We start from the raw sequence: 65,573 nt of genomic DNA on the forward strand, positions 1-65,573 counted from the left end.
CCTCTCTTTGGGTCAGTACTGTGGGGTTGTAGCCCAGGAATAGAGTGCACTTGCCCTTCACTTGCCCTTCTCCTGCTCTTGGTTGTTGTATGGGGTGCCATTAATGTTCACAGTGTTTGCAATAGCATCTAACTACATTTTGAGGGAGCTTCCCCACAGTACCCAGAGTTTCAAGATTTGGGCTGGAGCCCACCCTTGCCCCCTCCAGCTTTTTCTGTGCTTTTCCCCTACCTCCTGCATTGCTGCCACAAGCAGGGCTGTGTGAAGCTGGCAGAGCAGTAAGAGGAGGCTGCAGCAGACATTTGGGGCTTTTCAGTAACTGATAGAAGCCATGTAAAGTTGAACCTAAACAAATGGTAAGAATGAATGCAGGGTCTGTGTTGTACTGTAAGTACTCTTTGGTAGTCTTGAGCATGTGAAAAACTGTATTAGCTGATAAGGCACTTGAGCTGAAAGTCTCTGTTCACCTCAGTGAAACACTAGGATTTAAATGAGGGAGCACAGACGTTGAGGCAACCTCTGTTTCTTCACTGGTGAAGCAAAAGAGAGATACCATACCTCAGACTGGTGAGCAAGGTAAGAAACCGTATCTTTATTATCAGTGTGATTTAAAAACAAAATTAATGATACCTTTGTATGCACTGTGCCCAGAGCAAAAGAAATCCAAAACAACTGCTTTCTCCCTGTCAGGGACTACAGGTAAAGTTGCTTGGGGGAGAAGGAAGAGTTTGTTTTTTCTCCCCCACTGTGGGCAGTTATTTTCAGAACACATGACTGACGATTCAAAGAAAAATTTCCTTTATTTTTTGTAAACGTGGTCTTGATATTACATAATTCTGCTAGCAATTAAGTTTTTGAAAGTTAGAAAATAGATCTCAAAACTCCTAAAAGCCTGAGCTTAGAGCTTTTGTTCTATGATTTTCTGCTGGTTTTGACCTGAAGGTTGTCTTTTTAAAATGGGTTTCCTAGAAGGAAAGGAAAGGAAACTGGAAGGGATTAAAAATACAAATTTTCCTTGATAGCATTCACTTTTGCTAGTGAGGGTGATGATGCAGAGATCTGAAATGAAAGCAGAGAGGGCTGGTGACCAGGAACAGCTTAGGAATGTCTCTTGTCAGCCTCTGCCCAAGATATTTTCTAGTGTTTGGTGAGGGCTTCTTCGCTGTTACTGAGACAATGTGCTGGAAAGTCAGAATATGCAGATGGCTTAAATTCTGGTGAATTCTGGCTTAAGTGTCAGATGCTGGATGTCTGCTGTTGAAAATGTTGTTATAGAAGTAAGCAGATAAATCTATTTTAATTGTTTTCATTAAAAAAATGTTTAAAATCATAAATACTATAGGTTGCAAACAACATGAGACAAAGCAAATGGTACAGTAATAGATACACACCCACATCAATACTGTAAATCAAATATATGCTGTTATAGAGTAGAAGTCCATTATTTTTGGGAAAGTTAATAAATGTTTCCAAAGAGATGTTGCATTGTGAGGCTATTCTAGGCTAATAGGAAAATTATTTTAATTGTTCAGCAATACCATCTTCTGTACTTGTGTCATGACAGCAGATTTCTGAAATGTTACTGAACAAAAAACATCCTTAATTCCTGTGATGAGTGACACAGTGAGTGAGAGCAATTATCCCCAGATTTAGCTGCTCTTTTATTCTCAAACTGATGTATATTTCCGCAAAGCTTTGGCTAACTGGCTTCCAAACAACTAAAGTTCAGTCTTACAAAACTGCTTGCATGTTACTCTGTTCAGCTATGTGGCTCTGTATTTGTGGTGTGCTAGGAACTGCCTGAGCCTATTGTTTTTGTTCCCAGATTAAATCTCTGAAGGCTTTGGCAGTCTCTGTTGAAGTCATTGAGTCCTTGAAATGCTCACAGCTTTATTATGTTGATGTTAAAAGTGTTGGAATTTTCAAAGGCCTACCTACCAAATATTGCAAATAACAGTAGCTAAACCTTTTCATTTTATACAATCATTCATGTGACTTGGAGACCATTCCATCCTCCAAATGTACCTCTGTTGGAGCAAAGGTTTACCAGAAACAACTAACAGGGATATCAAGACCATTTCTCAATAACCACAGCCATTATTTTGCAATATTTATTGCGCTCTGCAGGAGTTTTCCTGGGATCAGAACTTGGCTGGTTTTAGTATTCTCAGTTGTGCCACATGGACTGTTTCATTAGAGCTGAATGCTGTAGCTTGCCATTCCAGAATTGCTTGTTATAGATTTTGCAGGGGTGCATTTGCATGCTGTAGCCTCTAACAAAATGCTATGTAATTTGAATACCACCTTTATCAATCATGAGTCCCTCTGGTATGTATCACTATGCAGGAAATATGTCTGGACACCTTTCCTATTTAACCTGGATGATTTTATATTACATAACCAGGTGCATTATTTTCAAAATATATTCTTGACTGTTTAGGTGGAAACTGACCCAGGAGAAGCATACAGTTAGTTGCCACTTAAACCAATTTTGTAGAAATTATATATTTCTATGATGGGGATTTTAAGACGACTTTCATGTGTTTTACCCAAACTCAGCCTACACAGAGACACAAGTACAATCAGATGTTTTTACTTGCATAGCTAAGATATACATTTTTTTTTAAAAATTGATTTGCATGTCTTTCTGGGAAGAACTATTCTTCTTAAGCAGCAGGTAAGGAAAAGAATATGGGTAAAATATTTGGGGAGGAATGTGAAAGGAAATTTAATATATTTAATCTTATTATACATTTTTCTACATTAAAGTCAACAGGCTGCAAATATATTTTGCTACAAAGCTTTGTGTAAGAAATATCTCTATAAGAAAATACATCTCATTAAACATTTCCTGTAAATAAATTATCCCAAATAACTGTGTTTTGCAAGAGCAAAATGGCGGGTAGGCCAATGATGAGCTAAAAACTGCTGAGACCCCATTTCTGCAACCCCCCTGCTCATACTGGGTATCATTTTCTTTTATATGTAGTGACAATGAGAGCACTTGAGTTCCTCTGCTGAGTACGTGCTGTGTCAGTGTAAATAAAACTTGCAAAACTGGTTCCTGGACTTTTTTAGTACCTTGAAATTTCTGAGCCTTATTTCTCTTCCAGTGACATTGGAAAATTCTGGAGTAAGCAGAGTTGTGACGATAGGACTCCAAGATAAAGCTCTGACTGAGACTATTATATAACAGAAGCCCTTGTCTCTGAGCAGTCCCTCTAGGTCAATAAAAACTAACTCCAGGAGGGAAAGAGGCGTGTGAAAGACTCTTCTTCTTTAGACTCTTACAAAAGGTAAGGGCAATGTAGCTGAGGTCTGTGTTCTAATTAGGAAGGCTGAGGCAAGTGGTGTAGCTAAGCTAAATCTTTAAAGCATCCCACTGATGGAGAACGGCATCAGGTAATGGTGATGTGGTCTTCAAAGTTAAAATAAATGCTGGTCTACCCATGTTGTTGAGAACTGAATGAACAGAAAAGTCCCTTGTAGTATAGATCATGAAAATGGGTAATTATAAATGGGTAATTACAACTTAGCAGTAGGTCAATTCTAGATTTAGACTTCTCTAAAGTAATATCAGTCTCTTTACCGAAGTTTACACAAAGGAATATTTGCAAATAAGTAACATTTTAAAAGTTTGAAAAGACCTGGGAGACAAGTCAAGGGACAGAGGCTGTCCTTTTTTTAACCAGCACACAAACAATGTAGGGTTGGCAGCTATTTCCACAGTCTGTGTATTTCCACCATTCCTGGCAGAACACTCCAGAGAGGACATCAGTTTCAGGCAGAATACGTGCTGGGTGCTGGTATGCTGCGACATCAGATGATGTTTAACAAGTCATTTGTAGTCATACCATCTTCTTACATCCTCTTCTGCAGGAAAGGAGGTGCTCACAAGACCCAACTCCTTTTCTTGGCTGTCTCACAAACCCATCATACTGCTGCGGAGTGCCATAAAACGTACAAATTTGAGTTTGTAGCAGTATGTTTGAAACACCTCAATAAATGTCTATGTCCTCTATTATAACAGCAACAGAGAAACATCTTCATATCTCTTCATGTTAAGCACTTCAACACTCTGCTATTTCTTTTGGAAATGTCTATAATGCAAGAATGCTTAGGCAAGGAAAGTATATTTAGGACTAATGAGGAACTGCCTGTATATAATTCAGGATTCAGCATGCACACATATTTGCTTCATCTGTTAAACCCAATGTGTATTAGCAGTAAATTGAGGCAAATACAAGTGATTAAGTGCTGTACTATGACATTGAATTACATAAAGCATTTCAATTTACCCATGTATAGGAAGCAAAACGCGGGTTAAATGCCTCCTTTTAGAGAAACTGCTGCTCTCTTGAAATTTTTAGATGGCCAGTTTTCACCTCCTTCTTCAGGGCCTGCAAAACTTAGCACTCTTGTCCTGCAGGAGTGCTTCCTTTGCTGAAGTGTCAGCCCTGAATAACAAGGGCATGTGAACATTCACAGTAACTTTATTCCCATTTCTTACACTTGCAAGGTGGCCAATAATGTGTTGACAGATGAGTCTTCCTGGCATGCTCTGCTTCGTATAGGAGTACAATGTATACAATTTCTGTAGAAAATCCTTACCACGCTGGAGACCCACTGTAGCCCTGACACTGAACCCCTGAAACATCATGGGACAATACAGCAAGGTAAGTGACATTCATTCCACTTGACTTGTTTGCATACCAGCATTTCCCACAGACTGCAGAATTATTTACAGGAGAACTGGGCAGCAGGTGAACTCCAGCTACACTTGTGTTTACCACCAGCTCAAAAAGAAATGCATTTGGTGTGACTTCTACTCCTACTCTAACAGTTACTTTAGCCATTCCACTTTCATTTGCAGTCCCCTTTTTCCACCATGCCATAATGCATTAAACACATAAAGCCACAGTCAGTTGATACCATCTTCCCAATCCTCATTCAGATTTTCTGGCACACATGAAGCCTTGATTTAGAAGAGGAGGTCGCATCTTTCCATACTTTACAAGACAAACCCTTGGCACAGTCACATCGTTGGAAAATCTCCAGTCCATGGGACCCTTTCTTGCGCTGTTTGGTGCACACCTCCCCCTGATGCAACACAGGCTTGCAAATTTTGGTCCAGAAATGGCGAGCACAGCAGTGTCCCTCAATACAGTCTGATGACCGTAGGCAGGGATCGCCTTCGTGTCCTAAAAAGAGCAACCAAACTATTTTATCTCATGGTAAAATGTAAAAGTACAGATTCAGTGCAGGCATATGCAAGTGAAACTTGGAAAAAGGAGAGGTCATATTTCCGCCTGTGGCTATTTGAAGGATGTAAACACAAGAGAAGATATTAATTAGGAAGTTTCAAGGGGATAATTCATGAGACCTACCATAAGGCTTAGTAAGGAGAAATTGAGCTACAGGATTGTAAGCAGAATTACATGTGCTCAATTACATGGCTGCTGCAAGAGGAGGATGTGTGCAGTCTTGCACAACTGATAAAGTGATTGTCAGTCCACATCTGATACAGACAAGAAAGCAGATGCTGTTTCGATCACAGGAACTGTCGGTTGACATTACATCACTTTCTGAGTCATGCTGCGAATTCTCACAACAGACATTCACTCCCTGTGAAATTACTGCCTATTTCTGGTTTGCACTGCTGTATCTTAACAGCAGTAACATGATTCATGACATGAAGGAACAGTGCAGTCCAGTGCAAATGTGATCTTACCTTTTATGTGTGACAGCTTGGATCGGGGCCTGCCTAGGTTGTGCCATCCCAAATCCTTGCTTGCATAATGACCATTCTTCTTGTTGCGTGGCCCTTCTAGAGCAGGGATGTGAGGAGTAAGGATGCTTTCAGTTACTGGTATGCAAATACCTGCAAGGAAAAGATAGTCACTCAAAGGTTTGAATATGAGGAAAAGCAGCTGAGAGACGTGCACTGACCAGGGTCAGGACCACGAAAGCGCTGGGGTTTGGCCTCAGTGACGCTTAGCTCTAATCACATGTTCATCTCTGGTTCCTGGCACTTCACCACAGCTCTGCTTCACTCACTGTCAGACACTCTTGCTGTCTGAGCCCCTGAAGACCACCTTACAGACATCTCTCTCCAGAGGAGAGTGTGGGAGTGAAAGCACTGTGGTTATAACCCTCCCCAGAGAGAGTAGATTCAGGATTCACTAAGTCTCCTTTGCTTCCTTAAAATATTACTTCTGCGGCATCTTCCAGTGAAACAACTGCATTGAATGTAGAGCTGTGATTTTAGGCAGAAGCAGCACCTTTTTTTGTTTCCCGCAACAAAATATAGAAAAAAGACCTGGTCATATCTGAGCCCTAAACACAGAAATACTATTAAAGAAAATTAGGTAGAGTGGAATAAAGTAGACAATTAAGTTTTCTTGGTTTAGAAAAAGAAGTGCCATCACCAGGAAAAAATCCTGTTTCTGGGAACACTCATAGAAACGGGTGATCTCCAAAGGCTGGTTTTCTGTAGGAAAAACCCCAGAGCCAGCAGCCATACCGTTGTTGCAGCGGTTCCCGGGGCAGCACATGCCGTCGCGGTGGCAGCGCTTCTTCTTTCTCCGGCACATCATGCATGCAGACGTGGCTTGATGAGGACTGTGGCAGTACCGCCCAACCTCGCATTCCTTATCGTTGGTACAGGGATAGGCCTGGTGGGGGAGAGAAGGGCTTACAGTCAGGCACTCCTTTGCACAAGGAATGGATCCAACCCATAAAACAAACAAACAAACAAAACAAGCAAACAAACAAAAAACCAAGAAAACAAACTACCACCAAAACCTCCAAAGAAACCATAGCTGAGGTAACAATTCACAGGGCTAGGAGATGCAGCTAGGGATGCTCCACTGCAGTCATACAGCAGCCTTGAAGCTCACACTTGCTTAAAGAATAAGAGAGAGGCAACCACATTGCTCATGGTTTCATCTTTCCTTACCTCAAACGTATGTGGGCACAAGAGATCTCATATTGTTGTGGATTTAGGGATCTGATTCATAAGGGAGCTTAAAATTACACAATGAAGAATCAACAGAGCCATGAAAGCCATTAAAAATACTGAAACACACCCTCCAATAGGTAACATTACATTTAAACCTCTGAGGAGGCATTTTTCTTTTGACAGTTGATAGTAAGCTCAGTGTTGTCACAGTGAGTATTTGCATTGCACTGCTGCAGATGCCCTGGCCCACACCAGTGGGACTCCTTGGAAGTGAACAAACATCAGTGGTCAGCATTTCACTTGGATAACCTTTAATTCATTTATGGTCTTAGAATGCTCCCTCAACTTGCCACCCGCCAGACACCACCCTATGACATGCAGCATTGAATATATAATTGAGCACAAAATATCTTGCACATATAATTCCTTGCAAGCAGATACATGGGTATAAAATTCTTCTAAATTCATCATAACCAGCATTAACTCAAAGGAAAATGGAATTTTTTAAGAAAGGGTGTGAAAGCATTGCATTCTCCCATAAAGTTTGTTCCTTCAAAGGTAAAAAACTTGATGCTTGAAGGAGACATAATAACACACACTGCCACATTCCAGGATGCTTTCTGCTGACTCCCACACAGTTAGAACTATGACATCTATCTGAATCTAATTTTACTGCCTATTAAATTAATTACAGATTTTTTTTTTTCAATTCCTCAAAGTTATACTTGAGGAATTTGTTTAGATAAAAAAGATGGTGTTAAATTTTGTGCACTTTCTGGAAAATGACGTTTACACTGCCTCAACAAATCTTCTGCAGTAATTGAAATAAATCACACTATTGCTTTTACTGTTTTCAAAATGATTTTGCAATTAATTGTTCACCCCAAACAAAAAGCTCAACTGACTAATTTTCAGTGTAAAATTATTACTTTTCTGTAATCATATTTTAAATCAAGATTTATATTGATCTCAGAAAAGAAAAACTTTGTGGTCTTTGAGATTTCACTTTGAAAATTCTTCCTTTCGATGGAGAAACCCTTGTTTCTCTATCTTCTTGCCATTCTGTTGAGAAACACGTAAGAAACAAGAGGTCTTATAAGAAAACTGAACAAGTTTCTCTAGTGTCAATAGTGGGAGGGGAAACAATGCCATTTCTCACGTGACTTCATGAGTTGTTTTGTTTGTCAAAATTTACTTTACAGCACCAAAAGCGCTGGCTGGATGTTTCCCAAGTGCTGTTGCCTCATTACTTCTGCCCTCTGAATATGTGCCTTTGAGAATTTTTCCAGGGTGCAGCTGCTTGGAGTAATTTGAAGTATATGAAAATCTTTTAGCCTTAAGAATGGACATTTCCTCAAGAAGATGAACATTCAAAGGCTAGATCTTGTAAGGTAGGAGTACCAGTAAGAGACAAATGCAAACACTTACCTTTTTGGTACTCTTAAGGCATAAGCAGATTCTACCCATTCCAGCAAAGCAAAGCTGAAGTGCTTTTCTCTCAATCTCATCACTCCATTCCCTCATTTTTCCAGAAATAAATACTTAAAATTTATTATGTAGTTATCATAAAAGTAAGACTTCCCTGATTTAAATGATACCTTACTAACCTAAGGATCTTACAATGCAAAAAAAGGTGATTTTATATAGACTTGAGCATCGTTATACTGAGTTTGGAAAATACTAACTCTGCTAGCTGGGGAAAATGCAAATTAAAAACAGATGGACTGGCTAAAACCTGGAGATGAAGGCATTTTAGACCCTTGTCTGTCATCAAGACCTTCATAACCATATCTTTTTTCCAATATGGGCATGTGGTATACACCTGCAACTTGTCAGCAAGAAGCCTACTTGCAGTTTTATTTTGGTTCCTCAAACAGTTTATACAAAAAAATAGTTCCCTGATCCTGAATGGTGCTAATAAATGCACTAATGAATGCTCTCATATACCATATCTAGTGATTGTTTTACGTTTGGCTCTTAAGCTGAGTGACATGGAAAAGATATTTTAAGATATGCATCTAACTGACAACACTAAGCTCTGTCTTTGAGAATGGTAAAAGTAAAAAAAGACAAATTCAACTTCAAAAATTGCTAAGGAAATAAACACAACACAATCTTTATTTCAAATCTAGAGCCCATTCCTAAATAAAAATGATACTTTTGAATTGCAATAAGCCAAAACTGACCAACCTGACTGCAGCATATCAAAAAACAATTCTGTTACATGTAGCTCAAAAAGCTAGCAGGTCCATTCAAAAGGTCAGGTACCAGCCAGCCATATGAAAAACCCTCTTGCAAATGCCTGGTGCCATCAACTGTTTTGATCTTCCAAAACCACCGTCTATTTATAGCCTGGCTATCAATCACAGGGACCTTGAAACAAAAATGCCTATACAGCCTCTGTTTCCTTGTCACTAGACATTCATTGGAATAATTCATACTCTCAGCAAAGTAATTTCAATTGCTGTGTAGCCTTCATTATTAAAATAGAAAAATAAAAATAAATAAGATATTGTGTACATAGCCTTGGCTAGCAAGAGGGAAATGCATCCATGATTATTCCTTTGTTGTCAGTTGACTCAATCTACGTAAATATTTTTTTTAAATACGGGGTAAAGAAAACATACTTGTAACAATGTGCATGTTAACTATTGTTTATGCATAAGTCAAGGTTTTCAAAATCTCCTACACCACAGTGCCTCAAACAGAGTCTTTACGTTCAGAGAATTGTAGAGAACATTTCCTATATACAACACAAAGACACAGATCAGTCCCAGATGGAGAGGGAAAAAGCAAGCTGTAAACCAGCTCTACTTCCCCAGCAATGATAACTAATTCTATAAGGCACATCATCCCCTCACATTCTTCAGCTCTACATATCATTTTCTGGTTGTAAATTTCCATCCACTAAACACAGCTTTGATATCATGGGAAACCAGATGAAACTGAGATAAAATACGTAGCACTCCCTGAAGCTGCCTTTAAACAATCTTATTTTCTTATCCCAGTTACAGACAATCAAGTCACCCATAGCATGACATAAACTAGGTTTGCCTGTGATAATGAGTCACATTTTCAGAATGTGTTGTCTGATTAAGAGCATTGTTTACTGACATGTTTTTTCCTCAGCCATTCCAATTACTCTTGTATCCTTGTATAAAAGATACTGTTGAGTACTTGTCCAAAAATGTACAGCAAAGGAATTTTTGCAATGTTGGAGGATCCAGGCTAGATATTGACATGAGTATTGCTTGTGCTATGCCAAAATGTTGTCCGAATCAGTCCACCAAGACTAACCTTCACCAGTCAGGAAACAGCAACACAGAAATGTTAGACTTCTCTCTTGAAGAGAGAGAATATGCCTTCCCTTCTGAATTTATATTCAAAATTCCATGAGTGCATGATAGAAATACGCAAGGAAAATTATGCAGATGATAGAGGAGAAAAGTTAGGGATTTTTAGAGCTGAAAAGACTTTCCAGGCTACTGAACATCCTCCGTTTTTATTACTTTTCACAGGAAGGCTGAGTAAGGAATTGACTTTTGTGATTAAGTGGGTAATGTCATTTCCATGATTTGAGAATCATGCAGCAGTGAGGTTTATGTCTACCTTTGTCTTCCCCTTTTGACAGAGGAGCTCTTAGCCCCTTTTCCCAGTGCAATGACATTTTCTTGATATTTTTGCTTTAGTCATTTGCTATCACATATATTTTATAGGAACCACAGAGTTTCACTGAAAGCTGTAGCCATACTAAGTGGTGAAACTGTTGTGCTAAGAAGTCAAACAGTTTGAGTCTCTCTGTCTGGCACTAAAAAATGTAATGGAGAAGCACTCCAGGGGGAGAGTATAACAGACACTCTAATGTGCTGAAGGGTGAGGAGACTGATGGCAAAAATACTTCATTGAGCTTTGGGAGATAAGGTCTTGAATTTCAGCATGGCCTCCAGCAAATATTTGAAGACAATACTCCCAGCCAGTGTCTCAGTCACCAGGCTCTCATTTGTTCATATTATGATGTCTCATTTGTTTTTATGCTGAAGTACTCCACACCATATTAGCTAATGATGTCAGTGAAAGGCAGGAACAGCCACTGGCATTTTTACCTAGGCTGTGTCATCACTTATCCGGCACAAGCAGCCCTGGACATTGCTGGCTTCAGACCCACCTTTGACTCTGAGAGAAGGTGTGCCCAAATAGGTGATTTGATGGAACAGATATCAGTACTGATTCACCTAGAAACAGCTAATATTCTTCTTAAACACATCATAAAGTCCAAGTGCAGAGTCAGTCCCAGCAGAAAATTGTGGCTACTACCACTCCCAGAAGAAGAAACAGCATGGAGGTTGTCCATTAGCCTTTCACTGAATGCCAAGCAGCACTCAGTAAGACAGATGAAGTCTCATGTACCACAAAAATGACAGTATCACTGTACTTACTGTACTGGACACTCTGCCAGATTTGGTCCATACAATCATCACCTGATGATAGTGGGGACTGAGCTGAAGGACAGGAGAAAAGCCACAACCAGTTGTACAGCCAGAAAGTGAGATTTCTTCAAAGCCACCAGGTCTGCCCTTCATCATCCTCTCTCACTGGCAAAGAGGCAGGAACTATGTTGCTAGGGTGAGACAAGGAACTCAAGGAAATGGACTCATACAATATCCCAGGAATGGCCTTGCTTCCTAGGTGCCTGTATGTTAGAAAACAAATTTAGGCTTTTATTCAGTCTTGTACATACTATCCCTATTTATTAATATCCTGTGCAAATAAATACCTGTGCCACTAGGCTATGCTACCACATACTACAGGCATGTCTTCTTCTGCTGTCAAAACATCTTCTGTGTCACATCTGTGCCATCTTTTCTATTCACACAATGCCTGTGAGACCACAGGCATACCACAAATGACTTGGTACTGAAATTTAGTCTATTACTTGTTACTTAAGGAAAAAAAGGTTATTTTCTCTATTTCAATTAATCATACCTCTGCAAATTTTGAAGTAATGACTGTGAAGGAGGTGGAAGCTGAACTCTCTACAGCCAATATGCTGACTAGATGATCAAAACTGCCTTGAACTACAGGCAAGAGGACAGAGTTTCCAACCTCCACTTGAGAGACGAACAATAGAGCTTGTTTGCCCTTTAGTCTTGGGCATATTGCTTAATATTCCAAAGCCATCAGGCACAATGAAGCAACCAACTGGCTCAATCATGGTGAGAATCTCTCCTTCCCATCCTGCTTTGGACAGGACAGAACTATCTTTGAGAGCAAGGACTTGATCCCCATAGAGCAAACATATGAAACAGCCACAGGGGTGCCATGTTTTTTTTCTTTTCTCTTTCTCTGAAGAATTAGTAATCCAAATTAAAAGCATGCCAATAAATTAGGAAATGCAAACATATGCTTTAACCAAATAGCCTGCTGTCAAGACTAACTACAAAGAATGCAAGTCATTGTTTGGCTCCCCAGTTGGGCCTGATTCTGAGTTGGGATCTCAAATTTGTTTTGGCTTTTAACAGATCAACATTGGTGGGACAGTTGTATGGAACATGTGGCCTATAGAGCTAAATGAATACATCACATGTGGGATTTGTCCCACTCGCCACTTTGGAGACAGAGTGAAGATCCTCTCTATGAAGTCAAAGAGAAATCCTAACATGATCTCACAGGATACAAACCTTAGTAACAATGGAAAGAAGAGTTCTTTATTCAGAACCACATGAATGCGATAAAGCAGAATGGAGGGGGGGTAAGAGAGGGATTCAAAGCTTTTTAATAACCAACAAACAAAGCAAACTCCCAGCTCTTTGTGGGTTCCTTTTTTTCCCTGCAAAGCAATTAAACTACTTACTGATGGCTTCTCAGGTGTATCCAGAAAAATTCACCTCTGAGAGACTTCAGTCTAACTTTCTCCTAACTACTAAGCAAACACGTAGGTTACGATGTGGATGAGAAATAAACATTATTTGCTATTTTATTATTAATCCCAAACAAGAAAAGCATTTATCAGCAGCCATCTGGAGCGATGTAGTTTTCCCACAGCACTGCTGATGTTGCTTTTTTCTATTCTTAGCTCAACATAGGCATAGATAATAGTGAGGGATCTCACTGTGTGCAAGCAGAAAGCCATGGTTAATTTATCCCACAGAGGAAATCATGCTGTGCTCTCAGACAGCTCCAGACATGGATCCTGTCTCAGACTGAGAAACCAGAAACTCTCAACTCTCAGTGACTGCTGTGGCACAGATCATGCCTGAAAGAAAAACTTACAGTAGTTTCAAGGAAACAGATTTACTTCTTTCAGTTGCCATAACAAGTTTAATGATTCAATTTTTCTCACCAAACCTCCTTCTTGTTAAAATAATAGATCTCTGATCCACTTCTCTGCCAGACCTAAGGAGAAAAGCACCATCTTCAGCCTCTAGATTAAGCACAGGCACTTTCTTTTAGAGATAATTTATTTTTAACTCTTCCATTTAACACATACTGCTCTTACATGAGGTCTGATTCACAGAGTGCTACATCATGGATACATACACTGCAGCTTCCAAACATCATTCCTTCAAACTGTGTGGATAATGGTCCCAGAAGCCTACATTATTAAACAATAAATATTCATGTTTCAAAGGAATTCTCAATCCACTGCTAGACCACCAGGGGAAGAACATTTCTACAACATGCAGTAGTCCAGTTCTCATGATTTGCTAGAGCCAAAGAAAACTCAGATCTTAACAACCAGAAAACAAACCTCACTGAGGTCCCTCTGAAGCAACAGGCAGGACTCACAGGGGTCCTCTCTTAAGTTTTCCTTGTCCAAACCATAATGCCATGGAAAACAACATGCTGTTCTGCAAGCAGGATGTGCAGGGAGCTGTGCTCAGGGGGAGCTGCATCTGGTGGAGAGAGTCAAACACCTCCAAATAAAGAGAGGAGCTGTGCTGCCTTATTTCACACAGCACTAGTCAGTGTGAGCAGTGACTCTCCCAGTGCAGACAGAAAAAAAACCTCCAAAGACTTTTCCTGAATGAGATCTCACTCACACTGTGACCCTATGGATCTCCCAGCCCACAGCATGGATTTCAACAAAAATTTTAGGTCTAGACTGTCTAGATAATTCCAAACTGTTACTTACAGCTCATAATTCTTCACCTTCTCTTACAGAGCTATCTACATTTTGTGTCCTACTAGGATAGTGTCTGTTAAGCCGGCCTTGGCTTCAGAGGGACACATGGAGGAAGGAAATCTGAAAGACTGCAAGTGGATCAACTAAATTTCTGGGTGATTACTATTATCTCAATTAAATTTGCCTAATTTAGTGCATTTTACATATGTCATGAAAGTATAAACTCAAAGGTTTAACACACTTAAAGTAATCCACCTTAAAATTTTATTCAATTTAATTCACCTTCAATTCCTCATCTATGTAAAACTAGAAATGAATTACATTTCCAAATAACTTGAAGACCAGCACAGTATTCCCAAAATATGCACAGATGTATGTTGTTTATCACAGAACAGCATCAAACTTGCTCCAGAATACAGCATCGTTGTCCCTGAGGCAGCACAGTTACAAGTCTTCCTTTTCTATCCCATCTTTAAAGCAAATTATCAACCTTAGATCCACGTTGGCATCACTGTGCTGAATCTGGTCATCTCAAAGGAAGCAAAATATGTTTCATGCCCCATGCACAGTGTACACACACAGGTGCTCAAGTTTTCCCTGTCTACCTTATATCGTGACCAGGATATTCCATAGCAGTGTTTCCTCCTCAGCATTTGGAGAGATCATGAGCCACCTACTCTGCTTGATTTTGAAGGTGGCTTCCTGCTCTGTAGAACTGGGACCTTACAGAAGACATGATTAAAGAAGGTACAAAAATTTGGGGAGCAGTCAGTTTGACCCCAAGTCTTACAGACTCTGTCTCAACACATACAATTAATATTGTCTGGTGAGCTACCAGCAGCAGCACCGCAACAGAGCATCAAAACATTGTTAGGTAATGTTTGAAGTCAACAGTGTAGTGCTAAATCAATGTGACAGGAAGCCTCCAGGTCTTGATTTTACGTCATTTTTGAATGCATTTCCTCAGGCTGCTCAAAGAATGAAGGTTTGTTAACACGTGCTTTGTTCTATGTCCAGTCTTTTCAGCAGACTGTTCTTGCCCTTTTATCTCTGCCTTTTCCCCACCCCTTTTCTGATGGTTTTGCGTTTGAGTTTTGTCTCTAATTGGCTATTTATCGTCCGTTCCAGCGTGGGATTCTTCTGGTGTTTTGATCAACATGTTTACTGCAACGAATGAGCAGTTGGAATACTGAGAATACTATCCAGATGAAAACAGCTAGCAGACCTTACGTCTCTTAAGTACCAGGCATTTGACCAGAGGAAATACTCAGATGCTGTGGTTGAGTGTAGAATAACACTGCTGGGAACTGGCAGCAAGATACTGTTTAACACCTGGGTCTCAACATCCTCAAATCATGGCACATTTTCAAGGTGGAGCTTTTACTGGGACCCATCTCTGCAAACATGTATACAGAACAAGAAAAATGAGATGACAGCTTTACCTTCTGTAGTATTCCTACTAGGCAAGTAAACTGCCTTTGTTTTTAAACATTCACAAAACCTAGAAAAATGAGGGAGAAAAACCTGTCTTATTGAAGTCAGTGCAAAAACTCTCTTTTGTCTGCTACACTGCCTGGAGAGAGAATGCTTTCAGCTTATAAACATTTGGGCAGCATCTGCAATCCTCCCCCTGGAAATGACTGTTTGGTATTCCTTACAGAATACAGTTTGCATTGCAGAATACAAAGCATTTTAGGCACCATTTCTCATATGTGCTTTCTCTGGTTGTCATATTTAAAAAGACAGCCCTGAAAACATGGGTTTGTGTCAGCTGGAGAGACAGCCAGATGCCATATGTCTGAGAAGGATGAACTGCAGTCTCCACCTCAGCAGACTGCTGACCACAATCTAACATCATTACCGAATGTCAGCATTATTGTCTCCTTCCCTGATGGTCATTTATGTGAGAACACCTGGCTCATATGGCTCTTTCCATCCCCAGTTCTTTCTCTATGCATCAGAAACCACCACTGTCATCTGATATTCCAAACATCTTCCCTCTTTTCCTGTTCTACGTGAGCCCCTCTGCAACGTGATGGCTGTGACTGCTCCATTGCAAAGGGAACTCAGAATGCCAAAGCACCTATAGAGAATTGAAATCAGGCATCAAAATCCATCAGTCCAGCTTTAATGTCAGAACAAACAACTTTGGGTCACCTGCACCAGCTCCCACTTTCCAGTCTCTTGTACCACAGATGATTCAGAGACATTGCTACAGAAGTCCATGGGTTTTAAGGAAAAAGAAAGAAAGAAAAAAAGTTAATATTTGTTCAGTTTTTACAATTGGTCTGCATGGGTGAGACAGAGAAACAGGATGAATCAATAATGCAACTTGTGTCTTTCCTGTCTTTTCTTTACGTAGCAACAGGAAGAATTACAATATTCTCCTCATCCTGACTTATTGTAAGAGCAGTTGTGAGTGGATGAGGAGCCAGCAGTTCTAAGGCAGTGGGACTACCTGCAAAAAACCAGCTGTCCTGGAAAAACGCTTGGTCACAGCCCCCTGAGGGCACAGGCAACCTCTGTGAAGTGCTTAGGCTCATATTGCTCCTCAGCTGACTCCTCAGGAAGAGCAAAATGAAAAATTGTAATACTAGGCTATTAAGGCAAATTATCACAGTTTATTCAAAGAAGGCCAAAGATGACAAAGGGAAAGGATCCCTAAAAGCTTCATTAAAAATGCCATTGTACTCTTATTATACGATTAAGTTGGAACTGCCTACCAAACTTCAGCCTGTGGTAAATAACGTAGCAATCAAGGTTTCAACACTATTCACCATTTTCCCCTTTTCTTTTAAAATGCTCCTGGTTAATTTTGCACAAACAAGAAAACAGGAACAGCACAGCAAGGCAAGAATAGCTTATGAGTAAAACCAGATGAAGACTAACATATTTACACAGTGTAATGATTTCACTATTAATTCAAACAAACCCAGACCCCAATTCTCAGAAGAGAGAGCAAGCACATGCAGTCCAGGAGGCAAGAACAGGGTGGCTTCAGACTACATTTATGTCTGCAGCCCCTGAGTTAGTAGAGACTGATCTTAGTTTCAGTCTGCAATAGTCACTGGGGGACCATCTTTCATTCCAGACACTGTACTCTGACTACACCCTCTTCTCGATCTTATGGGCCCCTTTCCATTTTCAAGCAAGGCTTCCTTCAGTGCTAGGGACCATAACAGAAAAAAGACTAAACAGTAGGATTTCAGAAAATATCTAATTTGTAGGGAAAACCCCCCCCCACCTAATCTGAAAGAAATGAAAGAAAAAAGAGAGGGGAAAGAGAGAAAGAAGAATAATCCTACACAATTTCTGAACCAAGCCAAAACGGACATTGTCCTATTCTAGTCATTGTCAGAATACAATTACCTAGACTTCTGGCATTTGACATGGAATTAGCTATAAATCTGTTCTCCACCCTCAAAATAAACTGTTCTACAGCTGAGACTTGTATTTATCCTCTTCCCTGCTACCTTTTATCCTATCTTCTGAACTTATGTTTTCAAGCACTGTCTTCTTGTCTGAAAATAATTCTTTATGTGGAACTACAGAATCTCTTCTTTGTTCCTAGATGTCTTGGATGTTGGTCAACAAAAAGTCATTAAAAAGTTTAATCCCCTATGTTTGGCACTACATCAGACTGAGAAATTTCTTTGTAACAGCCTTTGGAATAAATAAGCATTAAAGTAGGGGGGAGGGTGATTTTTCCTTATACTGGTCACCCAGACTTTATAGTGGGTGGCCTTTTCGTTTATCCCATTACTATATTTCCACTTCTAAAGCTAAGCCAGATGCAGCAACCTGATACTACTTTTTAGTTCTCACAACTTTATTGTAGTGAAAAACTTCCGTGTATATCTGATTCTCGTTAGGAAAGGCAAAGAAGCAGGAACCATGGTAATATTGCACCACCTTCTTGACAACTTCTATTCTGCATGAGCTGGATCCCCCAGGGTACAGCACGGTTTGTTAGCAGGCATTTTTCACATTTAGATGCCCTGGAGTGCAAACATGGAGTCATCCTATATCAGAACTCTACTTGTTGACATTGAAACCTTGCCCAGAAGCAGTGTCTTGGTGCTGTGCTTTTTTAAAGTTCTACTTGATCAATTCTTTACCTGCTAGATAGCCTACTTAGCAAGACCAACAGGGGCAGAATAGGTTTTAGATATTTTACTTCATTGGGTTTGTCTGCCTTTTCTTTTTTCTTTCTTTCAAGCAGATGGGCCCAAGGTATCAGAGTTTAAATAGCTTGCTGTGCCAAGGCCACATAAGCAGTACACAGTACAGAAATAATTCATTTAACTGTGTGATTATTTCCGTTTTCTGAATTTGTACCCTTCCTTTCAGATATGCTGAATATAAGTGATAGCCACTGTAACATCTGCATTACAGAGAGACACAAACACAAATCAAGATGGCCACATTTACCAGCCAAGTAGGAAAAAATCCAGTCCTACTCTCAAGTGATACCCATGGAAGCATATTTTAGAGAAATTACTTGATTTCCTGAAGCATATTTTACAGAAAAATTTAGTTAATTTAACAGCTGGCAAAAATTTCTTAGAGCATGGCTGTGTGCAGAGTTCTCCATAAACTTCATGCTGAAACCAAATACTGGCCATGGCTATGTGATTATGACAAAGGAAGGTTTCCTTCCTTACTTTTTGCTAGAGTGTTTGCCCGAAGATGTAAAGGAGATGTGATTTATTGTTTCTGTATACTTCACATGACACTCCAGGAGGAACAGAAAAAACGAATTTCAATTAGTCAGATATTTGCAACTAAGTCTTGGGTAGTTCAACTAGCAGTAGTGAAGTTATTCAAATGCTTGATGTTATTTATGTTTATGCTTCTGATACTTAAAACACATTTGTAATAGTTTACTGTACACAAAGCATGATTCACCTCTTGGGCAACAGATTATTTTCCTATTATACGGCAAGGAGGCAGAAAAGCAGACTAAACTGACATGAATTAAAAGTACTTCATCACAGGAAAGTAACGAACACTAGGTGGTTTTCCTTAGTTAAGAGAAGGGTATTTCCCCAGTCAAACAATTTCCATTCAGTTTCCTGCTCTTCTAATTCTCCAGGAGACAGGACTGCTCAGAATACATTGCACTCAAAACGAGACAGCACATTTCCCTGGCAAGGTGCCCTCTGGGACATGTCTTTAGCTCTGCTGAGCACTTGGCCTTGAGGACCTCACTCCACCTGCACTGCACTAGCACTTACATCAGCCGTGGTTACACACCTGCTCTGCTGAAAGAGCTGCAAAACCCACGAGACACCTCTTTGCATACCCAAGTGTCTAAATTCACCTGAGTGTTTGCATGTTTTGTAAAAAACACAGGGGGAAAGAACCAAAACAAAATAGAAAATGAGCTCTGTCCCTCATACCACTCATTCTCAAAACAGGCACAGTTCCCATTGTCCTAAGAAGTCTCTCCCTAGTAGTAAAATCAGCCCATAAAGTAACTATTACTGATTATAAGTTAGAGTGTTTCCTAAATCTGGTGGATTTTCCTTGAAACCAGTTCAAAGGTTCATATGAGATAGAAGCAATCAGCACTTTGCCTACTAGGAGGAGCTCTCTAAACTGAGGCACTGGGACACAGCCTTGCTTCTACTTGCTGCCTGAAAGCCCATAATTGGTCATTTTGGTGCACTGTTCTTCTTTAAATCAACAGAACCTCACTTCAGCATGTCACTTCAGGATTTGGCCCCAAGGCTAGACAGTGCTTATCTTAAAAGATTAACAATTAGGAGATAATATCTTTTAGAGAGGTAAACTTTGTCAGAGAGGAAAAACATGCATTTATGTCAATATAAATAAACGACCAGTCAAAATTCTTGGTTTGAGGGTGTCAGGCTATACTCAGCTGTAACAATAGGGTATATGAATTACTCAATATTTAGCTCAAGCTTTAGACAGCACATGGGGTACTTACAAAGATTTCATCTAATATAAGTATATTTATCTAGGCTTATTCAATAAAGGATTTTTTTTTCCTCAAGAAACCAGTGCAATCATGCTGAAGCCTACAGGCTGTCCATGTGATAGAGCATGAACATGATTACTGAGAAGTCCCTTGGTAAAACATATCATAAATGTACTGTCCATCAGTTAGGCCTATGTGTTCAAAATATTTCTTTTACATAAAATACAACTACATTGCTATTTTGATGTTTTTGTAACACATTCTGAGAGAACACAACAATTCTACTCCAAAACATCCCTTTCTAAATATTTCCTTATTTTTTGTTATCTTGTATTAACCAGACTTACCATACTTGATCATGAGACCTGGAAAAATAAAGGAAGAAGCACATCCTAGTGGAGTTAGTAAATTTTTCTTTAGACAGAGGACAAAGTTGGCCTACACACATGGCCTTGCAATCATTGACCTATTTCCTTGCTGTAGTTTTAAGTCCTTATTATAAAACACAGTGAAGGGAGATGCAAGGCAATGACAAATATCAGCATTAGCAGCAGTGCAACAATCTGTCCCACCACTAAGGCCCAGCCATTTGTGGAGTGATGGCCAGCAGGGAATGTATGCTAGGAGCAAAATTCAAATGCCTGGATCATCCCCAGCACCTCTTTCCACTATTTATACAAACGTTTGCTGACTTTCTCTCCTCGTTTCTTTTCAGTGTCAGCTGCTTTTTACTCATGGCTAAGCCACAGTTGTTTACAATAGACCAAAAATCAAAATTAATGATCTTAGGGCCTTCAAGTCAAAGTACATCTGGTCCGGAAATGGGACTCTGTCTTAGGTCCATCTTTCCTGTAAATAGACACACATCTAAATGGAAAAACACCCTGTGTGTTACAGATAGGCTGAGGAACGTGCAGTAGTACCCTTATCATTCCTATCGAGGGTGACTCAAGACAGACTTTTGTGAAGTTCAAAAGAAAAGCAGCAAACTGCGGTTTAAATGAGACTCCATTAGGCAGAACTCTGTTCATGACTCTCCCAGATCACTGTTTTTATTAGCAAGCTACGTGAATAACAGCAAAGCCATTTGTACAGCGCCCATCGGGCTGGGTCCAGGCTGCCATCCTGCCAGAGAGCTTTTAGATGTTCAATCCAGCACTGCTGTTATCTGCTCTGTGAGAAAAAACCTGATGTAAACAAATGGAAATTTTGTGTCTGGCCAGCAAAGGGGCTTTCCCAGACAAAATCAGAAATGAAGGTTTAAAGTTATTTGGTAAATCAAAAGGCTAAAAAGCCATGATCTTGTAACCTCTCCCTAGTGTGAGTAGTCCTCACAGCGATCCCATGGTTTCACTGAGCTTCACAACAGATTTACTCATTACAGACTTAGCTCATGAGAAAAGATTTGAAGGGCAGGTCACCAATATATGACAGGAGAAAAATTATTAAATGTAAATTTTGTGTAAGTTGGAAGCATTCACTTTCAGTTATTTTAAAGCAACTTGGACAAACTTTTGAAAAGAGGTATGGAAATGCTCTGCTTTGATCACAGAAAAGCTAAGACCATGTCTCTCAATTTTTCTGAAACACCATATCCACTCATCTATGTACTGAGTAATGTCATGGTCTGACAATGTCCACAAAAATCTATTTTGTACATCTGAAATGAGCCTCTCACAAAGCTTAAATAGTCTGCTTTTGCAGACAAGCCTAGTCCATGAATAGATGTCATTAGACCATTACTTCATGCAGAAAAAGCAGCTGTAGAGCACTCCATAAATCTACTTCTGCTTCCTCTGAGCAAAACCTCAGTTCCAGTTTCAGAGTTAAGACTCCAGTCCAATAGTAAAAAACAAACACATCTGAGAGAATAGACCAGATCAAAGGCTTGATCTTAAGTCTTTCTCCACTGGTAATTATGGCTGAGACAGTCCTGACACTTAGGCTGCTTCATACTGCCACCAAACCTACCCCAGAAAATGACTTTAAGTAGCTATAAAGTGTCTTACAAACATGGCCCCATTGGTTCTGATAGGATTACTGATTGAAGGGTTTGTCTCTCAAGCATGAACACAGCAAAGAAACACTGCTAATAGCACCTCATCTACCCAAAGGTGCAAGAAGTGGGTAAAGCCACCCTTCATTTGCTGCCATTCAATTAACTGCCAAAATTTTTTTCAAAAATCAAGAACTAACATGCCTTAGAAAATGTATGTTATCTCAAGAATCCCACCACTTTTTACTGAAGAGTTTGTAAGAAGCAGAACTACTGAAAGGCTACCAACAGTCTGACATGGATTCTCCAAGAAGAATCACCAAGCGTCACAAGCAGGAAAAATCTTCTTTAAAAAGAGCAAAAGCTGCTTTTTTACTATGATCTTGGGAATAAGAAAGATACTAGCAAATCTTATTATTTGCTAATAAGATATCAGCAAAAGGAAAAACCAGCAACAAGAAGTTCTGAGAAGCAGATATGTAGGTACAATTTAGAGGCTGGATTGCACCCAAACCCAGGACTGGTGAGCACCCTGAGCAGGCCAAGCTATCACTGGTTCTGTATAAATGCTGAAGTGTTCAGGATTCCAAGGGAGGGAGAAACACACATACTTCCATGCTTGAAAAATATACTGCCTACCTGCACATGCTAACACCTATAAGAAAAGCATTGGTGAGTTCATTTAAAACATTCTTTCACTTATCTAGATACATGTCAAATGATTATATATAGCAGACATAACATGGCACCATGTTGGTGTATAGCAAATGATAGCAGAATATAACAAACAACTACATAATTTGCAAGTATCATTATAACTGTGCTATATATGCTTGCAATTTTTTTAAGGGGCAGTTGAGAGACCTTGGTAAGAGATGAGACCCACATTGTTTTAAGCAAAGCCGGAAGAGGAATTCAGTCCAAGTGCAAAAAAAGGTTCAAATCTAGCTCTAGAGTGGATTTTAAAAGAGCTGCATGAAGTCCAAAGCCTTTTAGGAGATGTCAACAAATCAAATTGAAAACACAGCAATTCCAACAAGCAATCTGTATGTACTTACGTATTGCACATTGGTGTATCTGCCATGGAAGAATTTGGTTTAGCTATCCTAGTTAGGAAACTCTTAATTTAGGTTTTATTTGCTTCTCCCTTTTGAAAGCAGCTTACTATTTTCCTCTTTTGCTTTTATGGGCCACCAAATGACATGTGACCAAATGTACCTATTTAGTGAAAATGGGTTCCATTAGTATGTAATCTTATACTTGCATTGTTTTCTTCTGAAGGAAAATAATGGAGAACAGGTGGTGATGCTTAGCATCAGGCTCCTGTTTCTAGAATTACAATCTACTGGGAGCCACCAGCAATCTCTGAAAGCTGTCATAAGTGCTCGGAACTAGCAAGATCCAGAGCACACTCGATACATTAAAGCTTCTTTTTGAAAATTTAAGTAGGTGTGACAGGAGAAAACTGGCTGAATGGTGCAGGGATTCTAACGTGTCCCTGCAAAGGGTCGTGATTTCCTTCTGCATCCTACAATAAATAACTCAAGCTGGCCTCCATTTCCACAGCAGAAATTAGACATTTAAAAAATTCAAATAGGTACCATATGCACTATAAACCTTTCTGGTTTAGCATTCAAATGCAGACTCATTCACATTGTTGGAAAAATATGGGATTTAAATTCTCCTAGAAGAACTTCAAACAGCTGTTCCTTCACACTTATTTATTCTTTTCTCAGTGCCACAAAAACAGCGGTGCCAATAAATATCTCCTTGATGTTGTTTGAAAACCTACTGGAGTCACACAGCATAAATAGTTTTACCCAGTGAGTCACAAAACCACACATCAAATGAACATTTCTTTGTTTTATCAATCCCATCCTTACCTTAGCAAGTAGGAAGTGGTTTGGAAATAATTCTATATTACCAACTGAGTTTTCCAATGAGTTTTCATGATAAACAGGAGACAGAAACACCAGCTAACAGATCTCTCTATAAAGACAAATAAGCATTATAGCTGTGTTTTTAAAATGTGGCTCTGAAGCCGAGGAGTAAGAGAAAGAAAACACATATTTGTAAGGCAGTTTCAACTGACATACAATGTTACAAAAACAGACATGAAAGGCTGGCTGGCATCTTAAACTACTGCTATATGTCAGATTTGCACATTTATATGGCGAAAGAATTAATGCAGATTTGTTTGTGCCACTGTAGTTTGAAATGACAGGAATTAAAAGAGTATAAATTTATTTCCAGGGCCAGATTTACTGTTATTGGAAATTGGTAATTTCCCACTAATTTCCACAGGAATATGAGAAATAGTTCCAAGTAGTCAGATTGTATTTAACAATCCAGATTTCTCGCACAACTATATGAGATCAATGTTACATTTATTATTACTGTGTTTATTTCTTTTGGGGGACCTTAGCCAAAGTGGTCCCTGCAATTTGAAATTATTTTATGCTTCAACAGGTTTTGGGACAGAGTATCTGTAATTTAGCCCTCTCGAGTCTCACCTGTGTTAGCTTTCTCCTAAAATAAAAGGCAGTGTGATGGGCTGCAATTCCACAAAAATCACATTATGATTCAACAGTGCTCAGGAAATTCTTTTATTGCTTCTGTTTTTCCTCCAACACCTAGAGCACTGAGAATGCCTTGTTTACCAGCAAGCCCCATGCAAGTGTCTTTCTACTTGAAGCCCTGTGGCTACGACAAAAAAAAAATACAATTAAAGGTGCCCATTACTTTGAAGATACTCAAGAAAGAACACCACCTTACAGGAATAAGACAAGCTCAGGCACAAAACTGGGAGAGACAGACAACACTACTAGGTAAAAGAGGATGGCTAATACTATTTTTTTTCTTGTCAATGTGATGAAAAAAAATTCTCTTGAAATGTTGATTTCTGAAGTGACAAACACAACTGTTTTCATAGTTTTGGTGTTTTGGTGTTTCTTTTTTTTTTTTTTAATCAAAGAAACACTAGCTTTGTGCTACAAATGTCTTAATTATTTTTTCCACCTGGAATCAGGTTGCTGAAGTAAGGGATTATGTTAAATTGTGCCATCACATTCATCTCAAATGAGCTGTTTTCTGAATTTCCTTAACACAGTAAATGTTTTCCCTCATTTATCACACCTGTTAACCTGAATTCAGATAAATTATTGTAATCCCCTCTAGCATGTACATCAACAGCAAAGTTCTTGACTAAAAGGCAATCACAAAATTATTATTATTGGAAATGAGTGAACCAGAAAAAGTGCATAGCCTGATTCCAGGAAAGGTTTAATCTCCAAGAGATAGAATAATTCTCATCCTGTTTGTGAACAGACTAAATTTAAATTTTGGAAAACAATACACATGAAAGTGCATTATGCCATTTAAAAAAAAAACTGGTTTATAATCATAATACTTTAATTCCAGACTCCAACCTTACCTTCAGAACTATTTAGAAAAGGAAATTTGCTATGCTTTGAGCAGTGAATAAGACTGAATAATTAAATTTAAAATCATGAGTAATTTAGTTTTCAAGAGACCTAAGAGACCTAATTTCTTCAAGTTTTTTTTTCCTTGAAAAGAACTGAAGGGTTTGTGTTTTTATCAAAACTTCTTGAACTTCTTTCATGATGTTTTCTCTTTTCCTGATACTAGAGATTGCACAAGCATTTCTAGTAACAACAGATTATTAGCAAAAAAACCTCAGAAAATAAATTATAAACTTCCTGCTTAATCCACATGCCATAAATGGTCTTAGTACATATATGCCTATACGTACAGATATATCAGTCATATAAAGTATAAAAAATATCCAAATTAGGATATGCTATTACAGTAGGAAATTAGAGACATTTTCTTTACTGTACTACCCCTAGAATTATGTCCTTGGCTAAAACTCTGAAAGTATTTTAAAGGTACAAATGCTTTAGTTGCCGCCTTAAAATCCTTTTCTGGCTGATTTTTTTTCTAAATCAATTTAAGCACAAGTTCACCCTAGACTGAAGAACAAAGATAATGGATTTAGCTCTTTCAAATACCACAGACTTACAACTGTTGTACTGCTGAAATTTTCTTTCAATTCAGAGGACTTGCACAGGTGGAAAAAGATCAGTGCAACTCAGAAAAAATGAGAGTTTCCAAGTAATAATAGCTTGCAGTGCTTTTTCTTTTCAGAAGAGAAGCCTTGGATTTCAATTTCACATGGCTGCTTGGAGACGCAGCAGAGTTATCACACTGCATTTTGATGGGATAATTGGCCATTAAGTCCTTGCACTACTTTTTGTTCCTCCATCCTCAATAAGATACTACTACTACTCAAGTTAGCTTTGTGGAAGAAGTGAATTCTTTTCCTTGAGAAAAGTCAGCAATGATTAATTTATCAAGAAACTACAATATTAGAACAAAAGGTAAACATGGAACTGTCTGTCTGACCTTCCTAAAAGACTAATTTTTGTTGCCTTCCAGACATAATGGTTTTACCATCTTTCTTCAAAGAAAAGAAATCTACCTTTTCAAAACAAAGTGTTGAAAGATTAATCTGTCCTGAATTGCATCATCCTGACCTAGCTGGTGGATGGTCCATTAACTGTTTAATTTTTGCCTGGATTGCCCTTCCCCATAAGCAGAATATTAGTACCTTGTGGCAGACAAACTGCATTGCACTGCATATGACACAGTTGTTCACCCTTCTCAGTTTGTAGAATCTGGATCCAATTTTCAAATGAAAGATCACTTTGCTGAACATTTATTTTTCCTGTGGAATTACTGTTTGGTGAATAGGCTGCTTTCAGCCTTGGGGGTTATTTATTTAGATTTTCATTCTCTTCAAAATATTGGTGGAAAATGTTTGTCTGCTGGAGGGGTACCATATGCTTCTGATCTGAAGACTGACTGACTTCTACTCCCTAAAAAGTGAGTGAGCAAGTAGAAATACAGACAGAAGATTAAATGATCATTAAGTATCTAAATGAACTGGGAATTACAGTCCCAGTTTCAAAAGTCTGTCAGATGAATTGAGTTCCAGTCTAATTCAGAGTCCTGGGAACCTAAATTTCTATACACTCAAGAGTTTAATATAATATCAGAAAGAGATGGATGAGAGAGCATGAAAACTGAGAAGGATAGAAAATGAATGCAGCAGTAACCTGCTGATTCAAGAGCAAATGCAGGTTCCCAAAACAAATGTTCTTCCTATCTGCAATAAATTATGATATTCTGCTGAGAATCAGTACTGATTGTGAAAACAGCACTTTTTTTTTTTTTTACAATGAACAATTAAATAGAAAAAACCAGGTTTTTATTCCAAGAATTTTTATGTGAAAATGGAGCAATCTCAATGAAGTTTTGAAATTTCCATGACAATTTTTTCTGTTTTCTCTTAAGCACTAAAATCTTTCCCTATGTTCTGATGTTACCAGGTATTCTGGAAGCAGAATATTTTGTCCAAAAAAATGGAGTTCCAAAAGTAGAAAATATGTTAGGTATGCATCTTTAAAAAAAAAACAATCCAAGATAAGTTTAGAAAAACTACTGTTTAAAGGCATGTTGATTTAAGCACGATCACTTTCAACCTGTGCACTTCCTATCAAACTTTATGACATTTAATTTCTTCTGTGTTTCTCTTCTCTAAAAATACTCCCCATTGTGCAAATGTTTGGATTGGTCATCTATGTTATCATCTTCCAAATATTTTGGGTTCCTTCAAATATCATATATTTGTTTCAGAGAGGAGCATTTTATATAATGGGGAAATTCAGAGGGTATACAATGATAAGGTTTTGGAATCAATGCCATAGAAATTTAGCATAACTAATGACTGAGCCAGCCAAACATTATGCTTGAAGTCCAACCAACAAAGCATTTGTGGCTCCTATAAATATCACACACCCATTAAAAAGAGTGTGCTCAGAGAGCTATATACTATACGCACAAAAACAGCAGAATGAACCAATACACACCCTTAGCTGGGATGTTTTTTCACCAGCAAAAAAGGTGTCAGAGATTTTAGCAAGCAGACAAGTTCAGGAAAGCAAGGGCCTTTCCACATCTGCTTTAGAGAAGGGAGCAGACTGGACTTGGTCACATCTACCAAAATTCATGTACTGCATTAGCCATAAATGGAACAAGTCCCTTCACATCAATCGACTGGTCACAAGATGTCATGTCCTGCTCTCGAGCACAGTGGAGAGGCAGCAGCTCTGCCAAGGTTTTTACTGAACCTGGATGGTTGGAATCCAAGTCTGAATGCCAAAGTATTGAAACGTGTGTTAACCATGGCTTTTAACTGTTTTGGAGTTTGCAGGTGGAAGAGGAGATCAAAGGAGGGTTTAGAAAAAAAAAAATGTTAATACTATCAATACTCATTAAGCCAGAGATGGTAACCAGAGATTGCTGCAGAGGCAACACAATTTTTTGTGAACTCTAACTTTTGCCTGATGCAGAGAAGGATCTGGTGAAAGCAGAAAGACAGATACACACACACTCCCCAGCACTTATAACACTGTGACTTCTACTTAAGCTCCTAAAATTTCTGGTCAAATTGTCTTCAAAGATAAAACAGGAGATTCTTGGGTTGTTTGACTGTAATCCTGAGTTGCTCTATGTCCTAAGCTTTTTGTATCTATTCATAGACAAAGCCAATTAGCCCAGTACTTCCCTGGCAAGAGAGTAGTTTCCATCAAAACTAGCAACTTTGGGAACATTGGACTTTTCAAAAGTTTGAAGATACTCGGCCCTGTGTATATGATAATTTGATAGGGAAGGATTTACTCATTAGCTAAATTCTTGAGGAAATTAGGGAAAAAAAGCAGAAAGACACCCAAAACCTCAAAACCTTCATTCTGAGTAATGAATTACTTGAAAATCTTACCCTTTTTGGAAAGGTTTTACTTCTGTAGCTGATTAAATTGTTGCAAAAATCTTTGAAAAGTCTCCCCTGACTTCCGTATCCTACATACTTTGTAAGTCTGTTCTAAGCCTCTTTGCCTCTTTCTTCTTTTTTCCATTTTCTTTTCATTGTAGTCACGTTTTCCATTTGTTGTATCAGTCTCTTTGGACTATTCAACATTTTGACTAAAAGTCTCACTTGATAACAAAGCCACACTGGCATTCATGGGCGAATTAACACGGATGTCCATGAGCATTGGAGAGGATATGAAAATCAGTGCCTACTGTCATAGACCCAAGGATTGGGTTCAGCTCAGTAGTTAAATTTTTGCCTAAAATTTGTATATGCACATACTAACAGAAGTATACAAAACAACACAAATGCTTACATTGAACCAGATATGCTCAAGTTTCCTGATAAATTGAGGTAACAAGTTAGGCTACTTATGATACTGATAAAATACAAGTTTTTTATCGGCTTTTATGTTGATTCAAGTTACTAAGTGTATAAGGACATAAAAGTTCCTGCAATGCATCAGAGCAAAGGGGTCAGGCCAGCATCCTGCTAGATGCAAATACTCAAAGGAATAAGGTTATAAGCAAGTACAGAAGGACTTCTCCCAGATGCATTCTCCCAGCTTCAGCCAAGAGCCACTTAGACACATCTGGAGCTGGAGGTTGTATCACTGTGTTTAGCTTAGATACACCTGAAATAGAAAGTTCAGTACCTACCAGTGCAATCTCTCATCTCTGTGTCTGTCTCCTCTCCATTTGAGCAGTTCCATATGGCTCCAACAGCATCATTGGCAAAGAGCTCCACAACAGCAAAAAGTAGTTCCTGGCTGGCTGATCATTTCACACTGTCTGCTCTTGGCTCTTCTTCTGCAGCAAACACTGAGGGATTGCTCCCCACTCACCTTCTTCTGACTCTTCATTACCTTATTTCTCTCCATCTTGTTCTCCCAAGGACATCCCTTTTCCAAACTGGGTCTTTGCATTCTATTTACTTTCTCCTATGTTTAAGCAGTTCTGCTGTTATAATCAGCCCTGCTGTCCTCCTTCTCGGTTTCATCCTGACTGCTTTTATATCTTTTAACAGTTACTCAGCACCATGAAATTACAATCAGTTTAAAAATACCCTCTGGGGATTTTCTTTTTCACTTCCTGATCTTCCACTGGGATTGAATTTTTAAAATTTTTTTTAGTATTTAATTTTTGTCTTTCTACTGCTTCTTCACCATGAAAGATAGCTAAATTAATGCTAAATTACAAGTTAACACTGCATGTGCCTAACTGCCATCACATTATGCTATACATATTTCTTTATACTTTTAGAAATGGAATTTTACCCATGGGATTTATCTCTTAGGTAGTCAGCATATTAGCATTTACTGCAACTCTTTGTGGTCCACTTAAGTTCTTACCATTGTGAATAAATTATTTTTAACATTTCTGTGCCTCATTAATTCCTCATTTTCCAGAGCATTTATCAATAAGTTGAACAGCATCTGTCCTGAAAGGTTTATGTGAAGCTTTGCTTATAGCCTCCTTGCATAGTGAAACATGCCAGTTTAGTCCTGCTTATTTTTGATCAATTATCAGTTATTCTAACCAGTTATGAAATGGGCTATCCCTTGGCAATTCAGTTTCTTTTAAGTTTCTGTTCTTGAGCTATAGCTCCATTGGCACAAGCATTTGAAGAGCAAAAATGGTGTAATTTGGTTTTGATCTGTAGTTTGTCTGGTAAGAGAGTGCTATTTGAATGTTTAGCTTTGATAGGAGCAAGAAGGAAGCCTCAGCCTCATACATGTTGTCAGAACAGAAGAGCATTAGAGATTTTTTTTGTTCTGAAAAATATTCAGGTGAAACATAATGTAAAAATGAACTTTAGAAGCAGTGGATGTTCACAAAATGTCCTCTAATAGCTACTCTTTCAATTAATTTCCTGACAATAGGGTCATTTAGGACAGAAGGGGATCAAAATTAAAAGCAGTGACTGTTAGACTAAGAAATGGTCAAAGCATATAAGCACAAAGATTTCCAGTGGAGTCAAGAGTATCAGGAGCAGCCAAGCTCCCCGTGCTGCAGGGACAGAGACATGCACTGTCCCACTGACAGGGCATGAACTTTGTCCATGGCTGGTCTTGTCTGCTCAGACTATTCAGCAGTGTGGATCACCCTGCCTGAATTTCACCCCTGCACCACGTCAGCACCCTTCAAGCCCTCCAGCTGCTATCTCACAGAAACTGGTTTGCCCCTTGATCAAGGAGAATTCAAATTTAAAGGGCTACACTACAAAAGTAAAACAACAACCCCCAAAATCCTCAAACAACAAAAAAAAAAGCCACTCACACACACACACAAACACAAACTCTACAACTTCAGAATGGAATACTGACCAGCTGACAGAAGAAGCACTGGAGGTCAAACCAAGGAAAGAAAGAAAATCAAATCCAGAAAATGTCAGTCTGTGTTGTGCAATCTGTTTTCATAGAATCAGCTAAATCTGAACTCGTGAATTCCACTTCAGCTTTTGCTCCTACCGCCCCTATATCCACGGTATCTGGGAAATGACTTAAACACGACTCTGGAGAACAGCATGGGACCGGTGCTTCCAAAAGGCTAAAGTCAATACATTCATATATCAGAGACATGTGCTAGGGTAGCCGTCCCAGCTGCACAACACATGATGTGTCAACTGCTTTACATAGGGTGGGTCAGGAAGAGGCTCATTAAAGACAAGCACTACAGCTCTCCTTGCAACATCTCTGCATCCCTGTCCAGTTTTACAGGAAAAAAAAAAAAAAAAAAAGGGCTGGTTTAAGAAAATGGTTACTCTGGATGAAGATTGGAACCCAGAGAGAAGGGCCAGAGTAACTGCAGCCAGAGTAACTGTGTCTGCACCTTAGATAAGATTTATGATTGACCTTTCCTACAATTATTTCATCATTGAGGGAACAAATTAAATTATTCTGATTTCCCTTTTCTGTAATAATAGTTACAAAAAATTATTCTGGATGACCAAACTCAGATAATCTTACACAGGTTGAGAAAGGGAAGAGAGGTCCTTGTCCCTGAACTAGCCTTGCACTGAGTCTCAGACTGAAGATTTCTACTGAATTTCTCTCATGTATGGAAAAGACCATGACCCCACGCCCCAAAGGCAGGCAAAATGTAATTCCCACTGGAAACACTCAGGGAATTAGGTACATAAATACATTTCAGATTTATCCTATCAGTAAACAGGGCCAAAGCCTGGAGATGGCTTGCTGTGCAGAAGTGTGCAGCACTTCTTGGATAAGAAGGCAATGAAACAGCTCATTTTGCAGAGTAAGGAGCTGAAGTGTAGCATTTCCAGGCAGCATGAATTTGTGTCTGTGGCCAAGTTTTTTTAGTGCATCTGCTGAAAAACCATGCTGGAGGGGCACGAATTACATCACATTAGTTTAGGTACTGAATTGTCCCCATCATTATGGATGTTACCCTCAGTGTACCCGAAAGTTGATCCAAACAAATTATCATCACATGGCTGTTAAAGAAAATGAAGTGTTTTCTCTCATTTTAGCCATCCTTGACCTTTCTCTTCTGTCCTTTTTACTGTAAAATAGACTCCAGTCCCACCAAACTTACGAGTGACAAGGGGACCCCAGACCTGGAACTCACATCCCACTATCACACCTGTTCATACAACGTATGCATTGACTTCTAGTCATCTAAACCCTTTAAAACAGAGTTAAGGTAGTGCTATCCTACTCGTCTGTTTGTTCCTATTGGAAAAGGATTTTGTGGGTAACTCTCTGAGACAAGAGCCTGACAGTGGATACCCCTTCCATTGTCAAATGGCATCTTGGTTAACTGGGACTGTCTATGGCACAAGCCTGTTCGGAAAAATCAGAGATTTTCAGAGTGCTAATCCCTCTTACACAGACAATCTGCAGCCCATTTGCTATTCTGTTTTGGCTTTATTTTTTAACAGGGCCTTAAAACATATCTTTCCTTAAAATGACAACGTTCTTTTCTGCCCTCTTTGTTCGTGGGGCTTTGTGCACTCATAAACAGTTTAAGAGATCCCTTCACACCTGCAGTGCACATGTCTGCCTGCAATAAAGATTCTCTTATCTATCCTTCACTGATAACTTAAGAGGATAGTGCTTAAGAAAAGGCGTCATCCTTGCAACTGTAATTGCAAAAACCAAACCCAAGTTCCAAACCTACAGCAGTGATGGGGAGGCCAGCATGTCTGGTGAAGGAGGGATCCTCAAAGTTAGAGAGGCTGGGACGGAGGCAAGCAGACCTGCACCTCCTTTCCAGGTGGCAAATCCTGCTCAAAGACATAAGAGCACATCCTGTACCATCTCAGCGTTTTGCTCCATCCTTTATTGACCTTCCTGCGCTCTGTGTTGTTTATTTGGAAAATCGTGCCAAAAATGCTTTCCAGTTAGCATAGTCTGAGCTATGCTGAACCTGTGCCATTACTCAAAACCCTCTTGCTCAGGAAATGCCCCCTGTGGACTTGTTTTCTCAGCAGGGGTGGACCAACACGCGATGGATCGCGGTGCCGTGACTTCTCAGCTGCCTCGTGCTGTTATAGCTCTGTGCTGACATCAATGACCAGCCCCAGCAGAGGAAAACCCTAAGACAGCCTAACCACAGAACAGTTTGGGATTGGCAGGATTTTCCCACTCTCTTGCAGCTTAAGCATTGGTACAAAGTCTGAGAGAAATTTTTCTCCACAGAGAAAACCTTAATCTTCTGGTTAGACAACATCAGACACTACAATTTGATACTTAATAAACTGTCGTGAAGCTATAATGCAAGTATTCACTTGGTCACTTATCCTTTTAGCAATAAAAAGCAATTGGGACTGAAGTTCAGTGGCAATTTGTTGCAGCTGCTGTGGCCAGGACCCCCTCAGAAAGTAATTTTCAGAGGATTCTTCTTGTTAAAAAGCCATTTTCCTGGCGAGGAGTGGGATGTCTGGAAGATAGCAATGGGGACAAATCCAAGCACAGAAGTTTACAAGCATTCCTAAAGAGCATTTTAAAAACTCTGTATTTATTTAAACAATTACAAAAACATTTTATGCAGCTAAGCAGTTTAATACTACCACCAAACTATAAAGAAGACTTTTAAGCCTAGGCAGTTTTCCTCTTTACCTGTAAGATGACACAAGGCAGAATCAACATTTGGCTCAACATGGAGAAAGCGGGGAGAGAGGATGGCAACCTCGTGTTTTCCGGGTCCTTCCTGGGTTCCCAAAATTTCCATTCTTCAGTTCTGACCTACACCCACTCTCTCCCATTACCACAGGAACTGGTTATGAATGATATACAAATGGAAATTTAGTTTTGTTGGGAGTAACATCAACTGAACAGGTCTGAAAGAACAACTTTCAGTCTTGCTGAGGAACCCCAGTGTTCAGCTGACACATTGTGGTTGGTTATGTGAGTCAGATGTATCATTATTGCTGCCTGAGTGGATGATAAACTGAATAGAAGGTCTGGCAAAACATGACCACTTGACGTCTTCTGTCTCCTTCCCTGCCTCCTGAAGAACGAAGGGGAGATGACCTTTGAAAAGGCAAGACAGAAAATATCCACCCAGTACTCCTACCAAAGGAAGAGCAAAAGACTCGCAGCTCAGCCTCTCTGTGGGCAACCTAAAAGCCCAAAAGATAGAGAGAAACACTTTTTTTTTTTTTAAGGTAGAAAACAGCATCCTGAGTCTGCAATGAACCGGGTGGGAGAGCTCTGTGCTCTCATTTTCAAGCCAAAAGAAAAGAAACAATGAAATATGACAAGTACATTGCACTATGTACTAACCCTCACAGGTCAGGCCACAGCAGAATGTCCAATTTAGTATCTTTTCAGGCTGTCAAGAAGAGGTGCACCATTTTCTGAAGGAATGCATAGCAAAAAAATACAGAATCAAATCCAATTCTGGAAGCTACCTTGCTCTGTGCAAAAGGAAAAGTAAAGAAGATCTTCTCCCATCAGATGCATTACTTTCCCTGATGCTGTTCTAGTTAAGAATGAGATTCCAAGAACAAAAGTTTCCTGCTGCAACACAAATGTATTGTGTTCGCAGTTCCTTTAAGAGATCTCCTCTACAGTCAATTCAGATTGCAGAGAGGAGATCATGCTGACAGCAAGTCACTGCTTTACTCAAGGCAGGCTGCCAAAACACGTAGAACTGAACCCTGTCCTCTCATTCACTGGACCGATAAATATGCTTTTAAAAGCATGCACAGCCTGGTTCACACTTACATGATGCACGGAGAATGAGGCAGAGGGCTTGCAGAGTGAAGCAACACCTCATTCCCAAGCATGTGCGGAACAGTCTGCCTTTGCTTGATGCTGAAAATGCTAAACCAGTGCCATTTGCACTACACATGTGCAACATGCATGTCTCAAAGATTCATTACTATGCATATGAAAATTCAATCATATCAAAGCTTAGCTTTAAGAAAGTCCCAAGGGGCTGAACCGTGTGCTCATGTGCTTTGAGGGGGGAAAACCCAACAACTTTTAAGGCTTTTTTCTTTTTTGTAGCATTGCTCTGCTCTTTCCGTTAGTAAGAATAAAATAGCTGCTGAATGAGTGAACTTCGTGTTCCCACTGTGTGTTTATATCAATTTATTTTCATAACTCAAGCTCTGTTTGTGTGAACACAAATATATAAATCATAGATGGATTTAAGCCCCATCCTAAGAAAACTGAAACTAAGATGAACATAACTCATTATTTTATTTGAAGATTGCTATGATTTAGTATTATATTGTCCTTTAGTATGAACATATGTATCCTTTTAAGCCACTGCTCTCTCTCTCTCTAATGCTACTTTCTGTAATTCTTTCTAGAGAAAAGTATTCTGCAATAAGCTTGGAAGTATCATAAATCCATCTATTTTCACAATTCATTGCAATTTGAAAATTGCTTGATGTTCATTAAAATTTCCATTAGAATAAATTTGACCTTCAACCAAAAAAAGGAAAAACATGACACTGAAAAAAAGTGATGGTCTGGGGACACACACTGCAATTGCACATCCTATACTTGGTGTAAAAAAGAAGAGGTGAAGGTTCATGGTCTCTAACAAAAATAAAAACTTTGGCAGGCAAAACTAATTTTGAGTAACAAAACAAACCTTCTGATCTTCTTGGCTTTCGTATTGGCCTTTCACATCCATGGATATGAAGCTCATAGAAGCTTCTTATAGGTTTCAACCTAAAAGTAGCAGAAACACAGCCTAGAACACAGCAGCAAAAGACAAAGATTTTAAAAGAATCATTGTCAGTTCACTAAAAGAAAGAATAAATATAAAATTCTTAATACACTTGGAGTTTTACCAATGCAGGGAAAACAGAATGGTGACTTCTAGCTTTCCATGCCATTTCTGTGGCATCATACAGAATTCAGCTCCTCAAATCCATCATAAATGTTTTACAACTGCAGTGCCAAAACTAACACAAAGCTCCACAACATCAGGACAGGACATGGTGACAAGTCCTGTGACAATGATGGTCCAAGCAGGGGCTGCTGGCTCCAAGTGTGTCCCACCACACCCTGCCTCTTACCAGACACAACCAGCACGTGCATGTGGGTGGTAGCATGAACTTGGTAGGGACTGTGGTAAGCACATACAGGAGGGGAAAGCTCTGTGCTGTGAACGTGTTCTCCAAATTAACATTTTTACACAGATACAAAACTTGTTAGGATATACTTAAAAAAAAAAAAAATAGCAGATATAAAAAACCTGGAGAGGAAAGCAATGCTGGAGAAACAAACAGAAGCAGAAGCTTCATGGTGCTCCTCCTCTGCAGAGCTAAATTCCTCCTGCACGACATTTCCAGGGTGAGGCATTTGTAAGAACAAGTGCGAAGGGACCAAAGGCTCTACTGACAAGCCGTGAGATATAAAGTGCTTGCAAGATACATCCGGTGTTGAGATAATTAGGATCAAAATTAAACTTGTGCTAAATTTGCATCTGCAAAGCATCAGTTAATCATAGAGAGTTAATCAGACTCACTATTCTGAGGGGAAAATGTAATCATGCTTCATCATATTCTGTGTTGTCATTAAGCTCTGACAGACTTTCCTTACAGAAACTGACTCTTCCTTAGTACTTGCACACCGAGAAGCACGTCAGAGTCCTAGAAATATTCTAGGTATTGTTGCAAATCTCATAGGAAATAGTTGTACTAAAGCCACTTTAGAGGAGCTTTTGCTCTCTATTACCAAGTCCATTAATAGTAACAATTTAAAGGGGACACCAAGCATGACCCAGGAAAGAAATAATACTCTGCATCCCATTTTTTGCAATTGAGAAACCAGTAGGCTATTTAGAAAGACTGCTGCCAGTAAACCAGTATGTCACCCATATTTCTAACACTAAATATTAAGAGCAAAGAATACATTCTCGGGTGACTCTGCAGATTTAGCAATTCTGTATTTTTTTAATTTAAAAAAGGCAAAACAAAAGGCATAGCTATTGCTGTTTGTAATTTCTAGTTATTTTAATTAATTTATTTTTAATCCCATGGAGGAATAATTTATGCTATCTTGGTTGCTAGCTATTTAAGATATTGCGGTTACATTTTTGGTGTCTTTAGTACATTTTATTGCAATATTGTCAGAGCACTGCATTCAATTACTACATCTCATGCTGTTTTACTCGCTACAAAGCATCATCCAAATATTTTCTATGAAGTCCTTGTGGGTAACTATGTCCTGTCCAAGAAACACATGTATGTCCATGCGTAAATAGGTATGAGATCGCTATCAAATTAGTCATTTGAATAAATGCCTCTTTGGTTTGGCTTCTGTGGTCTCGAGCCTCTTAGCTCAAGCTGCAATAGAGTTTAAAAAAGTAAACACATCTTTAACATTAAACCAAGTACATTTGGAGTACTAAGGCTCATCTGATAGCTGTCTATTCTCTGCAGTGTTAAAACTTGTCTCAGCTTTTCATTCCTCTCTCCCTTTTCCAGACCTCATTATCTCTTAGTCAGCCCAATGGATGGGTTGGTTCCCTCTCCTGGATGTCCCAGTTCTTCCCTTCTTTGCTATTTTTCCCATCATGTGCATGGGGAATGGACAGTGTTAATGGGAAGCACAAACCCAAATAGCTATGCAGCAGCAAAGGGACAAAGAGAATGAGAGACACATCTTGCTGGGGAATGACCTGAAACAATGGCTTGTGGCCAGGCGGTGGGAAGGGGAGAAGATAATAGCACCCAAAGATTAAAGAAAAACAGCTGGAAATAAAGTTTGGTAGGTCACAGCCTACCAGATCATTAAAGGTGGTTGAGTATGAAGGAGTGCAAACCCCAGTACTGAGGGAGGGGACAAGTCTCAGAGGAGAGAGGGGATTATAACCCAGAGGCAAGAAGTCAAAAAGATGGTGAAGTGAATTAAAGAGGCTACAAAGCGATCAACCAGCAATCTGTGGAATGGCTATACCTTTCAATCACCATAAAATATGTTCTATTTTCCCTTTCAGGTTGCATCTCTATAGTTGAGCTGGAACACTCATGTGGGAGACCTTGCCCAAACACAGTGGAAGCTAACACATCGAAAATTAATTCTATCTTCACTGTCAATTGTGACCTTACTCACAGTACCGTATTTACCTAGAGAGGGGATATTTCCAGAGCCCTTTCCCTGAGAGGCCACAGAACTGAGGTGTTGGATGTCCCCAGAAGCACTTCTCTAAATCAAGTTTTGAAAGGAAATTGATGACTGACAGTTTGTAATCCGGACTCCCCAAAGTAACCTAGATTAGCATGCACTGTACAGTACCAGTTCTGGACATATTTTTCCCTTGTGCAAATGCTGTAGACACTTTCTGATTCTCTGTGAAATTGGAGAAACATTAACAGTTTGCAGAAAAAGAAAAACAGGAGTGACAGTAAAGAACAGTGAAGAGAATGAAATCTCACTGATTTAGCACATCAATGCTTCTCATTCTCTGCTGATCCAAGGCAGTAAAGGGAATAAGAACAGAAAATAAATAATATTCCTCAGAAAGACATAAAAATGTTAAGTCTTACTAAAATCCACATTTGCCCCGCCAGTGTCTCTGCAAGCTGGATCAGCTTGCTTTGCTCATGTGAGTATTTTCATACGTTTGAACTGGAACTCTGCCTGACGAAAGAGCACTGGATCTTCCCTTTCTGGGCAGAAGCACTGTAACTACCAGCTGAAAAACATCAACACTCTAGATAAGCCATGAACTATCGTATCAGTTGATTTATTGCTGATTAAACACTCCCAAGTTGCTTCTAGTCCTGAGAATTAACGTAATTGAAAAGCAAATAGGTTGTAGTCTGATGGTCCTTTCATCAGTTTTGGTTATATCCACCACGTGTATGTGCAGAGCTGTAAGCACAGCTCAGAGCAATCACAACAGCAAGATTCTATTAATTTTTCTTCAGCTTGCATATCCTTGGTCCTTACTAAAACTATTTCCTAGTTGTAAACAAGACAATCAACTCACCATCTAATGTTGCCAAGATATAAAAGATGCTCTTACTTTTGAGACATTACAAATTCCACTAATTCAACAGATTGTTTCAGAAAGAAAAACATAGGCTTACTCTTTTGCAAGTGGCACAGTTAACTTCAGTGCAAAGTCCCATAATCTAAACAAATTAAGCACTAACCTAATAAGAAAGTACTTTAAAAAGAATTATGAAAATGTCATGTCTTAATTGGTTGATATGCGTGACACTGTTAAAAAACGCAGTGGCTTACCAACCCTACAGCTGGAAGTATCAACAAAGAGAAAACATTCTCACAAAAGATACTCTTTTTGCTTCTCTTCTCTTTCCTTTTCTTCTATTTCTTTTCCTTTTCTTGTCTTTTCCTTTATTTTCTTCTTTTTATTGCAATTCTGTGTTAACTGTGTTGCTTCAGGCAGATGGCCAAGAGTAGCATCTAGAATTATTGGGAGCAAATCTGTGTCATTTTCACATACATTTGTGTGAGGCCACACAGGATCTGGGACAGAATCTCAGGGAGAGAGGGTAAATTCAGCGCTGACAGCCCTTGATGGGAGGTCAGGCTTCACTCCCTGGGAGTCACAGCCACCAGTTCTCCAGGGGTCTTTGCTAATGTTACAAGCATGACATCTTAACATGCGTGACGTCTCTTCTACCGCTACAGATACTTACAGTGCTGTCTCTCACTTGAAGTGTGCCTTGTGAGTTCCAGCAACTAGAAGTGCCCAGAAAATGCCAGTCCAGGATGGCAATTTAGGGGCAAATATTGAAAATACAACTGGGGGGCTGTAAAACTTGTTTTTCAGGAAATGGGTGAATTATAATCAGTTATTCTCAGCACTGCGCTGAATACACAGTGAAGCGCTGAGGATGTTGTACACAGGGGAAGGTGGCAAGACTTCCCCAAAAGGCAAAGGTTGTATAGCAAAGACTCACAAAACACATGAGACTGATAACATTCAGTGGGAAAATAGGACCTGTATTTTGACATTTTGTGGATACATTGAAAAAAAAGAAAATCCAAGGAGAACATATAAGGTATATTGGGCTCCTCTATTTCCTCAAGGTGTTTCAACACAGTAATTAGTACAATGTGAACTAGAAAAAAGCACAGTATTTTAGTAATATGAAACTTCATCACAGCATCTCTTACTAAACTTTGCTTAGAGGTAAGGAGAGGCAAACCAAATTCTGAGTAAATTATAAAATAATTGCGTGGTTAGGGAAAGAAGGCTTGGGGGAATTTAAAAACAAATTTCTCACACGCAAAACCCAAAACTAGCACTACTGTTGTTACGCCTGCACACAAAACCAAATGCTAACATTCAATTATTAGGAAGCTGATGTGAGACACTTTAGCAAATTCAGTAGATTACTTGAATTTTTAGCCTCTCTACTGCTTTAAGGAAAATTTAAGCAAGATACAGATGCTTTAGGCATTGAGTATTTTGCTTTTTCAGTGCTGAACATTGGCAGCTCTCTTGCTGCTACACTATTGCTTATGAAAAGCAGCTGTATTTAGAGATACTAATAATACCCAATAAAATCTATATTTTCTGAAGAAGTCTACCTCCTTCAACATCACAACACGCAACATTCATACCATCCAAGTTGAGACTTAAGAGGGACGCACAGGACTGATGGCTTTAAATGCTGCTTTATAGTTTAGCACAAAAGAGAGTCGAATGAAGATTATTTTTTATCAGACTTCCAAGTTTCCAGGCAGAGAGAACAGAAGGCTGCACAAGCAAGTAGGGATCCTTTTTTCCCCATAACCTTTTCTTTTTTCTATAACCTTTTCTCTCTTCTTTACATTCAAACTCTCATAACCAAACAAAACTTCAACAACCACTGGAGCGTATTCTGAACAAGAAACCTAGAATTTGTTTTCTGTCTTATTAAAAAAATGACTTTACCTTAAGGATACACTGGGATAGCATGCTTTTTTGTTCTCACCAAAGATGAAGATACCAGAGATTAACTTGCCAGGTGTGATTTCTAAAATAAAATTTGTTTCACTGCTGGGAATTTTTACTTCATTTTCAAATTTCCCTCACCTATTCGAATTCAACTCATTCACTGTCTTGAGAGTTAACAAGAAATTTCTTTCTTTGCTTCTGGCAGACTTTTGAAGGAGTCAAACAAAGAAATGTCAAAGATTATAGGTTTTTTATATTGCTCTTTCTTCTATCAGTTATTAACCCTACAGAGAAAAATGACTGGTTCAAACGTCCTGACTCCCACTTGAACAGTTCTTGACACCAGTTATGAGATGATATTGTCCCAGGCAAGCCCCATGAAGTAATTTAATTAATTTAGCACATTAAAACTCTGAAAACAATGTGAGGGGAAGACTAACAATTATTTACATATAGCACATAAATGGACAGACACTCGAGAAACGAGGCGATGTCCTACCTCTCCTTGCCGGTGATAGTGCTTAGGAGGTTTTCCCATCTGCTCTAGGATTTTGCCCTTCTTACTGCTAGCAAGCATCAGTCCCTGGTGGATGCCTGCAGATCTGTTGGTTGCCTGAGTTGGAGCCTCCCCCATCAGGGTGGACTTGATGGAGTTCACCTTGGAGCTGGAGCTGTCTAGCTGGGAGCTCTCCACGATCAGGACCGCGGCTAGTAAGAGGAGACAGCAGGAGCACTTATTCCACATCAGCACGATCATCTCCCCTCCCCCAAAAGGATTTTCTTTCTTTTTTCTTTTCTTTTTTTTTTGGCAATGAAAACAGAAAAGAGGGAGAAAAAAGTTTTTCAAAATAGCTCCCGAAGTAGTTAAGAAAGCAACGGATTTCAAAGCCACTCAAGGAACTGCTGTTCTGAGAGACACGAGAGAAAAATAATTTTAAAAAATAATCCCCCAGGAAAAAAACAAAAACAACAACAACAACAAAAAAAAAAGTGTGAAGTCTATAGGCACTGGACAATTGTCAGGTCTGTGATGTCTTTTTCCTCCAGGTTCTCGAGAAGTCCGGGCAATTCTTTGGCAACTGAGAGCAATAGGCTGCGAGGCTACTGCACCCGGGCAGCTCCCGGCCAGCGCAGGCAACAGCACGTTTGCTTAAGCTTCAGAGGAAGAGTGAGCGAGTTACTTCCCCCACTCCTCCTTCTCTTGCTGCTTAAGCCAGCAGAGAGGAAACTCAAACCAGATCCAATCCAAGCAGCACCGGCAAAAGCTGGGCTTAGTTTTCTTTCACTCTCTCTCCCCCCGCTCTTTACTTTTTATTCCCCTCCTCCTTTTTCTGTCTTTTGCCTCAGCCTCTGCAGTCAGCAGGAGTGAAAGCGCCGGTCTCCTCCTACTCTTCCTCCTCCTCCTCCTCCTCTCCTCCTCCTGCTGCTGCAGCCCGGCCGGTGCGGGGCGAGGGGTTCTGGGCATCCGGCGGCGGGGGGAGCGCCGGGACCCGGGAGGGGAGGCAGAGCCCATCGGGCTTCCTGCCGTGCTGCCCCTCGCACTCGGTGGTCTCGCAGTCTCTCTCTGGCCCCCTTATCATTACAGCAGCGCCCCTTCGCAGCCCTCAGCCCCCATCCCCGGGGGCGAACACGCCGCACAGCGACTCTCGTTCCCTATGTCTCCGCTTCCCCCCAGCCGGGCGCGTTCCCCTCTCTCCGGCGGGGTCAGCCCGGGCCAGCCGTGCCCGCTCCCGGCTGCGGCTCCTGCCGTGCCCAGTCCAGCCGGGCTCCCAACCCCGCCGGGCTCCCTCCGCGACTCCAGGCTGCCACGCTGGGACGTGTGTCGAGGTGCTCCAGCTCCCCGAAACGCTCCAAGCACAAAGCCCGTCATTCCCGCAGAGCTGTGAAGGAATGGGGCCGGCAGGCGAATCCTGCCAAACCTGGTGCCCGAGCCAGAGGAGTCCCTGCCCAAGTTAAGGGCATGTCCAGCCATGAAGGCTGCGCTGCACTGCTCCCACACCTGACCCTTCTCAGTGCCACAGTGCCACCATCAACGCAAAACACTTTGTATCCATCTTCTCCTTTCCTTGGCATGAGCACATATCCAATTGCCATAAACCCCCCCAAGTGCTACGAACTACACCCACACCGTCTGAGGCATCACCAAAACAGTGTGTTTCAGAGCAACGAAGGTAAACAGGGACACAGAGCATAAAAGTAGCAGAACCGTGCAGCTCTTAACTTTTCCCTGCAAAAGCTCTAGAACAAAGCAGGGAACATCACCATGAGGCACTTGGTTATTGCAGTGGAGAAACTACAAGTCCTTTTCTTTCCCCTGGACATGTGAAAAAGGTGTGGAGAGAAAAAAAATGGTGACGCTAACAGCATTCTTGCTGTCCCACATATTCATGTATGAACATTACCTTGTCTGGGAACAGTGAAGAGAATTTTCATGCCTTTCCCATCTTCTGAAGGGTCCCTCCTTTAATTTATCAATCATTTCCTGTTACTCTATCCCTTAACACATCAGAAGGGGTGGAAAATGTGCACTATTCTAAACTAACTGCTGTGCAAAGGGCAGTTGCCAAGACAAGAAGGACCAGAAAAAGGCCAGGCACTGTTTTGGCCTCCAGTGTTGCTGCTTCCTCACAGTGAGCAGAAGCCCTCCTGGGAACTCGGGAGCTCTCTGCAGGAATGCTCCAGAAACCACACCACCTTGGATAAGACTTTTCACATGCTGTCTAGCTAGAGTCATGTAACTGCTAGCAATGTGTCTTAACGTTATGGGTTGTATTATATTAATCAGAGCATCTTGTGAAGAGTGGAGTCATTTGCGTCTTTTTCCACAGCTCAAACCTTAGAATTGTTTGGGAGGATTTAAACCCATCTACCAGGGCAGTTCGATCTCTTTATCTAATGATCTCTTCACTTTAGGGGATTACTATTGTTTTTTTAGGGTTTTTTTAAGTAACAACTGAAATGACATGTCAGCCCCAAGACTGAGTTTTATACTCTTCTGCAGAGTATGACACTTGTTCTCGCTCAGGCTTCAGATGAGTTCATGTTCACTGGGTTTGAAACTGGAAGAAATTTTATTGCACTTGATTTCAAAAACTTAGGTTCAGAATTAAATTTTTTTTTCTGTGCTCAGCTTGGCAAGGAGCAAAGAATGAAAAAAAGCCCCAAGTTTGCTTTCTTCACAGCATTTCTTTTTTTTTTTCCTTTGTGTGGCCTTAAATAAACTAAAATTACCTTTCTGACTTCATCCTCAGTAACGCTTGAAGACATTTTTAAGGAAATGTCTCTAAAAAATCAGAAAGCAATTTACAATTTCACAGGGCAGAGACATAAGCCAATCTTTTTTGATTGTGTTAGACTAGGCTTTTGACATCCAACCCTCATGGTGTTTCAGTCTGTGAAAGTCCCAAACCCAAAAACAAACAGCTATCAGTACCCACAGGAAAAGCTCTAATAGGTAATGTCATGGAAAGTTGTTATCTCACTAGTGTTTCTCTTACCCAGGAAGGAACACAAATTTTTATGTCAGTGGTAGAGTATTATCCACCAGAGTTTCTTGGAATAAGGGAAGATTACAAAGTGAACAAAATAATTTGATGAGACATGCAAAGAGAATTCATGGCAATAAAAACACAATACGATGATCTCATGTGAATATCATACAGCTCTTCTTGAAATAAATGGACATGTGGTATTCAAAGAGGCACACAGCACCTAAAGGATCAGATAGTAAGTAGATTCTGTCTAAATTAATTAAATATATGTCTATTAAATCCTCAATAAAATTCTTATTTACATTAATAAATGTAAAATGCAAGCCATATTACAAGTCCTTAGACATAAATAACAAAGTCCCTGTATATTCATAATGCCTATAAATTTGAAGAAAAAGGAAGGAATGGTCAAAGCTTTTCAAGTATCTCAGAACAGATGCCCCAAACTCTCTTTGTCAATCAGTTCAGATTCAGTGAAATATGAAGTTCATCTCTCAGTTATACTCAGCTAAGTTTTCATGCATTAATTTAACTTTAGTGGGAATAGAAATGGGTAATTTTCTAAGAGGACAAGACCCATCTTGTGACTCACTGCTCTGAAGGGAAGATACTTTGCAGCATTTCTGAGGAAATGGAAACAGGTTTTGCTTTATTACCCTGACAGACATTTCTCTCCAGAGGAAGCAACAACCCACTTCACTGCAGGGCAGCTGCTGCCAGACCAACATGATGCTCATGACCACAGAAACCAGAAGTAGGTGGGCAGGACACTAAATCTGTGGTGTTTTATTTTTTCCCCTTAACAAAAGCATGATACATAGGTATACTTGCAGAGAAACAGGCTGTTTTGTAGTTTGGGGGTGGCGGGTGTGTTTTAGTTTTTTCCCCCACTTTTATGAAGCATTCAACCCATGCCTCTTCTACTTCAAACTGGTCAAATACAGACTTCCGAACCAAGGTGTAAATTTCCAAGGTGCTCATCATTCCAGCAACCCTGATGTACCTCTGAGTCTGTACACTAACTTCACGATATCCTCTGAAATAAGATAGTATGGTGGTAAAAATACTGAGAAGCATCTCTGCTTTTCAGATCTATGACTGTGTCACTACAACCTAGGTTTTGAGAGACATCAAGAACTTCTAAAATGTTAAAATGCCATGGGACACATTGTGTTTCTCCATGGGGCTCCTCTACCAGAGAACCAGCTACAAAAAACAGTGGCAAATCCTACATCACATGTGGGAAGGTCACAAGAAATCTTCCATCAAGTACCATATTGCAGGGACTGAACCTGCCCCTCACCATTGCATATGTAACCACAAATTTTCCTGGGATCCTCCAGAGGTGGGACTTACCTCTTGACTCAGGATACTTTCCACATTAACTGCTGTTTCTTACTGAAGAATTCCAGTAGGAGAAGGAGAGGCTGTGCTGGTTATAACCCAGGAACAGAAGCTTGACAGCCAACAGGGCCACGCTCATTAAACGCCAGTGAGACCTCCAGTGCAAACAGTGAGAACTACATCAGTGGGCCACAAGTGGTCAGTTCTACTTTAATGATAAAAAACATTTTTATTTCAATACAGAAATGTGCATTTGTATAACTTCAGAGCTAAATTAGCATGCTTTCTGCAAAAAACATAGGCTTTTTCTTTTGTCTCATTTGTACCCAGGGAGAGGAGACACGCCCTCTTTCCATTTCTAAATCAGGTATTCACACTCTGAACAAATGTTGGAGGTTTAAATGGTTCAAACACATACTTCTATTTCACAAATGCTTTCTTTCTCCTTTTAATGAAACTTTTTTATAAATTCAATGAGAAAATTGAGTGGCCTATTGCAAACAAAGGCTTTGTAGAATTTTTCCAGTTTTACAACTTATTCTTGACAAAAGAAAAATGCATAAAATTTATTTAAATTTGTGGTATTTTCATTGAAAAATATAAATATTTTAATTCCTTTTCTACTGTCTCTTTATTTTTTTTTTGTTTGCAATGAGCTTCATTAAGTTAATTGTAGGCCTTTCTTCATTTTTCTTAGGAGGAGAATACAATTTGGGGGAGGCAGGGGGGACAGGGACAGGAAAGACATGGAAAAAAAAGTACTCTTGCTTCCCCCTCCTTTGACTCTGAAAGTTTTAAAAGAGGAAACATTTGGAAAGGGCAGAATCCAGCAGAAGTCAAGACAAAAGCAAGACATGAAGAAAGACAAGAAATTAATATATTCAATTTTAACAGAAAAGGGAAATAGGATGTAATGAGGAGATCCTTTACCTGACCTCCTCCAAAGGGTCAAAATTACACATTGTAAATGTAAAATATTATGGGCCAGATCACAATCCTATGTATTTTACAGCATCTATATTTTAAGCCATGTGACTTTAGTTGAACCCTTTTTGATTTGCACCAGCTTTAGTTCAGTCTAAGGGCCTATGTTTTTCTTTCCCTTAAACAAACAAAATTACCTGTTCTTCAAATTAAATCTGTTTTTAATCCTGTATAAAGCATTTAGGAATACTTGTCATATGAAAGACAGTCTATTACACAGAGGTGTATTGTTTTTTGTTATTATTTTTTAGGTTTACCAGCTGCACTGAATTTCCATTGCCCCTCACATAAACTCTAACAATTTGGACATGGCCAAATCTTTCTTAGCATTTCTCCTGGGGCTTACTCTGTCTTTTATTTAATTTCTGACTCAAAAATTCAATCAGGACCATCAAAACATAGCTAGGGTTTGCTAAGGCTACTGCTCAACAATAGATTTTTTTTTAAAGTACATTTAAGGATCTCCTCCTTCCCCCTCTGTCCTCTAGCTCTCCATGGGAATGACTTTTGGGTTCATTTATTTCCTTCTTTACCATTTTTATGTTCAGCTCACAACCAAACCCTCTCAACAGAAAAGGCTTTGCATAGCAGTAAAAGGGCAAGATTGCGCAGACGCTGGTGGTAGGATGGGGACCAAGGACGAGGGGATGCCCTCCCTCCAGCACTTCCACCAAATGTCTCATGTCCTGGGACTGTGGCCCCAGCAAAGCACTCAGAGGACAACCTGGGGCCTGATGGTCCTTCTGGACACCCACGTCATACCTGTCAGGTATGACACGGGTGTCCAGAAATTCACGGTAATGCAGCCTGTGGCCGCCACACACCCCCTCTCCACTGCTAAGCTTGCTATATTATCATCAGAGAAACCAGTCCTTAGAGCTTATGCCATGCTGCACTGAAGGCCATGGGTAGGACTCCTGTCCCAGGAACAGTCACATTCCTCCTCCCCTCTTGACAGATGTGTGAAGGCCGCAGCCATAGGTCTGTGACCCAAGAGTGTTGTGGAGACCCTTTTGCAGGTGCTGGGACAGACTGGCAGACGACTAAAACTCCTTCTCCTCCTCTGCCTTCATCGCTCATGACCCCGTGCTGTGGGACAGGCTGTCTGTGCCACAGGGAGGTGCTGGCAGCAGTGGCATGGCCAGCACAGAGAGCAGGCTGGCCAGCGTTCTCTGGGCTGCCAGCACAGCACCCCTGGCAGGGGCTCCATGCTGGCTGCAGAGCATCCCCCTGCTGATGCCATGCCTGGCCAGACCAAGCAGTCCCAGCTCACCTCTTCCTCTCCAAAGATTGCCCTCACCCCAAACCTGTCAGCGGGCACAGCCACGGGTGTAATTGCTGCCTGGCCTGGCTGAGTCGCCACGGGGGCTCCAGCTGCAGCCTGCGCAGGAGGCACAACCACAGCCTGCGGAGAGGCAAGCTCACAGCGTGCAACCCCCGGCATGGAAACAGGGGGAGAAATAGCACAGCCTTTGATTTCTGTATTTTTGGGTCTAATTCCTAATGCCATGATCCTCGTGAGCAGGAAGGCAAATGATGCAATAAAACCACTTCGAAACTCTTATTTATATTTTTCCCTGCTGATATTTTTTTGAAAAGGATGAGTACTGAATGTTACTGTTATTCCTCATAAATAACTCCTTTTCCTGGTTAAAACAGTCCAGGGTGCTGTCAGAGTTAGTTCACAACACAGTGTGCTGTGACTAGCTTGGTTGCTCACAGTCCAGGATTTCAATCAGCCTCTCTGACAACAATTAACCCTTTGCAGCAGGAATAGCCCACTTCTTGGAAGGATGACAAAGCAAAGGGAAGAAGCACCCCCAGCCCATCAAAATTAATAACCATTGATAACATTGTTTCAAAAGCCAGTGCAATAATAGGTCATCTTAAATTATTTCAAGCCATTTCATTATTTTCTCCAAAAGACCTTCACCATGTCAGTGAAATAAACTCCACCTGATAATGCTCCCAAAGCTGTATGTATTCTAGCACTGATCAGACAAAGTGCTTTCCAAAAGGAAAGTTTCAGCAAAACACAATGGAGGTGCAGGTCCCAACTAAGCTCCCAGTCTCCCTGATGGGAGCTGACGGGAGCCAGCCACATGTGCAGAGCAAGAGGAGCAGCAATGGCCAGGCAGCATGTCCCCATCTTCCTGCTGTGTGTGTGAGCAGGAATGCTGCTGGCCCCACCAGAGCTCTCCCCAGCACAAAGAGCTGTGAGAAGGATGTGTGTGAGCTACACTGGGAACGTTCAGCACGTGGTTTTCCAGAGGATCACAACTCACAAACCAAAACATGAATCCGCGGTAGCCCAGAAAGATGGTTGGCTAGATATGGAAATAGCTGAAATTTCAGCCTCTCTCCCTCCCCCAGCTGCATATGTTGAAGAGTTGTTAAAACAAGAAAAATATCTATAATTAGCAAGTCTATGTACACCCATTTTCTTTGCAATATTTTTGGCAATATTGAGCCAAGCTACTCAAACTTTCCAAAGAAAAATAACCGTAAGGAAAATTCCCTTCTCTGGAATGAAAGTAGCAGAAAAGTTTGAGGTTGAAAAGGTTTAGAATGGAAACCATTGTGCAACCTTAACTATAATATGGACTGAAAAAACTGATTGTTGTTTATAACATTTTTTTCATGTTCTCTGATAAATGCAGTCACAGCTGAGGACTGTATAAAAGAGCAAATGTAAAAATATTTTCGTTCATATGCTTTGGCTTTCAAGCCTACTTTAAATAAACGGCTTTGGAGCTAGGATAGTGCATCTAGAGGCTGTAATAAATATCCCACTCTCAGGGTAAAACCAGAGCCTCTGCTTTGCAGAAAAGTGACTTGCTTCCTTTTCTGTATGATTGCTCCATTTACACCCTGTATTTAAAAAAATAACTAAAAGATAAAGAGATAAATACTTAAAAATAAGCATCTCTACCTCAAATAGTTTTTGTAGCACAAGACTATTGCTTTAGAATCAGGAGATAACATGACAGGGCAAAAATTCCTTTTCTGCAATATAAGATTTTATGCTGAATGGTTAGTTCATTAAATAGAAAATGAAAAGATATCACAGTTCTTTGATCTATCCGTCACTGAAAGTGGGCAGCAAAAAAATAAGGAGTTCAGTCCATATTGCTTTAAAGACACCACCTATATAGCTGCTAAATAAAGTAGAAGCAAAATCCATGATTATGGTACATTTTTCTCCCCAAAATATTTGAAGGTAAAATTAGGATAACAATTTAGTGAACTATGCAGGCTTTATTCCTGGCTTAATGCACAGGTGATGGAGAGCAACTGTGAAGCTCAATTGTTACAGGGCAGAACAAGGTGTTGCAGTTTTACTCTTGCCAATGTATATTTACACTCAGCTCCCTGGCTGCAGTTGTTTCCCCATTTTTCTCTCAGTGTAAGAAAATGACAAATAAAGGTTGAGAAGGGGAAGAAAGGGGAGGCTCTCCTCTTTGGTGTGCAGCCCAGTTTAATGGAGAGAAGGGAGCTTGCTTCACTGCTCAAAGCACAGATAATCCTGGGAGCATCTAAGTTTACTCCCATTCTGACATTTGGTAACCCAGCCTCACTCTGGCCTTTGGTAATTCAAAGACAATGACTTATGTAAACCTCAGCCTTAACTTCCTTCCCAAAGCTTGGCTCTTTCTATCACTGTGCTCCAAGGCCTGCTCTGTCCCAGAGTTTTCCAGCTGAAAGAGTTAATCTAACCTTTTTTGCCAGCCTTAACTTTTCTGGGTCTTAGAAGAAGTGAGCACTTGAACCTCAACTGGTGACTCAGAGACCCCTGCTAAATGAATTCCTGGTTTAAGTACATTGACACTGATGGAATTACAAGAGGAATAGAACTGGTCCTTTGCCTTTTTTGCTGTTATCCACAATAGGCAGCTCTATTTTTCTACATAACAAGTACCAGAATACTGAATATATTGGCTGCCAAGAAATGCAGAACAAACAGACTTACATGTTTTTCCCTTTACTTCCATCATCTGACCTTTGCTTTTTATGTCTTAGAAGCAAGCTGCAACTTTATTTACATGTATAATCTGGATGAAATGCTAGTTTGTGTGTAGAAAGCTATGTGGACTTTGGTCTTTGAATTTGACTTTCCATTTTTTTTCAGAATAAAACATTATGAAATAATGGAAACATGGAAATGTTAGGTTTTAGAATTATTCTTATTTCATGTTTCTGATTATTTCAGCCCAGGCCTGATCCATATTCTTCCTTAGAGGTTTGAAGCATTAGCACATAGTCAAAAATATTAACTTGTGTCCTGATACAGAAAGTACTAAAATCACTCATATTGCCCAATTCAATAATGATAGCTTTGGAATCCCCACAAAAAGATTGACTGTAACAAAAGGTGCTATTAGCCATCTCAATTTTGTATAGAGTATCAGTAGTGAGAAAATGAATTGTTAAATTATTAAAACAGTGGAATTCAAATTATTAGGAAGAGAGCAAAATCTATTAGGGAAATGGAATATGTACTAAGAGAGTCAGCAAGAAAAAGTAAACCAGACGATAATCTAGGTACAACTTATGGGGGTAAGAAGAGTTTAAACAGAACCACAGAATCACAGACTGGTTTGGGCTGAACAATCCCGATTCTGATCAACTTGGTGGCCCCTCTTTTGGATTTACTCCAACAGGTCCATGTCCTTCCTGTGGTGGGGACCCCAGAGATGGACACAACACTGCAGATGACATCCCCAAAGGTTCAAATCTGCAGCTGAATACACTGACTGTTTTTCTTCATTAGTCTGATCAATTCTGGACATTTCACTTATAATTTCAAAATCTTAAATTTTTCACTTCTGTGTGTCTGCCTAGACATGGCTCTGACTGCTAGTGAGAAAGAATTCCTCATTCTACCTGTATTTTATGTCTGGGCTATCAATCTTTCCAATTTTACACACCAAATGAAAAACATGCTAAATGAAAAACTAATACATGCTAAATCTTAGTCTTGGTTAGGATTTTTTCACAAAACAACAGTAAGTAGCCCATGGTATTGAAATAAGGGGATGATGAACAAAGAAAAATGAAGTGCTAACTTCTACTTATAGCTCTTTTTAAAGAAAAGCATCAATTCTGACATAAATATTTAAATTCTGTGTAGGTTTACTGAAAAAATCTTTTATATCCATGTCTCTGTACATCACAAGAATACTACTGTGATAAAACCATAATACTTTACCTAAAGCTGAACAAGAGAAGGTTCTTCACAGGGATTCTGTGAATAATCAAAGCAAAAATAATTTGGGTTTACTGATATATCTGTTTTATTATTTTTTTTAACATTAATGTGGTTTTACTACGTGGGTTTTTTTGTTATCTCAGTCCCCACTAGTTTATAGATGATCAGCAAATCAGTATCTCTGGATCAGGAGCAGAGAGCTTCTTTATGGAAATAACACCCTTCCAAACTGTGTGGTACTATTTCTTAGTTAATTACTAAGAGACTGTTCTTTTTATTTGCTACCACGCACAACTCACATGGTCAGCACCAAACCGTCAAAGCAATCCAGACGGTTACTCTCAGAGCTAGGTATTTTTCAGAAAGGGATATAAAAAACCTAACAAACAAAAGGAGTGAGAATCTAAGGCACTTTTGGGAAGACACCACCTACACATCAAGAGCAGCAGTGACATTAACTGCAAGGCGAGAGCTCAGCACGAAGCATCTGGGTGGTGGAGCTCTGCTGTGTCAGTGAAAGCCACTCTCTGTCACCATGCATTCACTATCAAAGAGAGAAAATCCCTCCCAAGAAAAAACAACAGAAAAATAATCAAGATGATTAAAAGCTTATTCACATGCAATCTCTCTCTGACTTCAACATTATTAACTCTCAGCTCCTAAAAATTGAATTTACAGGGGACCAGCTACTCATAGCAGCTTTTCTTGAGGTGGGAAAGATGAGTAATGCTTCCAGAAGACAAGTACAGTAGCTGGGGATGCTGTACAGTAAACTCAGTTAAACTCTGCCTTTCAGAAAATTATGTTTTAAAATGCTCCTGGGATGAGGAACGCAGTCTCAAAATGCAGCTCCCTATCAAAACTGGTTCATATGTCCCTACATCTTTTAAAGCCTCCAGGAACTGTTGAGCAGAGCTCCTGTCAGTCAGTCAGATACTGAACTTCCCAAGACAAATGAAACCATCTCAGTTTTGCAAGACTTTTAAAGCAAGAACGTATGTAGCCTGCTTTTTCAAAACACACATGCTGGAGATAGAGATATTGAGTGTACTGACATTTCTCCATTAGAGCTTAAAATAACATCCTGTGTGATGCCTATATGCTGTGCTGTTAGCTCAATTTTGGATTTTCCAAACACTGGGTTTGCTTTCAAAGAATAACACTCCGGTTTCTGTACAATACATGAGAGCACATTGGCGCTTCAGCTGGGAAACAAAGTTAAGAATGTGTGGGCTTTGGCTTCAAAATTAACCATGCTTTAGTAATCTAGTATGCTAAACTGTTTCTTATTAATGTATCATGCAAATACTCTCCAGTCCTCCCACAAGTCTGACACTTTCCCAACATATCAATAGCAAATGTTTTGTGAAATGCAACTTTTCTGATGTAGGCCACCCTGACTTTCAGTGTGATCTCAACCCACCATCCAAATCTTCATGGCAGATGCAGAATGGGGTTCTTTAGTAAGGAAAACAATATAGGAAAAAAAACTTTTGTTGCTAGTTTGATGCATCAAATTTATTTTCTTCCACAAGGAGCTTTTCTTTTTTACCTTTTTTTTTAAATTATTTATGGCTGAACCACAGAATCAGATTTGTTGTGCTCTCAGAGTCAGAATGTAAGGTCATGTAGTGAGATTGTTGGTATCAGCCCTTCAATAGTGTAAGTGGCTGATTCTACATACAATTTTGAAGTGCCTCAGCACTGTTTGTGGCCCAAACAGGAGACTGTTGAATATGGCATACGAAGGGTATGAGAGGAGTATGTAACCATTGATGTTTGGTTTTCATGTTTATGCTTTACATCTTTTTACTCTAAGCCACAGTGTGATCTACTCTCCTCTGACTCAGCCACAGGATCTTTCAGAGCCTTTCTGTAGGCACTGCTGCAAAAGAGAACCTCGAGGAATGATAAAGAAGGGTAATGTACTCTGATTTTTAGCTTTTTATCTTTCTTCTTTTTTTAATGTTCTCTGTTCAGATGCACTGTGGTTTTCCCCCATGAAACAGAGCTATCACTTCACAAAGGCAATACTAACAGTGTAAGAGACAAAAGCCATTTGAGCTGTGCAAAGGCAGATCTGGGGTGATGCAGCGGCTGAGCAGAGAAGTGAGCTCAGAAAAATAACTGCATACATCAGGGGTGGAAGGCAAATTAAAGAGCTGTGGAAGTTTAGGTGGGGCTGGATGCTGACCAGACATTGGTACCCAGAGCACACAAATGAAAAACAGAGAGTAGCGCCACGATAGGTGACATGGGGCAGGGAGAAAATATTAGCAGATGTGTTTCTACTGAAATGCATTTCAGAGAGGAGCTGACAGGCTCCAGTGGTCACTCATGGACCACACAAACATTTCATCACTTGCCTCTTTAGACGTGAATGGGAGATGAAATGAAGAACCTCAGCAAACAATAGAGTCCCTCTGCAATGCTCTTCTCTGCCTAGTCCTAGGGAATTGCTAGACTTTTTTTTTTCCTTTGTTTACTCCTTTTTAGATCTAGGTCTTAGAGTTAGGAGACGATGAGGTACTATGTTTTGGAAAAACCTAGGCCACTGCCCAATGAAGTTCTGCTTGCACTAGTTAGATTTTGAGCTAAAACAAAAGCTAAGTGAAGTTGTCCAGAATTTGGCCCAGGAGCCCCAAAGCAATGTCCTCTGCCATATTTCATTCTGCATCCAAACTTAATTAATAGGTACTATACCTGTGCCCTCTTACTTCAGCAAATGCAAAGTTGCTACACTTGTGAAGGACAAAGAGCTTTGCATTCAGGCTTAATACGAGACACAAGAGAAAAATGAGGGGGAAAGTGGTTTTGCTAAACTTATTTGTATTATGCCTTTTTTTACCCCCAAAATTGAAAACAACTGGAAATACCTAGGAAATTCAAGAGATTTAGGGGTTGTTTATACAGCAATTGAAAACAACTGATCCAAATGCCTCTATATTTTAAAGTTCCAAGGTAGGGGCATATTAAAAATAACCAGGTCCTCTAGTTTCTATTGCCTAAAGAAAACTTAAATCTAAAATAATTGTTTTAAAAAATTGATTTCCTTTAACATGTGTACAAGATTAGGTGGTTACAAATAGAAATGTTAGATATTCTGAAATATTTATGGCAAATATCTGAGTTGCTTATTCTGGCAGCTTCCATAAGAAGGGATCATTATGGTATCTAAATTTTTTCCCAGAGAGACAGCAGGAAAAACCAGTAAGAATAGGATAAAATTAATTCAGAGTAAATTGCAGCACATACCTCTGCTTCCGTTCCCTGATAAAGAAAATCCATTATATGCATACTGCAAGACTAATCAAAACTTCTTTTCCAGACAATGTAATCAAATGAGCAACTGAAAAAAGTGGGTGCAGTTCTAACATTTTCTGTTCGCAATGCAGCTATATCTGATTCAGACTTTTTTTTTCTCCCATTTAATTTCTTTACCTTCAGGATTATAAAGCACGGCCACATGCCCTCTAGTGAGCTACACAACAACTGCATCTCAGTAGGTGAAAAATTGTCACCTAATTTAAGAGATGCTACTTTACACTAGCATGTGCTATTTTCCTCTCAAAGGTATTCGTCTTGTTTTGCACTGAAGCCTTCTGAATCTTCCGGTTTTCTGAGAGTTCCTATTTTGAGGCCAGGAAATGAAATGTTCTGAATTGGGGAACAGAAACACTTAGTCCAGTGAGCATCATTTAAAGGAAAGCTAGACTTAGAAACTACTGAAGCCCTGTTGCTTCCACTAAGTTTCACAGTCACAGGGTATCAAGAACATTTTCACAAGACTTTTTGCATTTCTTTGGGAAAAAAAATATTCTAACCCAACAGGTTAGCTTACAGCCCAGAAGCTGTAAGAATTGTACTAATACAAACAGTACCATCATGGCTTAGACGTGCTCTTTCTTGTTCTGAAAAGAACCTCTCCCTCCCTACACACCACTGAGTGAAGTGGACTGAGGCAAATCCCTGAATGTCTCCGAGCATGAGGGCCTGGGCAAGAAGCTTTGATATCATGCCTTTTTAGGATGGCCATTTGGAAATGGAGCTCCGCTGGTGTTGAGGAAGTAGTGCTTGCAGCAAGCAGGTTTGTCCCACGCTAACACTTGAGTGGAGGATGCTCAGTCACCTTCTTCAGTGGGCTCTCATTAGATACATGGAGGTATTTCACAGGTCACATGTGCCTTCTATGCCACAGACTGACAGCTCCCTTTAAAGCCACGCTTTGTTCTAGATGGATAATTCAGCTCTTAACCAGCAGCTTCACCATTCACATGAGCAAAGCTTAACGTGTACTTGAAACTTTACAGGATTGGATTAAAACACAGGGTTACCCAACATTTACCACAGTTTATTTTTTGCTTGTTTGTGCCCCTGCAATACATCGCTACCCACATGCTTAAAGAGTCTTACTCTGTCATAACCAATAATATTTGGCCTGATGCTAATAAAGCCTGATTTATTTGAAAAGAATAAGTATTGCTGTTGCTACTGCCAATAGTAATAATGAAGTATCTTATTCACATGATACAAATTAAAGATGCATGGAACATGGGATTGCTGTTTTTATGATAATGATTATCATCCTCCATAATTAATAAAAATTGCATTACAATTATTCCAAAAGCAGCAACAAATAAAAAGATAGAGGAAAGTTTCGTATTAATCCTGTTTCTCTAGATATGCTCAAAAATGACACAATACATCAGGAAAATTAACTTCTGATTTACAGATTATATATTACATTGAGAATCCCAGTCTCATTTGAAAAGCATAAAATGCCCTTTTGAAATGTTAATTGAAATTTTCTTGTGACCAATGAGGAACTGTTGTATCCAGTTATGCAACACGAGTAGCTGTCATTCCATCCTTTGCCATCTTACCAGCTTCCTACCAAAAAGCTGCATAGCAAATGTATTTTCCAATTTTTAGACTTTGGCATATTTTCCAGCTATTAACTCGTGACCCATACATTTCCCTGAAGTCCTCCTTCAGCTGTGTGAGGTTTAGCTGTGCACTTAGCACGTGGCTTGAATGTATTTCACCCTGACATTATGGGCTCACCAACCCAGAGATGCATCAGTCCTAAAATCCCCTTTCCACAGGGAATATCTGCAGATATAAATATGATTTTAATATGACTCTATATCCTCTATGTAAGAGTTTACTTAGAAGTCACTACTGCTGTCTGAAAATCTTGTCATACCAACTGGAGTAGGAGCTGGAATTCCTCCCTGTTGGGCAAAAATAAATGTTCTTCATGTGAAGATGGTTATCTGGATGCAGCAAGGCAGTTATTCCAGGGGAAATTATGGCTGACAGCATAAAAAAGTCTGGTTAGTAATCCAAGTGACATCTTGGAATATGTAAAAGATTAAGTAACAATGTCTGGAATGGACTAGATCAAGACAAATCCAAGTTCAATGGGAACTTAAGCAACTAAAAGAGCACTAAATAATCTCAGGAATCCATCTAAAGATTCAAGATGAAACCAGCCCCATTCCTTTGCTTATATTCCCTTGGTCTGGTTCACAGTTTTGTTGTTGATGGATGCCTATCTCTTTAGTCAATGTCTAGCCTGTCTCTTTAGCCAATAATTTATAGCAATAAGACACATTATTTATATGAATAAAATTTGCTAGCAACAAAGTCTGATCCTTACCAAATATGGTCTCCTTTCTTTGTGTAGCCCATCATGGTTCTTAACCAAAGGGAAAAAAAACCCACAAAGTTTTACTGTTCACATTAGAAGCCTTAGTAAGAGATGAATGTTTATTTCCAAAGCTTTCACGCAGAAGCAGAGATCATAATGTGTTCAGACGAAAGTACAACTACATTTATGCTTGACAGGAAACAACGTCTCTCCTGTATTGAAAATTACTTGTTAAATTTTCCTACCTACCACGTATCCCTACAAAACTAGAAAGTTCATGATCCTGAGATAACCCAGGGACCTGGAAATCTTCTCAAGAGAGCCTTGATCTGGTGTCTACACACGTCATTTTCACAAATACCTATTTATTTTGGATATCAGTCTTCTTGTCTCATATTCTTACCTAAGCAAGAAGCGGGATTAAACTGCGTGCTTACTAACTTTGTGTGAAAATGTTATTTTCGTTCTTAAAATTTCACCTAAACCTGCAGACAGGCAAAATGGCAAAATAATCCATTTATAAACTGCTAAATAATACAGCACAGCAACTATCACTCATCCCTCCCCATCTGAAACCTTGTATCCCAGCCCTTCTCATTAATTCAATGTTTAGTAACCTTCTAGAATTATCTCCCCACTGTTGTAAAACACTTACAGTGATGATAATTAATGATTAAAAACCTGAGCTTATTAAGCATAATCAGCTTGGTAACTAAAATAACTCAGTTTCAACTTCTAAAATAAACAAGCCAGGCAGTTGTATTTGGAATCCCAGTAGAAGACATAACTTACAGCTCATCCTCTCCTCCCAAGAGGACTAAATTATGTTACCCTTTTGTTCAAATAATTTAACTGCTTGTAGGTAAATAGGAGCTTGGGGGTCTTTTAGACCATCACATGGTCCAAAAAAGAGACATTTTCTGAAAAATTATGAACAATATTAGAATATTTGACCCCTCCACCAACTGTTTCAGGAACTGTTGTGCTGATTAGAGATGATGCTGGTACAGGCTTACATGGTGTCCTCTAGATATGAAAGATCATAAGAGCAGATCCTGTGCATTTCCGTGTTATGTCCCAATAGCATTCCTGCCTAAGTCTTATGATGTAGGGCAGGGAAATCTCTAGAAACACCCACCCAGGCAATAAAGGATAATGAAACGTGCTTCAAAAGAAGTTAAGCAGATCTCTGAAGACGGAACAAGAAAGCAGTCTGCATACACAAAGCTTGCACGGTGTCATAAATCTCATGGATGTCTCTCATGCTGACTGAATTGCCACGCTCTTGCTCTAATGAAGTCCAAGGCCAATGTATTGTACCCACCTTCACTAAAGCCAGCAATAAAGCTCTGTGTGTCTCTGTGCAGCATCAAAACAGATTTCACATTGTTTTTAATAGCAAGGGGACTGCATGGAAAGATGCCTGTATTTTCTTAATAGCTGTAACCACAGTACATAGCACATGTCAAAATTCTGAAAAGAGAACAGATTCCCAATGCTTTGTACAATGTATATGGTTTCTTTGCTTTGATGTCTTTGCTTCTTTATTGTATTAAATTATCTGGATTTAAAAAGAAAAAAAAAAAAAAAAAAGGAAGGTTGTCCTTTGTCTTGTTACTGAACTGTCAAACATTATTTGAGCTAAGAGAACAGCCAGGGCCTCCATAACAGTTTTGGGGAGGGGAGGATGGAAGAAGGAATGTTGTTAACTATCCTGCCTATTTGCATAGTTAGGTATTTCAGCCATGAGAATTGCAGTGGGAAAGCATTGTTCTAAGCAGTTACTGTAAGTGACTTTTAAAACACACATAGAAAGGGATCCACCCTCTGACTCCTTAGGGAAGTCCTGCATCCCTTCCCACTACCATTTTCAGCAGTTGTCCTACTTGTCCTACAGGTGTGGAGAATGACACAGAGTGACAGGATGGAGGGTGATGGCAAGTGTCCCTGGTCACTGCTTTGGGGTTGGGGGTGATATTTCTTGCTTGTTTTTGTTCCTAACAAACAATCACAACAGAGAGAAAAGATCCATTTCTGTGTTTTTAATATCTAGCGGAAAATGCCTGCCAACAGGAATTATATTTCTCCATTGATGTTTTTTCTTTACCTGGAGCATCCTTGAAATCAGTACCAGCTGTAGCAGAGAAGGATTTTGGTGCCCTAAACAGAGATTTATAACTTCAGGAGAAGAATTAAGTGAGAGGAGCACAAAAACCTCATAGAGAAAGGATTTTGCTGCTATGGCAGAGAGCTGTACATCAAATAGACCTGTCTCTGCAGAGGAGCTGAAAAAGAGCTCCTTCAAATCACTCAGCAATTGTAGAACTGGATAAAAAGTGTGGCCCTTTGAAGTCAAAGGCAAAAGTCCAGGTGCCTTTAGCCTGGCCACAATTTCAGCTTTGAACTCAAATTTGAATGCAAATTTAACAAATCATCATACATAATATGATTCAGGTTCTTATAAAATAATCATAGCACTGGAGCAGAGGTCTCCCTGGTCCTTTGCTCTGGCTTATTCAGTGGGAGTTTCCACATGCTCTGCTTGCTACACAGCTCTGTAAAGGCACACATTTCAGCCTTTAACCCTGAAAATAGAGTAAGCTTTCATTGAACTGAATGTTTCTTTTTGTAAAAATTGTCCCATTCACATTATGAAGTTCACATTAAAGGATCTGGGTTCTGCTGGTCTGTCTTGAGATTGTCTAGACCCTGGACACCCACAAATGTTTGTCTATAACATCAGAAATATTCAAATGCTAGCACGTTGTGATAAATTCCCATTTTGAGGTCACAAGAGGGAGAATTAAGAGATTAAATGGAAAAACGTTAGTGGAAGTGACGTGAACTTACATGTCTGCAATTGATCATGTTTAATAAATGTTGGTCACATATTTCTTGATCTAGACCCAATGGCTAATACAAGCAGGAAAAAATGCAAGCTCCTCCACCGTCCATGTGCTGCTTCTGAGCCATAAAAAAATTCTGACAAAGAGAGGAAATGAAGACAGTAAATTTTCAGTCCTGTGGTACAAGCAAAGCACAGGCTGCAGGCAAAAGAGTGCAAATTTTGTGCATCATTGCAGAGTAAATGAGTTCCCAGAGGGCTCCATGCAGCAATGGCTGGACCACTTCTTATAGCTGAGGTACAGTCTGCTGCTCTCCTTAGTACACATAAAGCAGACATTTGTTTTCTAGTTTCTTATGTAAAATCATTGATATGCAAACTAAACGGAGTTAGAAGGATAACCACTACTCACATAACATCTAGCAAGTTCTTGTATTTCTCCCTTTCACTACCAATACTTAGAAAAGTCTCATTTAAGACAAAGAATTCACATGTAAATACTCATAAGAATGCAGACCAATATAATGTTTTAAACACTCTGTATTAAACTCTACAAGCACAGTAGCAAGGTGACTACTAACCCTAGGAAATTAGCTCAGGTGGCATGTGAGATAGGGCAAGTCAATGACTGCTGGTGGGGCAAAGCAAGAACAAGGAAATTGGCTAAACCAACATGCTATAGACCTATACACTGAAGTTTTAGTTGCAGCTTTTCAATTTTCAGCATGAGGGCCAGTTTAGGCAACTCCTTCCTCATACTCCCTTCTTCCCATGCCATCTTTCAGCTGAGCTGGTTCAGCTTTACATAGGACCACAACTGAAAATCAGGAAAAGAAATTAATTTTACAGAAACATGAACATTTAGGAATGTTTACAGAAATAATCTTACACAAATGAAAGCAGGAAAAGGGTTTTTTAAGCCAGGGCTGGCCAATGACATCATTTGCCATGCCACATGATAGCAGCATCAGCAGTATGGGGGCCAGCATGGGAGTCAAAGAAACTGCTAGAGTCAGAAAGCCAAGCAGTGGAAGGTACAGGGAAGGCTCGCTGTGATCACAGGCTCTCAGCTAGATTAATGCTTGTTGCCATTGATGAATCAAGTCCCATAATTACCACTGAAAGTTTAGCAATACTTAGGAAAAACTCAAGGTATCATAAAAGATGAAAATTCATGGCTCTAGCTTGAAAAGGTGATGGCTCCTCACCCTGGTAGCAATTTTGACTACACCTGATTACATGCTCTGCTCTATCAACTGCCAGCCACAGCTGCATGTATAGACAAAAAACACCAAAAAAACCCAAAACAAACAATAAAAAAACCCCAACCAAACAAAAACACAACAAAAAACCAAAGAACAAACAAACCAACAAAAAATCCTGCCCGTTTCTTAAGGTGTATTAGACTAGAACTGCCAGAACAGACCATACCTGAGCGCCATCATTTGCCAGCAGAAAGCACACCTTTTTTTTTTTTAACTTGTCTGTTAAATTAAAATTGCTTGACTAGACTTCTAATGAGGCCAAGAATTACATAACCTTTTTTGGTAAGAAGCATACTTAAACAATGGCTTGAAAAAAGGGTGCAGGTTTCTTCTAATATTCTTTAAAATGCTTTTCCTTTCTGACTTGCAAGAATTCAACACTGAAACCTCTGCAATCTGATGTAAAAAATCTGCTTTCTATGTGAAGACTAACACTTGGGAGGTCTCAACTTTGTTATTGGAATAAAGTTACCAATATATTCATTCACATGAAGAAATCATGTAAATATTGCCTTGTAACCCCACATATAATTTCATTCTAATGAGGGCACTTGTGGTTTAGCAAGCATTATATTTGCCATGGAAAATTGAAAAGTAGTGTATGGCAGTTCACACAAAGTGTTTTAGTCTTCTGAAGATACATGTGACACAAAAAACCTCTCAGCAAAAGCCAACAAAGTGAGCAGTCATAATAGAATCACAGAATTTTCTGAGTTGGAGGGGACCCACAAGGATCATAGAGCCCAACACTGCACAGGAGAGCACCGCAAATCCCGGCATGTTTCTGAGAGCCTTGTCCAAATCCTTCTTGAACACAGACAGTCCTGGTGCTCCACCAAATCATGGTAGATCATTGCAATGACATGAAGCTGAGTTCACAGCAGCAGTGTTCACCATTTAAAACCAGCCCTTAACAAAAGCAACTGCTGAATTGAATGTTTTTCTGCTGCTATACTTAGAAGATGGACACAACAGCCATGGGGAAATTCCAAGCTGCAAAATCACCCTTGGTGGTTCTGGCCTCAGCCACATCCTGCTCCAAGGTATAAAATGGGAGTTGAGTGCTCTTGTAGTGAGGGAAGCAGGAGACAGCTGGGGACCACAGCATCTTTTCTCACAGGGAGGGAGAACACCAGGAGGGACACCACATGGCATGTTCCAGCCTGCATGTAGGTGAACTCATGGGGTTTTAACTTACAAACAGAAAAACAGGACAGCAATTGCCTCTGTAATCCCAAATATCAGAAAAGTAACCAAAACGGAGTATTTGTCTCATGATTTGAGAAATTGCGACACTTGCAATACCAGCAATTTTGCCCAGAGCTTACCCCAGCTTATGTAGGGATGTACAGAACTGTAGGAGTTCATCCCTTCAGGAATTGGAGGTAAAATGCATGAGCCATCACTTTAACCAAACAAAGCAACACGTGGCATATTCCCTTCCTACAATCCCTCCCCAAGACTCAGTAACCTAAGTCCCATGCTCTAGCATCAAGGGGATGGAAAAATGAAAGACTGGTTTTTACTCTCTGAAACATCCTAGGTTTCAAGTGATGGCTCATGTTTAACACCTGGGACAAGGACAATCATCACTGAGGCAGCAACATTTAAATAAACCTCTCACTAATATCTCTTACTTGAAATGAACCAGCAGCGCCCTTGTGGCCAAGAGGGCCAATGGTGTCCTGGGGTGCATTGAGAAGAGTGTGGCCAGCAGGTCAGGGAGCTGATCCTGCCCCTCTACTCAGCCCTGGTGAGGCACATCTAGAGCACCGTGCCCACTTCTGGGCTCCTCAGCACAAGAGAGGCAAGGAGCTTCTGGAACAGCTCCAGTGAAGGGCCACAAATAGATTTTGGATCTGGAACATCTCTCTTACGTGGAGAGACTGTGGGAGCTGGGCCTGGTTAGTCTGGAGAAGAGAAGACTGAGAGGGGATCTTATCAATGCTTGTAAATATCTCAGAGGCAGGTGCCAAGAGGATGGTGCCAGACTCTTTTCAGTGGTTCCCAGGGACAGGATGAAGAGCAATGGCCATAAAATAAACTACATGGAATTTCACCTCAATGGGAGGACAAACTTCTTTCCATTGAGGGTGGCAGAGCACTGGAACAAGCTGCCCAGAGAGGTCAAAGGGTCCCTCTCTGGAGATACTTAAAACCCACCTGGGCACGCTCCTGCTTCACCTGCTCTAGAGAACCCTGCCTTGGCAGGGCTTAGACTAGATGATATCCAGAGGTCCCTTCCTAACAATTCTAGGATTGTGTGAAATCTCCTTTTTTTTTTTTCACAGAAAACACACAGCCAATTTGGAAGTAAGGTCTCCGCATGGTAAATGTTTAACCTGTTACTGCTCAATAATTTGCACTCCCATTGTTCATGCTCTGCTACCCTCTTAAATAACTCCATCACATATGGATAAAATGTATACATTCTTTTGTAAAAGGGAAGTCAGAACAGAGATCACAGTATGAAGAGTGCACATTGAAGTCTTTCCTACTTATTAAGACATTCCCAGCTTTGCTTTGTCTTTTTTTACCTGATTCTTCCTGCAGTTGTACCCTTTGAAACAGTGCTACTGTCCTGACTTGTTTGTGTTCCTTCTATTCCATCACATTTCAACTGCAAAACACATCTCCCTGTGATTTCTTAACTCTTATTTAGGGTTAGAGCAACTTTATCTCCAACATTTTCCTCTGTCTTGCTCTGAGCTTCCATCTCTTAATGTGACTGTGTCTACAGGCAGCATGATGGAGAAAATATGACACGAAATATGAAAGCCAATGTGAGAAACTTTCCTTCAGAAAGAAAATACAGTCTTAATTAAACCATGTAGATTAAAATCTAATTTTTGGGACTGTGCACATTTTTCATAACAAGGCACACAGGAGCCACACAGGAGCTCAGCCACAATAAGAGGGCATCAAAATCTAGATTGCATGGTTTTCTCAGATTTGTGTGGCAGATTTCATTTGATCAAAAAATTCAAATGTACACCTCAGGTTTAGTTCAGCATACTTTCAGACCTGCCTGGGAATGTCACATTCTGAATCCAAGGTATTTCTATAAAGTTAGGACTCACCAGCTGAGTGTTTGTAGAGATGTTTTCAATTATAACATTAAGTCCAGCAGTTTAAAGCCAAGACTCCTAATTTACAACAGTACTTGTTAATTTACAACACTGAGCTTGTATAACATTTAAGTAAACACTGCACTTCTGGATGACAGAAAGCTAAACAATGAAATAAAACTTCAGAAACATATCTACTCCTGCAGTTTTCAAAGAGCTTCCAGTTCTCCAAAAACAAACAGCTCCCAGCTGCCCGACATTTATACTCATGCATCCTGTACTGCTACATATGCAGAGAGAAAGGGACCAGCAACCTAAATGCTTTTCATTCAGAAGATCCATCAAATCAGATTTTAAGGTAAATTCTGCTCTCATCCACTGTGTTTAATTT

The 65,573-nt window shown here is 39.8% G+C and overlaps 1 protein-coding gene across 1 annotated transcript; it reads right to left on the minus strand.

The window, feature by feature from the left end:
* Positions 1 to 565: 565 nt before the first annotated feature.
* DKK2 (dickkopf Wnt signaling pathway inhibitor 2) lies at positions 566 to 44,866 on the minus strand. Its single transcript, XM_085058351.1, has 4 exons — positions 41,823 to 44,866; positions 6,524 to 6,674; positions 5,732 to 5,881; positions 566 to 5,201 (listed from the first exon to the last, which is right to left on the minus strand). The coding sequence occupies exons 1-4, from the start codon at positions 42,078 to 42,080 to the stop codon at positions 4,951 to 4,953; spliced, it is 810 nt and encodes a 269-aa protein (XP_084914477.1). The 5' UTR covers positions 42,081 to 44,866; the 3' UTR covers positions 566 to 4,950.
* Positions 44,867 to 65,573: the final 20,707 nt, after the last annotated feature.

Source organism: Lichenostomus cassidix, chromosome 4 (genome assembly GCF_008360975.1).
Source record: "Lichenostomus cassidix isolate B80296 chromosome 4, HeHo_3.0, whole genome shotgun sequence".
Taxonomy (NCBI): domain Eukaryota; kingdom Metazoa; phylum Chordata; class Aves; order Passeriformes; family Meliphagidae; genus Lichenostomus; species Lichenostomus cassidix.

Excerpts from the sequence above, each read along its gene's own strand:
- DKK2 (XM_085058351.1), bottom strand. The coding sequence starts at position 42,080 with ATGATCGTGCTGATGTGGAATAAGTGCTCCTGCTGTCTCCTCTTACTA. Across the intron at positions 6,675-41,822 it reads ACTATCACCGGCAAGGAGAG|GCCTATCCCTGTACCAACGA; the intron begins GTAGGACATCGC and ends CTCCCCCACCAG. Across the intron at positions 5,882-6,523 it reads CGGGAACCGCTGCAACAACG|GTATTTGCATACCAGTAACT; the intron begins GTATGGCTGCTG and ends TTTTCCTTGCAG.